At 44.7% G+C, this 72,089-nt stretch overlaps 2 long non-coding RNA genes across 2 annotated transcripts; both read right to left on the reverse strand.

Moving 5' to 3' along the window:
* Window positions 1-35,249: 35,249 nt before the first annotated feature.
* On the reverse strand, window positions 35,250-38,164 carry LOC136505861 (uncharacterized). The gene is made up of 7 exons (XR_010771338.1): window positions 37,973-38,164; window positions 37,745-37,894; window positions 37,609-37,639; window positions 37,430-37,502; window positions 36,871-36,912; window positions 35,728-35,898; window positions 35,250-35,502 (listed from the first exon to the last, which is right to left on the reverse strand). It is a non-coding gene; the product is annotated as an uncharacterized lncRNA (long non-coding RNA).
* Window positions 38,165-39,450: 1,286 nt separating this feature from the next.
* On the reverse strand, window positions 39,451-40,673 carry LOC136505346 (uncharacterized). Its single transcript, XR_010771178.1, has 4 exons — window positions 40,251-40,673; window positions 39,961-40,143; window positions 39,792-39,867; window positions 39,451-39,699 (listed from the first exon to the last, which is right to left on the reverse strand). It is a non-coding gene; the product is annotated as an uncharacterized lncRNA (long non-coding RNA).
* Window positions 40,674-72,089: the final 31,416 nt, after the last annotated feature.

Consider the following 72,089-nt stretch of genomic DNA (forward strand, 5'->3'; position numbering starts at 1 on the left):
ATTTGTCGAATACGCTTACCATGTGTGCACTAGTAACCATTAGCTGTCAAGCTACCTAGGAGATAAAGCAGAAGAACCATGCTAGCTAGCTCTTGCAATCTCCATATGTTGAAATTGTTAAAACTAGACACACACATACAAGCAACATCACTTCAGCAAACAGTGATGTTGTACTATTAACTTGAGCATATTTCCATGCCAATGATTGCCATTCTTTTAATGATCTCGCTATACACTTACTGACCCGATGCATTTGGCTCTCTATTATCTTCAACTTGTAGGTTTTTGCCGCCGCTCCCTGCCCCGCCCTGCCGCCTAGTTCCGCCTTGCCCTCCCGCCGCCCCACAACTTGTCATCGTTTTGCAAGGTATAATATGTGTATGGGGTTGTCGGCCATCGTGCCGTTTGTTGCCAAGTGTATGTGGTTGTCGGCCATCATGCCATTTTATTTGTTGCAGGTTTTGGAAACCTCCCCGTGCAGGGGAAGTGCTGCCGAAATTTAGATTTGACACTATTATGTTACTTTTAATGCAGGAGAGGCTATTGCAACATCCTCGACTCGTCACTTTGTAGGACAACAAGGTTAGGCATAAAAGACCCTTCTTTCCATATCATGTTCGTATATCACGTAACCTAGCTAGGCGTCTCCCATTCAAAAGAGATACGGTTGGAAATATGTAGATCTTTGCATATCTATAACCGTATCTGTTTCGAATTGTCCATGTTTTTTGGACAGCCCGAGGATGTGTAGATGCAGTTAGTTTCCATGCTCTACTCCGATCTGTGATAGAGTTTCGGCAGCATCTTCCTCTTGTTCTCCGGATACACAATCTCCCTTCCAGGACGTGTATTTGGAGAACAACGGGGAGGTGCTGCCGAAATTCTGTCTTGGATAGGAGTAGAGCATGGAAACTAACCCCATCTACACATCATCGGGTGTGATTAGGACCTATCTTCACCTATTAGACAATATAGGAACATGTAGATGCAACGTGAATTTTTATATTACTCGCTGATATGCTAGAGAATGGATGACTATGAGTGGATGTACATGGGCCGCTCTAGTTAGACTTTGTTGACCGATGAATGGATTGACAAGACTTATGCTTTCTTGGAACGGGCATTTGCAAGGGTTAAAGGAGCTAGTGTCACTTGGTGTCCCTGCAGGAAATGTGCAAACATGTGTTGGCAAACCAATGTGGTCATGGGTAAACATCTTTGCAAGAATAGATTTACGACAAACTATACCAGGTGGATCTACCATGGTGAAGCCGATCGTGGGAGAGATGAGGTCGTGAGACAACGCATCGAGGAATATGATGATGATGTTAGGGTAGGAGACATGTTAAATGACTATCATGAAGCACACTTCAATGAAGGATGTATGGAGGAGGAGCCAGAGGCTACCGTAAAGGCGTATTACGACATGTTGTCTGCGGCACAACAACCCCTTCATGGGCATTCCAAGGTTTCTCAACTAGATGCCATTGCACGCCTAATGGTCATGAAGTCCTAGTTTAGCTTGAGTCAAGACGCCTTCGATGTTATGCTGACAGTTGTTGGCAGCCTGCTCTCGGAAGGTCACATCTTGCCAAAGAGCATATATGAGACACAGAAACCCCTTCGTGCACTTAAGATGCCATACGAGCAGATACATGCTTGTCCGAAGGGATGCATCTTATTTAGGAAAGAGTATGCGGAAGAAAAGTACTGTGTGAAGTGCAAATCGTCTAGGTTCCTGGAGGTAGACTCTGGTGATGGCCAGAAGAGGTAGCTTGCAATCCCCATGAAGATCCTATGATACCTTCCTTTCATATCAAGGATCCAACGGCTTTACATGACTGAGGAATCCACGAAACAGATGACATGGCATAAAAACGGACGTCGATACAATCCTGAGAAGCTGGTACACCCATCCGATGGTGAAGCCTGGACAAGGTTTGATGTGATTCATCATGAGAAAGCTCTAGAGGCTCATAATGTACGTGTTGCGCTGGCAACATATGGGTTCAATCCTTATGGAATGGCGGCTGCCCCATACACTTGTTGGCCCATATTCATTATCCCCTTCAATCTCCCCCTTGGCGTGCTCTTTTAACGATAGAACATATTCTTGTCGTTGATAATTCCAGAACACCCGAGGAATAATATGAGTGTGTACATAGAGCCTTTGATTGATGATTTGGTCCGTGCCTGGGAGGAAGGGGTATGGACATACAACCGAGCTACAAAGACAAACTTCAAAATGCATGTTTGGTACCAATACTCCCTGCATGACTTGCCGGCATATAGGATTTTCTATTGCTGGTGTGTTCACAGGAGGTTCCCATGCCCAGTATGCAAGGCTTCTCTAAAGTTCATTTGGTTGATGAAGGGTGGCAAGTATTCTTTGTTCGACAAACATCGACAATTCCTCCCTCCTGACCATCCATTCAGACTAGACATCAAGAACTTTACGAAAGATGTCGTAGTTAAAGACCCTACACCATAGATGATGATAGGAGCCACGGTTCGTGCTCAGTTAGACGCTCTCGAGGTCAATAAACAAGAAGGTGGTTTTGTGGGATATGGCAAGCAACATGCCTGGGCTCAGAAGTCGTGCTTGTAGAACCTCCCCTATTTTGATGATCTTCTTCTTCCACATAACATTGATGTAATGCACACAGAAAAGAATATCGCCGAGGCAATTTTTGGTACAATCATGGACATTCCTGATAAGACAAAGGATAACGTTAAGGCTAGAGTGGATGAAGCGAGGTTATGCGACAGACCAAAGCTGGACATGGCGCCTCCCAGAGCCGGCAAGTCATGGAGAAAGCCTATGGCCAATTTTGTCCTAACGAGGACCCAAAGGAGGGAGGTACTAGAATGGTTTCAAACGTTAATGTTCCCTGATGGGTATGTAGTGAATCTAAAGAGGAGAGTGAACTTAGCTACTATGCGAATCAACGGTGTCAAGAGTCATGATTACCACATATGGCTTGAGCGCCTACTTCTGGTGATGGTTCGAGGCTATGTCCCTGAGCATGTCTGGCAGGTGCTAGCGGAGTTGAGCAATTTCTTCCACCAGCTTTATGCCAAGGAGTTATCTCGTATCGTGCTTGCAGAAATGGAAAGAATGGCGCCTGTGTTGCTCTATAAGTTGGAGAAGATTTTTCCACCTGGCTTCTTCAATCCGATGCAGCATATGATTCTGCACCTCCCGTATGAAGCACGAATGGGGGGGGCCTGTGTAGGGCCGTTGGCACTATTCAATTGAGAGATGTCAAAAGGTTTTTTGAACTAAATATAAAAATAAATGCAAATTTGAAGCATCCATTATAGAGGCATACATTCTGGAGGAGGTGTCAAACTTCACAACAAAATACTATGCTGACAACCTTCCTAGCGTGCATAATCCAAACCCACGTTACAATGCCGGCGAAGATGGTACAGCGTACATTCTTTTCCAGTAATTTGAGGGAAGTTGGTACAAGCTAAAAAAAGTGAAGTTGGTACAGCGTACATGTTTCCAGTAATTTGAGGAAAGGAAAAAAAGAAAATCAAGAAAAAAATAAATAGAATAATAAATAAGTGCTTCAAATGATGCAACACAGGAAACTAATAATTGCGGAGATTTAACTTTCCATTTTCTTGAGTATATTGTCCTAAAACGAAAAAACGAGTAAACCGACACTTCCGCTTACCATGTGTGCACCAGTTGCAATCTAAATTAATTTCTAAAGACGACAAATTTGTAATTTGTCGAATACGCTTACCATGTGTGCACTAGTAACCATTAGCTGTCAAGCTACCTAGGAGATAAAGCAGAAGAACCATGCTAGCTAGCTCTTGCAATCTCCATATGTTGAAATTGTTAAAACTAGACACACACATACAAGCAACATCACTTCAGCAAACAGTGATGTTGTACTATTAACTTGAGCATATTTCCATGCCAATGATTGCCATTCTTTTAATGATCTCGCTATACACTTACTGACCCGATGCATTTGGCTCTCTATTATCTTCAACTTGTAGGTTTTTGCCGCCGCTCCCTGCCCCGCCCTGCCGCCTAGTTCCGCCTTGCCCTCCCGCCGCCCCACAACTTGTCATCGTTTTGCAAGGTATAATATGTGTATGGGGTTGTCGGCCATCGTGCCGTTTGTTGCCAAGTGTATGTGGTTGTCGGCCATCATGCCATTTTATTTGTTGCAGGTTTTGGAAACCTCCCCGTGCAGGGGAAGTGCTGCCGAAATTTAGATTTGACACTATTATGTTACTTTTAATGCAGGAGAGGCTATTGCAACATCCTCGACTCGTCACTTTGTAGGACAACAAGGTTAGGCATAAAAGACCCTTCTTTCCATATCATGTTCGTATATCACGTAACCTAGCTAGGCGTCTCCCATTCAAAAGAGATACGGTTGGAAATATGTAGATCTTTGCATATCTATAACCGTATCTGTTTCGAATTGTCCATGTTTTTTGGACAGCCCGAGGATGTGTAGATGCAGTTAGTTTCCATGCTCTACTCCGATCTGTGATAGAGTTTCGGCAGCATCTTCCTCTTGTTCTCCGGATACACAATCTCCCTTCCAGGACGTGTATTTGGAGAACAACGGGGAGGTGCTGCCGAAATTCTGTCTCGGATAGGAGTAGAGCATGGAAACTAACCCCATCTACACATCATCGGGTGTGATTAGGACCTATCTTCACCTATTAGACAATATAGGAACATGTAGATGCAACGTGAATTTTTATATTACTCGCTGATATGCTAGAGAATGGATGACTATGAGTGGATGTACACGGGCCGCTCTAGTTAGACTTTGTTGACCGATGAATGGATTGACAAGACTTATGCTTTCTTGGAACGGGCATTTGCAAGGGTTAAAGGAGCTAGTGTCACTTGGTGTCCCTGCAGGAAATGTGCAAACATGTGTTGGCAAACCAATGTGGTCATGGGTAAACATCTTTGCAAGAATAGATTTACGACAAACTATACCAGGTGGATCTACCATGGTGAAGCCGATCGTGGGAGAGATGAGGTCGTGAGACAACGCATCGAGGAATATGATGATGATGTCAGGGTAGGAGACATGTTAAATGACTATCATGAAGCACACTTCAATGAAGGATGTATGGAGGAGGAGCCAGAGGCTACCGTAAAGGCGTATTACGACATGTTGTCTGCGGCACAACAACCCCTTCATGGGCATTCCAAGGTTTCTCAACTAGATGCCATTGCACGCCTAATGGTCATGAAGTCCCAGTTTAGCTTGAGTCAAGACGCCTTCGATGTTATGCTGACAGTTGTTGGCAGCCTGCTCTCGGAAGGTCACATCTTGCCAAAGAGCATATATGAGACACAGAAACCCCTTCGTGCACTTAAGATGCCATACGAGCAGATACATGCTTGTCCGAAGGGATGCATCTTATTTAGGAAAGAGTATGCGGAAGAAAAGTACTGTGTGAAGTGCAAATCGTCTAGGTTCCTGGAGGTAGACTCTGGTGATGGCCAGAAGAGGTAGCTTGCAATCCCCATGAAGATCCTATGATACCTTCCTTTCATATCAAGGATCCAACGGCTTTACATGACTGAGGAATCCACGAAACAGATGACATGGCATAAAAACGGACGTCGATACAATCCTGAGAAGCTGGTACACCCATCCGATGGTGAAGCCTGGACAAGGTTTGATGTGATTCATCATGAGAAAGCTCTAGAGGCTCATAATGTACGTGTTGCGCTGGCAACATATGGGTTCAATCCTTATGGAATGGCGGCTGCCCCATACACTTGTTGGCCCATATTCATTATCCCCTTCAATCTAACCCTTGGCGTGCTCTTTCAACGATAGAACATATTCTTGTCGTTGATAATTCCAGAACACCCGAGGAATAATATGAGTGTGTACATAGAGCCTTTGATTGATGATTTGGTCCGTGCCTGGGAGGAAGGGGTATGGACATACGACCGAGCTACAAAGACAAACTTCAAAATGCATGTTTGGTACCAATACTCCCTGCATGACTTGCCGGCATATAGGATTTTCTATTGCTGGTGTGTTCACAGGAGATTCCCATGCCCAGTATGCAAGGCTTCTCTAAAGTTCATTTGGTTGATGAAGGGTGGCAAGTATTCTTTGTTCGACAAACATCGACAATTCCTCCCTCCTAACCATCCATTCAGACTAGACATCAAGAACTTTATGAAAGATGTCGTAGTTAAAGACCCTACACCATAGATGATGATAGGAGCCACGGTTCGTGCTCAGTTAGACGCTCTCGAGGTCAATAAACAAGAAGGTGGTTTTGTGGGATATGGCAAGAAACATGCCTGGGCTCAGAAGTCGTGCTTGTAGAACCTCCCCTATTTTGATGATCTTCTTCTTCCACATAACATTGATGTAATGCACACAGAAAAGAATATCGCCGAGGCAATTTTTAGTACAATCATGGACATTCCTGATAAGACAAAGGATATCGTTAAGGCTAGAGTGGATGAAGCGAGGTTATGCGACAGACCAAAGCTGGACATGGCGCCTCCCAGAGCCGGCAAGTCATGGAGAAAGCCTATGGCCAATTTTGTCCTAACGAGGACCCAAAGGAGGGAGGTACTAGAATGGTTTCAAACGTTAATGTTCCCTGATGGGTATGTAGTGAATCTAAAGAGGAGAGTGAACTTAGCTACTATGCGAATCAACGGTGTCAAGAGTCATGATTACCACATATGGCTTGAGCGCCTACTTCTGGTGATGGTTCGAGGCTATGTCCCTGAGCATGTCTGGCAGGTGCTAGCGGAGTTGAGCAATTTCTTCCACCAGCTTTATGCCAAGGAGTTATCTCGTATCGTGCTTGCAGAAATGGAAAGAATGGCGCCTGTGTTGCTCTATAAGTTGGAGAAGATTTTTCCACCTGGCTTCTTCAATCCGATGCAGCATATGATTCTGCACCTCCCGTATGAAGCACGAATGGGGGGGGGCCTGTGCAGGGCCGTTGGCACTATTCAATTGAGAGATGTCAAAAGGTTTTTTGAACTAAATATAAAAATAAATGCAAATTTGAAGCATCCATTATAGAGGCATACATTCTGGAGGAGGTGTCAAACTTCACAACAAAATACTATGCTGACAACCTTCCTAGCGTGCATAATCCAAACCCTCGTTACAATGCCGGCGAAGATGAATCGAGCCTTAGCATTTTCCGAGGGCAACTCGGAAGTGCAAGTGGTGCGACCCACAAGACCTTGAAACATGAAGAGTGGCGCACTATCATGTTGTATGTGTTGACCAACCTATCCGAAGTGGAGCCGTACATGCTGTAAGTTCTCAATAAACTTGTTCTCAAGTAGTCACTATTCTATGTTCAACTCCCATGTTTCTCATTGGTACAGGGAATTTCATCGTCATTTCTGGCGTGAATCAAGGGAACCTACCCCGTAGGAAGCTGAGACCCTTCTCAGAGAGGGTGCAGGAAATGGAATGCCCGATTTCATTTCTTGGTTCAAACAGAAGGTATAGTCCAATTTAGCTCGTACTTAGTTTGACATTACAAGTTGCTCATACATGTGAATAATATAACGAACCACCCTGCTTGAAAATTACAATGGAAATTAATAATTTATCTTAATCACTTGGGCAGGGGTTGGATTAAGGTCAGTGGGGGTGATCACAACCACAAGGTCAACGGCATCCTTGGCCTTTTGTGCAGGCTACACTTCCCTAGCTTAGTGCAATTCGCGCGAAGAGCAGCAGCCGGCCTACACATGGGACCACTATGTCGCCGCCCGCGACGCCGCTGATCGTGATGGCAGGGTATTCCCCAACAAGGCGGAGCAGGTGAAGGGCGAGCTGTGGGTAAGTATTCCTCGCACTACATTGCTCAATACATCACATTCACTGGACATTCTAGAAGTAATGACTGTATACATCGTGACTATATGTAGGACTTCTACAGATGCTAGGAGGGGGTGGAGCCCGGGTGGGTGGAGTCGCACAACGCTTGCCGGGACTGGCGCTTTCTGATGCCACGTGCATCACACCATCAAGGCAACCTGAGCCTCGACGAATACAGGGAAAAATGGGTACGTGAATTCATTTCTTTATTCTAATGCTCAATTCTGCATAATTTCTAATCATTTTGCATTTTTGCCGTAGTCGTCGTCACATGATGGCTAGCCTTGCTTCCAGTTCAAGGCATGGGTTCTGTCCAAAAAGGGCAAGGCAATGGCAAACATCGACTTCCACCCAGAGGACCCGCCCGAGGCGTACAACGATCCCAGCATCCATAGCCACATCACTGAGTACACAGCGATGGCAAGGGTGGTTCATGGGTCAGAGTTCGATCCAAACACCTAGGATCTTGGTGGAGAAATTGTGATGAGGGTGGGAGGAGGCAAGAAGCATGGCCGGTACTAGATTGGCGATAGTACAATCGACACGGCCTGTACTCCCACTCTCTCCTAGATCCGAGCAAGGAGCACGAGCTCGAGCCCGGCGATACACTCACGGCCAACCACTACATAGTTCTAGATGGAGGCTCTTCAGGTTATTTCTATTTTATTCATCGTTCATTGATTGTTACGTACTTTAGCTTTGCATTGTAACATTGGGATGGAATATTATAGGCCCGGGTGGAAGAAGAAATGAAGCAATGGGAGGAGATGGAGACGAGGATGGAGGAGATGATTCAGCAGAGGGTGGCGGCCGAGCAGTAGAACATGGAGGAAGAACAACAGCTGACGATGGAGCATATGATTCAATAGAGGATAGAGGCCGAGCGGTAGAGGATAGTGGAAGAAAATCGGTAGAGGATGGACCAAATGTTCCAATACATGCAGAATTTTGCATCGAGTATGGGTCAAGCTTTGCCACTGCCACCGATGCTATTCCCTCCACCTCAACCACCCACAACTACTCATGTGAGTCACTTGACACCTTATACTGTAGATTGAATACTTTGACTTAGAGAACTTTAGATGTTAGCTCAAAATGACTTAGAGAACTTTAGATGTTAGCAGAAAATGACTTAGAGAACTTTAGATTGAATACTTTGCATGTTTTTGTGACTAGGTAGAGATATAGAGTCACCTTATACTACATCTTGAAACAACTGACCGAGTGCTCCCCTGGTTTATCTATTACTGCTACTTCAATAATCATATTTGATAACAAACTGATAGGACATGCAGCTAGCTAGCATTCAATATTCAGCATTTCAATAATCAGCATCAATAATCAGCTCTATGTTCAATAAATAGCTACTTCAATAATCAGCTAGCTTAGCTAGCATTTCAATAAATCTACTTCAATAATCAGCTAGCCAGCTAGCTAGTATCGAAAATCTACTTTAGCCAGCTAGCATTTCAAACATGTTCAGACTAAGGTTCCTGCCGAGTAGCAGAGAAGTCACTGGATTCAATCTTAACATAGTGTTCCCCTGGTTTATCTGTTACTGCTACTCTATAGTCAGATTGAGTGAGTTTTTTATATCTGCAGCTTACACATGCAATCTCTTCTCTTTTGTGCAGAATCAATTGGCGGCATCAAATAATCAGCCTCAAGACCCGAATTTGTCGCAGTGGTTCCAAGGGCCTCCGCAGTGATTGCATTTGCATTTGTGGCTTATTGTGACTTAGTTGTGACTTGTGATGATGGTTTATTGTGAATTATGATGATGGTTTATTGTGAATTGTGATGATGGTTTATTATGCATGTGACATATAATTATGCCTGTGATGATGGTTTATTGTGAATTGTGATGGTTTATTGTGAATTGAGAGGGGTCCGTTATCCATGACAGATTAGTAAAGGGGGGGGGGATTGGTCGCTTTGTCGAGTGTAACACTCAGCAAAGAGAGACGTTGCCAAGTGTCAAGACAAAACACTCGGCGAAGAGGCCAATTTCTGTTATTCTGGGAACCTTCTTTCCCGAGTGTTTTGGCTTTGCCGAGTGTATTCTAATGGACACTCGGCAAAGTGACCATAAAATCTAGCCGTTGTGCGCTTGTTTGCCGAGTGTATTGGGCATGACACTCGGCAAAGTGTCTAAACTTTGCCGAGTGTTTTGGGCTTGACACTCGGCAAAGTTTAGAAATGTTGCCGAGTGTTTTGGCGTTGGCACTAGGCAAAGTTTAGAAACTTTGACGAGTGTTTTGGGCTTACACTCGGTAAAGTTTAGAAACTTTGTCGAGTGTGTTTCCATCGTGCACTCGGCAAAAGCGACATCACCGTGCCATCCCGTTAACCTTTTTTTGCCGAGAGTTTATTTTAGCCGAGTGTTTGACACTCGGCAAAAGTCTTTGCCGAGTGCCCGATGATTGACACTCGACAAAGAGCTCTTTGCCGTAAAAATGTACGTCGTGTGTTACACTCGGCAAAGCCTTTGCCGAGTGTTTTTGGGGCTTTGCCGAGTGCCCGTGGCACTCGATAAATCTACTATATCCCGTAGTGCAAGGAGACAATGATGACACAAGGATTTTTTTCTCTGAGGTTCACTTGCTTGCCGACAAACTAGTCCCCGTTATGGCGATTCACCCACTTGGAGGTTCACGCTCTAATAGGCATCACACGCCTAATCCGCAATCGGGTGCCGCACAACCAACACAAGATGGGGATCCACAAGCCATGCACAATCCACTAGAGTTGCCTTTTGTGATCTCCCACGGGGAAGGCAAAGAACCCCTTATAATCACTACGATCGGAGCCGGCAACAATCACCGATAGCCTCTCAACAATCCTCTAATCACTGGGCCGTCGAGGTGTCGGCAAACACCAAGAGTAACAAGATCTCCACCAGCCTAAATTGCTGCAATGAGTGGATGAAGCGATTTGACTGGTGTGGCCCCAGTCCCCCGGTTGGGCAAGAGGTCATGAGCCGGTGTCACGACGCGGAGCTCTCCGCCTGTTGAACGGCGGCGGTCTCCACCAGTGCCCGGAAGTTCCGGTGGATTGCCTGTTCCTGGGGGTCGGCTGGCTCGGGGAGGCCACGCAGAAGCATCGCCGCAACAACGATATTCTGGCTAGCCCAAGCAAACTGAGGGGGGTCGTCCCCTCCTTCCAGTATGTTATGCTGGACCTGAAGGGCTCGACCCCAAGCGCCACTTGCCGGGTTATGCGCATATGGCGCAGCATGATGCGCCGGGCGCTCCGGCACAGGCGGTGGCTGGCTCTGCCACCTTTGCCGTAACTCCTTGCTGTTCTGCTGCGCACGCGCCAGGGCCTGTGCATGGGGTCCAGAGGGGTGTGAGTCTTCAGAGACTCCACTACCTCCGGTGGCTATCCCAGGGTGTCCGCCATAGCGCACTCCTAGGACAGAGGATGGCCAGTTGCCATGACGTCGCCGATGCTGGAGCCATCGCTTTCGACCTCCTCATCGACGAGGTCGTGGAAGGAGGCGGGAGCATAGCCCGCCATCCCCACGAACTTAGACGTGAGAGGGGGTGGCGTCGAGGACGTGGCGAGCACGCTCATCTTGACGTCCGTGGACACCTTGATGTCGCCGAACCCAGCCGCGGAGAGTGCGCCGGCGAGGCTCTGCATGTCTGGGAGGATCTTCTGCATGTCGCTGCCCTCGACCTCATTGCCTACCACGATGTAGCGGAAGTTGACGTCGTCCTTGTAGGGTTGGATGTTGGCCTGGACCCAGGCAGCGGCATTCGAGATGAACGCGTCGAGGTTGGTCTCATCGACGATGACGTCGATGCCGGAGCCGCGCAGGGCCTGCAGGATGGTGGCGTCCGGGGAGTAGATGCGCATGGCGCCGATTCGCTTGGACTGGTACAGCTGCACCACGTCTGCTGCCGACGGTAGGCCGTCACCCTGGGTGCCGTAGCACACGCCAATGGAATCCACCGCTGTTGCATTGATCAACCCATCCGCCGTGCATCAATCGTACAGCCATGCTTCTAACCACTGTTACTCGAAGCATGGAACCCCTTCTAACCTGCTTCTACAAATTGATATCCATAGAAGCTTGAAACAAGAGCTACCGATATAGAACAATAATGGTAGAAACTCCATTTTACTTATTCTTCTAGATCCACCACTGTTACGAACTAACTATGCATGGTTTAGTACACATTGACGTATATGCATGAATGTTAAAGTGGTTACCTGTTGGTATGGACGCCAAGGCTCCAATGAGCAATGCTGCGGCGGCAATCATGGTGGCGAGGCCATGCTGCCCTGCCATACTCTCGATCTTGCGTAGCACCGTACGAACGTTTTATGCACAAAAATGTCTTGAGTGAGCTACCCTATTTATATACGCAGAAATAAAATCAAACAAGCTTACCAAGACTGCTGGGTCTCTGCCAAGTTGCAGTCTTGCGGATAGTCCATTTCAGCTTTCCAAATTACCCACCACGTATGTCCACTACGTAAAAAACGATTTTTAGCAACGGTTCGATTTTTTTTGTAGGGGCGGCTGGTGATGGAGCCGCCCCTACAGTGGCATGCTCAGGTGCCCAGACACCAGCCGCCCCTGCAAATGGAACAGCAGGAGCGGCTGGTGATACGAGCCGCCTCTACAAATGGGGTCTGATTTGTAGGGGCGGCTCAATCACCAGCCGTCCCTAGAAATGGTATTTGTAGAGGCGGCTGGTGATTGAGCCGCCCCTACAAATGGCCCTGTATTTATAGCTCCGATTTGTAGGGCCGGCTCAATCACCAGCCTCCCCTACAAATGCCCCCCATATAAAACACATGCAGCACCTTCTTCCTCCTCGGGTCACTGCAACCCATGAAAGAAAGGTGGGGAGACCTTGGGCACCTCCCAAAAATTGCTCTACTAAGGGGGGAATGTTTTGTTCTCAAATCTTTTGGTGGAGAGGTTGTAGAAGGTAAGAAAATGCTATTCCACACTTTTTTTTGAAGTTTTAATGGTTGGTTAGTGAGTAATTAGAGTTTTATTTTTCTCTCTCTTCTATGGTGCTTGAGCTACTTATGAAGCAAATTAGACCCAAGTTTTAAATGTACTAGGGTAAATTAAGGAGGGGAACAAGATCATACCCTTATTTGGTCCATGTTTCTTGATTTTAGTGAACAATTAGTTAGTTTTATGGATGTTTCATGTGCATGATGATCTAGATCTAAGGTTTAGTTTTTTTATTAATTTCGTTTTTGTAAATTTATGTTTGATGAAATTGGACTAGGGTTTGTATGAAAGATATTGGGTAAAGTATAATTATTGCTAATTGTTGTCTTTGAAATTGTTTATTGTAATCAATAAATATGTATTTTAATTATTTATGGATAAATGGGCCATTAATTAATTTTCCTCTACCATGGTGTGTTTGTATGCTTCATGTAATTATATTAGATTTATATTCATATATATTTGAAGTATATACAATTATTCTCAAATAATTATTACTTTGGTTCATTTTTATATATATCTAAATAAGTAGTCCTTTAATGTTTGTTTTGTTGTTGTTGTAAAAGATGGAGTACAGGAACTCTTGGATGTATGGTTCATTAAGGTTCAAGGCAGGTTTCCGTGAAGAGGTGGATAAATTTATTGAAGCCGCAATGAAGCATGCAACGACATTGAAAGAGAATAAGGATACAATTATTTGCCCCTGTAAAGATTGCAAGAATCGTATGGCATGGACAGATGTGACTATCATCAGATCACATTTGATTATGCGAGGATTTGTTGAGGACTACACAGTGTGGATTCATCATGGTGAAACGGTTATTGTTAATGACGAGGATGAGGAGGAATACGACGAAGAAACCACAGAATCCCTGTCCCAATATTTAACAGAGCTTGATGCACGAATGGATTTCGAGTTTGGTAATGAACAAGGTGGTGATGCTGGTGGTTGGGATGGTAACGATGAAGGTGGTGCCAATAATGATGGTGGAGTACGTGTCGGGGATGAAGATGATTTAGAGGACATGATTCGAACCCTTGGACCAGAGATTTTACTAAATAGCCCGAAAGGTCTAGAAAATTTGGAAAGAGTGACAAAAGCATCGAATGAGACAGTGTATGGTGTTGAAAAGGGTTGTCCGACACATTGGACATTGCTACGTTTCATGCTTGAGCTGCTCATCCTGAAGGCTAAGTACGGCTGGTCAGACTGTAGTTTCAATGATCTATTGCATCTCCTGTCATGGGTGCTGCCACAACCAAACTTAGTTCCCGCCAACACATACCAAGCGAAGAAAGTCATAAGTCCATTGACAATGGGGGTTGAAAAAATACATGCATGCCCCAACCACTGTATACTTTTTCGTGGCGAAACGTTCAAGTCACTGGATAAATGTCCCCGGTGTGGGGCCAGCCGGTACAAGAATAATGACCTTTACGGTGGGGACGAACCCTCCAAGGAGAAAAATAGGAATAAGAAGGGTACAAAAAAGGTGGTAAAATGAATCTCAGCCCCCAGAGGACACTCCATTAGGCAACGATGCAAAGCAGAGAAGAATTCCTACCCTGTTAATGTGGTACCTGCTAGTGACCAACCGCTTGAGACGTATCTTCCTAAACCCTAAAGAAGCCACACTCATGACATGGTGGGATGATGAGCGCAAGGTGGATGATGATAAGATTGCACACCTGGCTGATTGTAGTCAGTGGCAAAGGTTTGATGAGAAGCACAAAGAATTCAGCGATGACCCAAGGAATGTATGGTTTGGCTTGAGCACCGATGGAATGAATCCCTTCAATGAGAGGATGAGCAACCACAGCACATGGCCAGTGATCTTGACCATGTACAACATCCCAACATGGTTGTGTCAGAAGAGAAAGTACCTTCTCCTCACTATTCATATTTCTGGCCCTAAACAACCAGGCATTGATATAGACGTGTTCCTCGAGCCCTTGATGCAAGAAATGGAGAGGCTATGGAGGCATGGGGAGCAGATGTACGATGCGTTCCGAAAGGAGGACTTCATATGTAGAGCAATAATATATGTTACTACCAATAATTACCCCACGTTGTTTGCTTTGTCTGGATAGATCAAAGGGAAGACGGGATGCTTGGTTTGCTTGGATGGTACTACATGGGTGTACCTGGATGCATCCAAGAAGATAGTTTACCTAAGGAACTGACGCTTCTTAAAGACAAGTCACAAGTACCACAACAAATTGTTCTTTAGATTTTATGACAACGCCCCGGAGATTGAACCCCCTTCGGAGAGACGTCATAACGGAGAACATGTGTACAGAATGGTGAAAAACATACGTGTCGTCTATGGAATGAAGAATCCGGATGGGACGAACAGAGATAGAAGCACACCTCCTGTCGAAGGCGTACCTTTCAAGAAACAATCGATCTTCTTTTAGTATCTGCCTTATTGGCCAGACTTGGAGGTCCCCCATGCCACTGATGCTATGCACGTGCAGAAGAATGTCTTTGAGAGTCTCATTGCTACCTTGATGGACACAGGCAAGTCAAAGGATGGTCTGAAAGCACGGAAAGACATGGTGCAGCTAAACGTGATGCCACAGCTTCACCCGGTACTTGAGGCTAATGGAAAATACACTCTGCCCGCGGTGTGCTTCAACCTAACACCAGACAAGAAGAGAGCTATATGCACTTTCCTGAGGGGGATCAAAGTCCCGACTGGGTTTTCAGCAAATGTGAAGAAGCTAGTGTCGATGAAGGACTTGTCAATAACACACTGCAAGGCTCACGATTGCCATGTGATGCTGATAGTGTTTCTACCTATTGCAATAAGGGCTATAAAGCCAGAGTTCTTGAAAATGGACATCACCCGCATGTGCTACTTCTTTTCGAAGATCTCACAGAAGATGATTGGCAAGGAAGAGCTGAGTGACCTACATGAATTTGTGGTGGAGACACAAAACCAACTGGAGATGTGTTTACCTCCTGCTTTTTTTGATATAATGCCACATCTCATGATTCACATGGTTCATCAGATACATGCGCTTGGCCCTTGCTACTTGCATGAAATGTGGTCCTATGAGCGGTTCATGTCAGTTTTAAGTCGATATGTGCATAATCGAGCATACCTAGAGGGCTCCATGATAGAGGGTTATAGTACTGAAGAAGTTGTCGAGTGCTGTCAAGAGTACCTAAAAGTATAGAAAGGGATTGGTAAACCCGATTCTCATCACAAGGGTAGGCTAGCTGGGAAGGGCACCAGTGGTAGAAAAGTGTTCATCGACCATGATTACAAAGAGGTGAGTCAGGTGCATTATAGTGTCTTGCAGAGTACACAACTGATGCAACCGTATATTGATGAACACTTGGCTATCATTATGGCAGAGAGAAATGGCCGTTCGGATGATTGGGTCATGAAACAACACAAACAACGACTAACTACATGGTTGAAGGACCAAAACATACCGCCTGGAGAAACCATAGACTCTATTACCATCAGTAGGTTGGCGGAGGGGCCATCGAGACAATTGACATCTTGGAATGCTTATGACATCAATGGGTATACGTACTATACCCACACAAAGGATAGTAAATATATGAACCAAAACAGCGGCGTTCGAATAGAGGCTCTCGATGGATTAGGGCGAAAGATCCAATACTTTGGCATCATTAAAGAGATATGGGAACTTGACTATGGAAGGGATATAACGGTGGCCCTATTTCGATGCCGCTGGATCAAACAACACCAACTGAACGAGATCGGATTGAGAGTCCTGGACCTCGAGAATATAGGCTACCAAGATGACCCTTGGGTGCTCGCTTCACGTGTCGCACAAGTTTTCTATATGTCTGACCCACAAAGTAACCTCCCCCCGAAGAAGAAGACAAAGCACGTGGTTGCCTCCAGGAAACAACCCATTATTGGAGTTGATGGCGTGGACGATGTTGAAGCTTGCAATAAATACGATGAGATCCGCTATTCACAGACTTTCCTAAGAAGATCAGTGTTGTTGAAAAGAACCTCCCCAAAGACATAATGCCATTGGAACGAAAAGGTGTCAAGGGGAAAGTCGTTACAGCAGGCTAGCTAGTTGTTGAGCGTGGAGTGTTTATGTAAGTGTGTGTTTGTAAGACTTCATTTATGCATGCGTGCGAGACTATATATTTATGTACGTGTGTAAGACTACATATTTTTGTATTTGTGTGAGACTATATTTTATGCATGTGTGTGAGACTACCCTTTGCAACATCCAGATGACTCTATTTCAACATCCACTCTATTTTCATTTATTACAACATTTTTATTTTATTTCATTTAATGTCATAAAATTGTAGTCGAAGTTTTAAAATTCAAAATTTTAATTTTTGTTTTCTATATTATTTTGATTACAATTGTTTATATATATATTTATTCATATATAGAATAATACAAAATATTATATTTGTGCATATACACAATTTTTTATATTACTTTGTGTTTTTATGATATAAAAAATATAGAATTTATAATTTAAAAAATAGAAACTATTTGTAGGGGAGGTTGGATCAGGAACCGCCCCTACAAATGTATTTGTAGGGGTGGCTGGATCAGTAACTGCCCCTAGAAATAGGAGGGAGTATTAATAGGACGGCGCATGGGAGTGATGTCGTCTGGGCGCTGTCTTCTTCCACCAATGACGCGCGCCTAGGGTTTCCGTCGTCTCCCCCGCCGCCGGTCCCGTGCCCGTGCCCGCCCACACCCGGCCCCCGGCGTCCCACACCCGGCCCCCGACGCCTGCCCCTGCGCACCTAGGGTTTCCGTCACCGGCCACGCCGCCGGTCCCGCGCCCGCACCCGGCCTCAGGCGCTTGGCCGCCGGCGTCCCGCACCCAGCCCTCAGCGTCCCGCACCCGCCCCCCGGCGCCTGCCCCTATGCGCCTAGGGTTTCCGTCGCCGGCCACGACGCCGGTCCCGTGCCCACACCCGGCCCTAGGCGCCCGGCCCCCGGCGTCCCGCCCCCGCAGGCCAACGACGCACGCTCCCGACGCCCCACGCCCGCCCCCCTGCCCCCGCGCATCGACGACACATGTATCTTCCTCCTCTCCCTTTCTCTGCTATCCATCCCCATCTTGAACAGAGGCTGAAGAATCCTATGCTAGGATTCCCATCCCCTGATCCCAGCTTGTCCCCCTTGTCTGTGTTTTGAACATAGTAAGGCTTCGATTTTGGCGATCAAGGTGAAGTGGGGCGGATGGTTAGTAGTTTTGCGGGCAATTTAGTTCACTGTATGCAATTTGAGCTGTCACTGTTTTTGTGTGGTTTTTTAGTGCGAAGTTGTATTTGAGAACACTTTCAGAGCGTAGAATTTGCTCAACTACTGAGATTTGTAGACGTCCTAGCCGTTGGATAAAATATGACAATGGTTTTATGATTGATAGAAGTTTTCTGTTTTAGAGTTATAATGAGCCTCAATGTTGAGCATATAAGTCCAAAACTGATTTTATTTGCTCTTCTTAATTATACTGCTTATGCAATTCTATGTCTTCGCCTTCAGACTTGTCGTAAGATTGAGTAGCAAACCACATGGTGCTGGTGATGAACATGAAATTTCTAGTAGCAAGTACACATGTTATTTCTTTAATGATCTGTTCTGACTTCCTGGATTATATACTATAGTAAAACTTAATTATTTGTTTTTTATCAGCAAGTACACATGTTATTTCTTATTTGCAGTATGACATGATATGATTTGTGGTAGGTTCTTGCATTTGAACTATGGTTGGATTGATACATGACGTTGCAGAGAAGAATTTAGTTTTCATTGTTGAGTTATCAGTTTGACTTTAGTGTATTGAGATGTGCTAGATTGCTTGTCAAAATATTATTGCATTGTTCTAGCATGCTGGCTTGACTGTATTTTTTTTATGAAAACTTGTGCTACTTGCTGGACTATGATAGTAAAGTTGTATTACTTGCTGGACTATGATACTTGCTTGACTACATTAGTTGACAGTTTCGATTTAGGTGATTGTCGTCCACACCTAGCATGTCAAAATCAAGAACTGGAAGCACAAGCAAAAGCCAACTCCTAATATAAATAATACAAAATGCTATTCACCTTATAATTTGAGACTTGGAGGATATACTGTCGTTCCTTGGAGTCCATCATAACAAGCTTTGTTTGCCAATCCATCATTTGCTCCACTTGTTGCTTCTCCACATCATTTTTAAATTTTTTCAGCATCCTAGAAACAACACAGGTACTTATCATGTTTGACATAGAAGATGGAGGATATTTTGTTCTATGTTTTGTGTTTGGTTTTGATTGGGCTCCATGGCACTTACATTGCATACTTTCAACTATCTTGATGCTTACTACTTTTAGCACATGCCACTCTGTAACTGTCTTGATGCTTACTACTTTTAGCACATGCCAGTGGTTTGTCACTGTCTTGATGCTTACTAGCAGTGGTTGTCACTGTCTTGATGCTTACTAGCAGTGGTCGTCAATATCAAATCCTTAGTACTACTGCTACTAATACTTAACTACTACTTAAGTTGTCCTTCCTACTAGTCTGTACTCTTACTCTTACTCTTACTACTACTTCACTACTCTTACTCGTACTACTCTCTATACTACTACTACTGCTCTACTCCTACTCCTATACTACTACTACTCTACTCCTACTCCTACTCCTATACTACTACTACTCCACTACTACTACTACTGCTCTACTCTACTACTTTTACTACTACTCCTCTACTCTACTCTACTATCTCTACTACTCTCTACTTTTCTATACTATTACTACTACATAACTACTGCCACTGCTCTATACTACTACTACTCTATACTACTTAACTGCTGCTGCTACTCCATACTACTACTTAACTAATACTTAAGTTGTCCTTGCTACTACTTTATACTCTTACTCTTACTACTACTTCACTACTCTTACGCTACTACTCTTACTACTACTCCACTACTCTTACTACTCCTACTACTACTCCTACTACCTGTCTTACTACTTGCTACTCCTAAGTGGCTGCTGTTCCTTTTTTTGCCAAATCTCCCAGGACTCACCCAGGACTTGTTGTCCTGTCTTTTGCCATCAGCTGCTGCACTATGTTTGCTAAGCAGCTGTTGGTTTTTTTTTTGCCAAATCTCCCCTCTCCTCTCCTCTCCTCTTCTTTGTTTTGCCGATGATGAAATTGTCCAAGTCCATACATTATATGGAATATGAGCTGATGATCAAGAACTTGTGAGGAACTTGGCATCATTAGCAGCCGCCCCTACATTACCTTCTCCTCTCTTCTCTGTTATGATGCTTTGATGCTCCAAGTTCAAGATCAGATGATGATTGACATGTTTCTGAGGCCTCTACTACTGCTACTACTAGTTTTTTTGATATATTGTTGTTTTATAGGACTACTTTGGTTTATAGCCCTTTTTATTTCTTATACCTTCTCGCGTACCTAAAGCACACTTTCTTGCATCTTTTAGAACAAAGCGCAAATAATGTCGCAGACAACAGACAGTGCAGCTCGATGCCCCGAGCATGATGAGCAGCCAACCCTTAAGGAGCAAGCACTAGAGGACCAGCTTACTCAGGAATAGTTCGATAACGAGGTAGAAAAGGATCTAGAAGTGATGCTTACTCAGGAGGAGTGTGACGAGGAGGAAGGCCCCGAAGGAGAGGCTGCTGAAGGCAAAGAAGAAGAGGATGATGATGATGATGACTCAGAAGATGGATATGAAAGTTCTGAGGATCCTTTCCCACCTGAAGCAAGAAGGAGGCTAACGGAGGAAGATTGGACAAGGATTTTGACCTGAACGAGGAGGTAGGGAAGAAGCCTTAGCTTGTAAATTTTGCTAAAGCTTTGGCTGTGTTACCTCTGCTAACACTTTGACCTATCCTATATATAGGTCCCTCCTGAAACTCAGAAAAGACGATGTCGACGTCCGCGACATCTCGCTGGACAAGACGGAGTAGAGGAAAGGAGAGCAGAGGCAACAACCACAGAGATGGATCATGATGCCTCTGCTCCACAAACTCAAGACACAACCATGACTACCAAGCCTAAGAGGAAACGAGGGGATAGAAAAGGAAATCTATATCCAGATAAGGCTTGCTATGTGATAATGGAGGTCGGGCCAGCAGGGGAGATCCTTGAGCCGAAGGAATTAAGAGGACGATTCCATAATGCGATCGGGGCCCTAGTAAGAGATAAATTGAACCCAGCAATCCCTAACTGGAAAGAGGTACCAGAGAACATAAAGAATGCACTATGGGATAGGCAGCTGAAGGTCAATTTTAGATTTCTGGAGGGTAAGCACGAATTGGTAAAAAAAATGCTATCAGGATGATGGGAGAGTCATTCCGACATTGGAGGTCGGAGCTCAACACGAAGTATATCCAAAAGGGGTTAACTCCCTTCAACGAGTTTGGCAAAATAACTTCTAGTCAATGGGAGGAGCTCGTGGCTCAGAAGACTTCACCGGAGGCATTAGAGCTCAGTGCCCGTAACACCTGAGCTGGCGAAGAGGAACAAACACCACCATCATCTAGGACCCCGGTGGCTACTATGCCAAGGAAGAGCAGTTTAGGAAGATGGATGAAGAGGCCGCAGCTGCTGGGAATATCGATGTGACGAACTTGAAGGTACGCTCAAGGAACTAGATATATGCGAGGAGTACAGAATCATCCGACAGTAATCTTAAGTTTGATAAGCCGGAGACCCAAGAGGCGGTATCAAGGATACTGAAATATGCTGAAGACAAAGAGAAGGGCTCATTCAATCCTTCTAGAGAGAGGGACGAGCTTAGCCTTGGCTTGAGGAAACAAGGAGCACACAGGCCACACCAGGGGGCTAGGGAAAAGGATGACCTAGAAGCAAGGATTCGAAGAGGATAGACACATGTACAAGAAACATGGCCGAGACCGAGAGACTAGTCTTGAGCTCCAAGTGAAGGCTCTAGTTGCGAAGGCGCTGGAGGAGCAAGGACTGTCTACGGAGCCCAGATATTAGTGACGCCACCGGGAGAACTGGCATTAGTTGGCAGCCCTCCAAAAGTTTCTAGTAGCCAAGGTTCCACTACAGCCACAACCCTAGTCGATCGCATACGGGAACCAACTAGTTGCACCTTGGTGTTTCTCAACAGCCGACAGAACACTGTGATGGAGGTGGCAATGGGTGTGGCACATCCTCCTGGTGGCTTACACCACAATAATAAGATACCGCCGGACTACACTAGGGTCAAGGTGCATACAGTGAAGCCCAAGTTCATGCAGTGGAGGATAGACTATGCAACTCCTAAGGGGCTGGTGTTACTCAGAGACGTTATGGGGCAGTTCATCCTCTAGCACAAACGGGACATTATATTGACTGCTTCTTCGCTGTCGCCCCCTCTCCCAACTTTGGAGCGAGTTGTTGAGGTCGGGGAGATATTTTCACCATCTCATGACCCCCACATTCCTGAGATGCCACATTCTTCCCCGCCTCCTATCCAGCATGTGCCTAATGAGATGCCACAACCTTCTCCAGCTCGTACCGAGCAAGTGCATCATGAGATGCCACAGTCTTCTCAACAAGCACAATCGATATATGAACAACGAGTGCCTGCTGAAGAAGGTGATGCATAAGAAGATGAGGACGTGCCTGAATGGGAACTTCGAAAGAAGATTCCAATCAACATAAGGCCAGTTTATGTTCCGATCAAAGATGTCTCGTCGGTGTCCAAGTGGTATTCCCATGACCAGTTCAAGCCTGAGAACCAAGTTAAAAAAGTCTCATCACGGGGTTCTAAGGAGGCCGTCACTAGCAAACTCCACCAAATTGCAAAGCAGTATCCAAATGTTGATGCCATCAAATGGTCAAAGGATTGCCTGAAAACATATAAAGAGGCAAGCCCTTCCTACCAAACCAGTACATCCAGCGCCTACCACTTGGAATGAGAAGGTTCCATGATTGGTACTTGCGTGTTCTCCCAATGAGCATAGATATCATACAAGCATGCTTTCCCACCGGCACATTTGGAAGCCCAGCCAGGAAAATTGTCTTTGACTTCAATGACATGCACACATGCTTTCACCTGGGAGAAATGGAGATGAATCTAATTCGCACGTGGTGCCTATAAGTCCTTGTCCTCCCGATATGATATGAATGTAATCTTTGAATTTTGTTGTAACTAACACACGCTGTGATTTGTAGAATGCAAGTGTACATTGTCAAACAAATGCCAAGTGTGAAAGCCGGGTATGTAGACCCTCAAGCTATAGCCCAAACAAATTTTAATTACCCTAAACGGTGGACACTGGATGCCAAAGAGCTAGCAGCTGCAAAGACTCTTCAGTAGAAAGAGCGCATCCATAGTGCGAAGCTAAGGGAAGAGTCCCTTAAGGTTGCGGCATACATTGCCTTGGCTTTAAAAAATCTCCAACACCACTCTACTATATGGCTACCATACAACTTCGAGTAAGCTCAACTCTATACTTAAAGCTTTGTTCAATATATTTTATTCAATGCAAAAGGGCTTATCTAGTTCTATGATTAAATCCATGCAGCAACCACTGGATTTGTATAGCCGTCGATGTCGGGAGGAGCATGGCATGGGTCTTTGATTCATTAGATAAGGACACGGTGACATACAAAGACTTCATATCGATTCTCAAGACGTATACATATCGACAATCCTCATTAGCTTATATGTTTGTATACATACTTGTAACGTTCACTTTTGGATACTAACAAGTTGTATTCGCTAAAATAATTTGAACAGGACATTTAGGTTCTATGTCACTAATCATCATGGAAGGCATGATCCAGCAAGGAAGGAAAAGCTGGCTATAAAAACACTACGTGCAGTAAGTGTAACTTTCTTCTTTAGTACTCCGTTACATGGCTGTCAAAAGCATTACTTAACATTTTCATATGCAAAACAAACAGTGCCCCAAGCAGAAGCCTGGGAGTGTACATTGTGGATACTATATATGTTCTATAATGGGTAACACCGGTGCCTACAGGAGACACCCCTTAAGGGTAAGTTTAAACGTCTAAACCCGTAGTATAAAAACTTCGTAAATGGTATGAAATACTAAACCGAAACTTGTTTTCTTGTAGTGGAGAGATGAGAAAGGAATGAAAAGAGACCCATACAAGGATGACCAACTCTTAGAGCTCATCGGTGACCTTTGCAACTTCATATTGGACCAGATTGTACACGTCAGAGGCGCCTACCATGACCAAAAGTCTGAGTTAGGTACAAATCCTCAGTACCAACACCTTCGTGAGACTGAAAGGCTAGCTCTAGGACGTTGATAACAATGTGTATGGAATTTGTATATTTAATGATGGATTGTATATATTCCTGTGAATTGGACTTGTAATTGTAGTTTATAGAATACTCTTATGCTTGTAGTCGCGGTCGCGGGGTGTTCGGCAACGCGAACGCTGGTCGCGGGGCGTTCGGCAACGCGAACGCGGTTCGGAACGTTGGTCGCGGGGCGTTGGGCAACGTGGACGTGGTTCGGAACGTTGGTCGTGGGGCGTTCGGCAACGCGAACGCGATTCGGAACATTGGTCGTGGGACGTTCGGCAACGCGATTTTGAATTGTAAATTTGAATTTTTTTGGCGGGAAAACGTACTGTAGGGGCGGTTCTAGATTGAACCGCCCTACAAATACCTATTTGTAGGGGCGGCAGGTACTACAGCCGCCCCTACAAATCGATTTGTAGGGGCGGCTGGTAATACGAGCCACCCCTACAAATAGATTTGTAGGGGCGGCTGGAAACACCAGCCGCCCCTTCAAATTGATTTGTAGGGGCGGCCTGGGAACCGCCCCTACAAATGCATGATTTGTACAGACCCTTGCGTAGGGGCGGCTAGGCAAACCGCCCCTACAAAGGGGTTATCAGCTGCCCCTAGAAATGCTTTTTGTAGTAGTGGTCGTCGGTTGCAGTCTCAGTCTCATATAGTGCTATGCAAGCTAAGAAATAATGGCTTGACCAAACAGAAGACACTGTTGTTAGGCCTAAACCGTGTGATGAGGGCACATATATATCACCCATCAATAATTTAGGCAGGACAGGACGTATCGGATGACTATGTCACACCCAATTTTAAGGATAAAATTGAATGCACAAAACTCGTGTGTGCCTAGGAATCAATCACACACACAAGCTGACAAATTACATAAAGTATCATCACGGTGTCTCATACATCAGAGTTATAATAAAACTTAGTCTTATACATCACAGCGGAATAATAAAAAGATAATAAAACTCTCGTGGCCGTCATCACAGGGAAGGTCAACTGGTTGACCACAAGCCTAATAATCCTTCGGGAAATCCTCATACCCGTTGTCATCTGTTACCCATCCGAGATTTTTATCCAAGTAAAGAAAATAAACAAGTGTAAGTACATTCCGTACTTAGCAAGCTAACATGGGGTTATGAAGCTCAAAAAGGATAGACTTTGGTTTACTGCAGTTAGCATTTTTAATAGGTCAAGCTTTTATTCTCAAGTATTATCAAGTTTTGCTTAAGCTCCCATTTAATTCCCATAAGAACAAATATCGGGGTCAGGTGTACCATATATCATCATTGAACAACTTTAAATGATCATCAGCAATTAACCAGTTATTCTGTGAGTTTTCCGGGCCGCTCGTAACCGTGAGCACGGTTGTTATAACAGTTTGTTACCCTCTGCAGAGGTGGTGCACATTCACCGCGAGTCATGATCCCTATATGCCCGGGTTAATTACTCCCATGTCACTACCAAGGTGAGCGGGCAGGGTACACTATGAAGCCATTTCATAGGTTTCCCTAACAAGTTAGGGCCGCTAGGTTTCCTTGGCAGGCAGATGTAGGGACCCCCCCTTTCCTATGGCACAAATCCACCGTGGCTATACTCATAGGAACAGAGGCAGCCCTATACCCAAAGTGGCAAGCCCCATTTGCGCCAAAAAGGTAACCTCTAACCAGCTAGGAAAGGTCCTATTACTGAGCTAAAGTCAGAGCCATATGACTCTCCCGGTTGCACTGTCAGTCCCAGCTTTTGCCGACAGATAAGTCCTTATGGAGGGCCGGGAGCAACATGAACAAAGGTCATTTGCACTTTCGCCCTATGGAACAGTTGTTATAAATCATGTTAACTCACTTTGTTCCATAGTACCATTCATCAACATGTATGTCAAGTTCAGTTAGAGCACTAGCAATCTACCCATATGCATTTAACCCATAGGAGACAAGGAACAGGATAAACAATCACTAGGATGTCCTTACGGGTATCAAAATTAGACACATGCAAATGAGTAATTGATTAAAGTGAAATAGGACATCAAGGAAGGCCCATGTTATACTTGCCTTGGTTCACAAACTCGTGCTGGTCCTGCTGGTCGTCGAAGAGTTCTCGGTCTCCAACGTTTTCCTCACCGTCTGAACGCGACCAACACGGCAACATACAACATTCCAAAAGCATTCATGTAAAGCAAACATTCCTATCATTAGAACAGTACACCAACAATATTGAAATCAAGATAAAATGTTTGTAAAACTAATCTACGTTTCGCTACGATCACGTCAACACGAAGTTCACGAAAAACGGAGCTAAAATGCGAAAGTTATGATTTAAACGGGTTTTCCTATAGCCATATATTTAATTAAATCTAATCATGAAATTAAAAGTTCTAAACTTGACTAACAGTAGCTCCAACATGTAGCTTATGAAATTACGAAGCTAACGCGATTTGAATGGATCAATTCGGAGCTAAAACGACAATTTTATAAGCGAAACAGTTCAAATGGCATTTCTGTAAATACTGAAAACGTATTTTTGACTTAAGCCGTGGAGTTTACGCTTTCCAAACGGGATTGCGCATTCGGGAAATACGCTTTGGGCCGCGGGTTAGGACTTAGAAAAGTCCAAGGACTCTTTTGCAAAATCACCCGCGAAGGGGTATCTTCTAATCCTGGCCGTTGATCTCGCGATGGGCGGCTAGGATCGGCCTAGGGGGGGACGGCTGGCCGGAACAGGGTCACCGGTGGCCAGGCGCCATGGCCGGCGGCAGTGGACTCGCCGGAGCGCGCGGTTAGGGGCCTACGGCTCACCAAATGGACAACCGAGTGAACCGGGAGACGCGGGGGAGGAAGGGGGTCGCGGCCATGCCGTTTTGGCGGCCGGGAACGGCGGCAAGCGCGGTGCCCACCATGGCCGGCGACCATGGCCCATGGAGCTTGCGGCCAAGGCTCAAGAAGCCAACAAAACGAGAAATAAACTACTCGGGGAGATAGAGGGGAGGACGGCGAAGCTCACCAAGGGGGAAATGGAGACGGAGGCGGCTCGGAGGAGGCTGTCCGCGCGGAGGGGCGGTCGACGGAGCTCGGAGACCTCGGGGCGACGGTTGCGGCCTTCCTCGGTGCTCGGCAAGCGCAAAAATGAGAGCGGGGGAGGCAGCCGGGTGCGCACGGGGTCGGGCTGCTATTTGAAGCGGCCGAGGCACCAGGGGGGGCGCTCCCACGACGCCATTCGTGGGCGACGGTTGTGGCCTCGCGACTGAACCGGCGCGGGGTGAGCGGGAGGTTGGGGGCGGCGCCGACAGGTGGGGCCAGGCGTCAGCGGCAGGGCACGGGGGGCGGTTGCCTGGCGCGGCTGCTGGGCCGAGCGGTTGCTGGGCTGGTGACGCCGAGGCGCGCGGCTGGGCTGCGGTGCTAGGCTGGGCATGGCTGCTGGGCCGAGCGCGGAAAGGGGAGGGGGAAGGGCGAACGGGCCGCGGTTGCCAGGGAAATGGCCTGCGGGCCGAAAACAAGGAAGGGGAAGATGATCATTTTCACTTTTTATTTTCCAAACAAATTTTCCCAAAAGCATTTTCAAATAATTTTTTGATTTCATTTGAACTCTAATTCAAGAACAATCATCACATGAATAAATAGTGCAGCAGCATGTATGCATCAAAAGTTTCAAAACTTATAATTGATTTTTAATTCCCCAAAAATTATTAATTTCCTATAATTGAATGCACACTTAATAACATAATTAAATAAAATTTACTTATTTTAAAGAATGAAAAATTTTGGGTGTTACAGACTAGTTGTGTTTTATATATATGAAAATTGACCTCTGGTTGTGTCTAGCACGCATGTCTTTGTCTTGTTCGTGGACACGTACGTATGGGCCGGGAGGCTACATATAGTCAATTAGTCGTTGAATAACACGTACGTGGTTTGCATACCAGATCAGGCCACGGCGGCGTACCGTAGAGGTCACGCTACACACGCGGTTTCGCCTGACCCAGGTCCGTACGTGGATGGAAACAATATTTGACTATTCAGGAAACGGAGAACCAGGCAGCATGGATCACTTCAGAGTTCATCAGACTATTATTTTGATCTATACAAACTGAGAAATAAATTAACATAAAATCGATACTTCATATAGTCAGTTATTTGTTCATGACCAAGAAACAATCTGAAAGCAATGGTGTTGCCAGCTTGGAGAATTATACATGAGATCGAGAAACTGGCTCTCCTAGGGAGATAGGGAAAGTGCACAACGTACGGCTTGTTTAGGAGGGTCGTTTTGCCCTCATCCAGCTTTCTGCTGTATGAAACGTCCTTATTACTTGATGCTTTTACCTTAAAACCTAAGGAACATTTGTTTCTTTTGTGGTATATATACTAAAACTGCCAAGGGAACTATATATTCTTTGATGCTTCAGTTTGGCCTTAAAGAAAATTGTGTCCCCCCAAAAATTCCGTTTTCTGAAAGTGGACGAGGAGCCACAATGGGGAAGAAAAAATTAGCTTCACCAGTTCCAGATCTGTTCAGCCCAACTTGGCATGCCTTCTTGTGGCTCTATGACTACATATATAAATGGTTTACCCCCAATTCTATTTTTGCCGCCAGTTCGTATTTGAACCAGTGGTGAAAACCTGGATGATTTTCACCATTGCTTCTTTCGAATATATGGACCAAGATACCTCATCGCCTTTATATCGGCCCAAGCCTACTAATTGGGCTGAAGACGACGAGGAATGAGGCCCATGTTTACCACAAGTTATCAAGCGTAGATAGCTGGCATTCCAATATCCACAGGATATGATTGAATGATCTGTTGTACTTTCCATATACAGAACTAGAAAACACATCTATTAGCTGATTTGATCTCCTGTAACCCTACCCCCAGACTACATATAAGGAGGGGTAGGGGCCCCCCTAATTGACATCCTATTCTTACTCTAGTCTAGCGCATATATTCTAATCTCCTGGAGTTTGTCGTCTCATGACTTACTCCTTTCTCAACTTCCTCTACTCCCCTCCTCTTGCCCTCTGTGCTCCTGTTCATAACCAACGGCCACCCTTCTCCATGCAACAAAGCCATTAGCGGCAAACACATCGTCATACCCATTTGCAATAAAATCTACAATATGCTTAGCTTGTGTGGTCTTTACATTTCTTTTACTGGCATAGACTAGTATGTAGGATTGGATCGATGATGCGAAACACTTTGTGGGTATACATCATTGTTGGGCGGTAGTTTGAGCCTTAAAGTTGTGGAGCCGGCCGTGGGTGAGTGAGGATATTCTTGCCGGGGTGCCCAACGATGCAACAAGGTTTAAATTCCCCGGCCAGGAGCAAATTAAAGAACCCATTATTGTTCGATAAGAAAAGGAAAATGATCTAGCGACTGGCAGCAGGCCTTTTCAACTGCTGGGAATCTACCGAGGAGAAGAATGAGCGAGGTAGTACTGTGCAATCAGCAGCTTCCAATTGATGCATGCATGCAGCTTGCTTTATGGTACTGTAGGAGAGAATGAGCTGCTAGTGTCTTAGTGTATTGTCATGTCTTACTATATTCGGCCGTAAATATTGTTGTTAATTTGATAAAACTTGGATTAAGTTGGTGCATGATTAATAAGTCACAATTTATGTGATTCGTGAGGGGGGGAGGGAGTAGTTATTGGCGGACGATCGTCAAAGACACAGCACGCACAGGACGACCTTGCACGAGTGTCCATACACATACAGTGAACATCTTAGTTTGCCCTTGGTTTTATGGAAACCAGCAATTAATCGAACAGAATCTTCAATCAAATCAAATAGTGCAACAATGCAATACTACTATAAGACCAGGATGTTGTTTCTTGCACTCCTGACGCTGATGTCCATGCATCCATGGCTCCTCATCTCTAAAGGCCGAAGAAGACGGTGATAGTTACTGGCGTGTCTTGATAGGCTTGAGTGAATCCGCCACCACAAAGGGACCACAATCAGGTAGCAAAATTTTCATCGACTTAATGAACAATCAGTGGGAATGAATGGATCGCTGCATAGCTACTGGCGTAAATGTCGCACAAAATTTGAAAGAAGGCAAAGGAAATGGATAGATGGAATTATGATCTACTTCCGGTGGAATGTTTGGAAGGAACGGAATAGAAGAACATTCCAACAAAAATCTTTACAACCAAGACAAGTCACCCTCTTCTGCAAAGATGATATTCAACAGTTCGAATCGGCAACAAGACCCATCATTAGCGGGGAGTAGATTTTCTTCAGGGTTGTTTTCATTTACTTAGGGAGTTGGCGCTCTCTTTTGTTCTCTTGCTTAAGTTGTTCTGGGTACGTCTGCCGGCCTGTGGGCCATAGTAGCTTGCTGTTCTTCTCTAGTTTTGATAGTTGGGAGTTTCCTTTTTCCACGTAGAACTCTATAATTAACGCGTTTTTTCGTTTTATCTATCTAATAAAAAATCGGCAAAGCTTTTACCGCCTTTCTAAAAAAAAGTAATACAGGTGTTCCTGATGCCTCCTACTCCTACGCACAATTTCAGTACGCACAATTTCAGTAGCAAAATCACTTGGGCGGCCAGAAACACTAGCTTTCTGCTCCATTCCTTGTGTTTTATATGCAGGTTAGACTAGAGAGACCAAAACAACTCATTGAAATATAGTCAGGCACTTACCAGTCATATGAATGTCTCACCAACTAACAATCCATTGAAATATAGTCAGGCAGTAAATGTTAAATCAATTCCAGTACAAGTAGACACCTCTAGAGGTCCTACAAGCACAACTGGTGCCTTGTTAGGTCAGGTTCATTGCGCTATTTTCTCTAACCAATATGTAAATTCAGTTCTGGCTAATTGAAGGTGATCTGGAAACTGTTTGCAAGCATGTACTATTTAATGATTGGTTCAACACAGTTATTCAGCATAATCAGTCCAGTTAGATTGTGCTCATATTAACTACACTCCATGGAGTGTAGCATCCACTCAAATTCAGATAAAGAAGTGCATGTGAGTAAATTTTCAATCACTTTGTTTGGTTCGGTTTCAAGTTAATACAGGATGCTAGAAGAGCTGAGTGTCCATAAAATTCATGGAATGACAAAAGAAATATATGAAGTAAAGATATATACAATTATATATACGCATATATATTGTCATAAAATTATTCAGCTGAAGATAAAAAAAGCGCTAATGCTGGGTATAGGGCGTCCGTCCACCCGGACGGTGCTGATGGTGGGCTGCAACGCAGCCCAATGACAGCTCATCCACTCGCCCTCGCCCCCAACCGTTCTAAAAAAAGGAAAAAAAAACTTCTTATCCCTTCCGCTCCCTCCTCTCCACCACATCGCCTTGCGGATGCCGCTCCGTCCGTCCCGTCCCGAATGCGGATGCCACTCTGCCTCGCTGCTGCCGCGCGCCCCATCCGGTGTCGCTCGCTCGCCCCATTGCGAGCACGCCTTTCTAAAAAAAAGTAATACAGGTGTTCCTGATGCCTCCTACTCCTACGCACAATTTCAGTACGCACAATTTCAGTAGCAAAATCACTTGGGCGGCCAGAAACACTAGCTTTCTGCTCCATTCCTTGTGTTTTATAGGCAGGTTAGACTAGAGAGACCAAAACAACTCATTGAAATGTAGTCAGACACTTACCAGTCATATGAATGTCTCACCAACTAACAATCCATGTTAAATCAATTCCAGTACAAGTAGACACCTCTAGAGGTCCTACAAGCACAACTGGTGCCTTGTTAGGTCAGGTTTGTTGCGCTATTTTTTCAAACCAATATGTAAATTCAGTTCTGGCTAATTGAAGGTGATCTGGAAACTGTTTGCAAGCATGTACTATTTAATGATTGGTTCAACACAGTTATTCAGCATAATCAGTCCAGTTAGATTGTGCTCATATTAACTACACTCCATGGAGTGTAGCATCCACTCAAATTCAGATAAAGAAGTGCATGTGAGTAAATTTTCAATCACTTTGTTTGGTTCGGTTTTAAGTTAATACAGGATGCTAGAAGAGCTGAGTGTCCATAAAATTCATGGAATGACAAAAGAAATATATGAAGTAAAGATATATACAATTATATATACGCATATATATTGTCATAAAATTATTCAGCTGAAGATAAAAAAAGCGGTAATGCTGGGTATAGGGCATCGTCCGTCCACTCGGATGGTGCTGATGGTGGGCCACAACGCAGCCCAATGACAGCTCATTCACTCGCCCTCGCCCCCAACCGTACTAAAAAAAGGAAAAAAACTTCTTATCCCTTCCGCTCCCTCCTCTCTCCACCACACCGCCTTGCGGCTGCCACTCCGTCCGTCCCGTCCCTAATGCGGATGCCACTCTGCCTCGCTGCTGCCGCGCGCCCCATCTGGTGCCGCTCGCTCGCCCCATCGCGAGCACGCCTTTCTATAAAAAAGTAATACAGGTGTTCCTGATGCCTCCTACTCCTACGCACAATTTCAGTACACACAATTTCAGTAGCAAAATCACTTGGGCGGCCAGAAACACTAGCTTTCTGCTCCATTCCTTGTGTTTTATACGCAGGTTAGACTAGAGAGACCAAAACAACTCATTGAAATATAGTCAGGCACTTACCAGTCATATGAATATCTCACCAACTAACAATCCATTGAAATATAGTCAGGCAGTAAATGTTAAATCAATTCCAGTACAAGTAGACACCTCTAGAGGTCCTACAAGCACAACTGGTGCCTTGTTAGGTAAGGTTCGTTGCGCTATTTTTTTTCTAACCAATATGTAAATTCAGTTCTGGCTAATTGATGGTGATCTGGAAACTGTTTGCAAGCATGTACTATTTAATGATTGGTTCAACACAGTTATTCAGCATAATCAGTCCAGTTAGATTGTGCTCATATTAACTACACTCCATGGAGTGTAGCATCCACTCAAATTCAGATAAAGAAGTGCATGTGAGTAAATTTTCAATCACTTTGTTTGGTTCGGTTTCAAGTTAATACAGGATGCTAGAAGAGCTGAGTGTCCATAAAATTCATGGAATGACAAAAGAAATATATGAAGTAAAGATATATACAATTATATATACACATATATATTGTCATAAAATTATTCAGCTGAAGATAAAAAAGCGGTAATGCTGGGTATCGGGCGTCCGTCCACCCGGACGGTACTGATGGTGGGCCGCAACGCAGCCCAATGACAGCTCATCCACTCGCCCTCGCCCCCAACCGTTCTAAAAAAAGAAAAAAAAACTTCTTATCCCTTCCGCTCCCTCCTCTCCACCACACCGCCTTGCGGCTGCCACTCCGTCCGTCCCGTCCCGAATGCGGATGCCACTCTGCCTCGCTGCTGCCGCGCGCCCCATCCGGTGCCGCTCGCTCGCCCCATCGCGAGCACTTCTCGCCCCCTCCCGTCGCTAGTGATTCTCACCTCCCTCCTGTCATGCGTGCCAATCCCCCTCCCCGTTCGAGCCAAGACCGGTGCTAGTGGTGGTGGTGCGCGCGCGCCGCTGGTGCTAGTGCCCCCGCTCGGCCGAGCCAAGCCCGCTGCTGGTGGCGGTGGTGCCTGCCCGCCGCCGCTCGTTGCCGGCTCCGACCCGACGGCTACAATCGACCGGCCCCGGCCTTCTCCTCCCCTATGTTGCATATGTATGTTTGAATTGTTTCAGAAGTTTCAGATGTATATTGCAATTGTTCCATTTTGACGTTGAAAAAGTAGATCAGGGGATGTTGCATATGTTGCAAGTGTTTCAGATGCATGTTGTAATCTTTTGTTCAAAATGTTTATCTGTTTTGAGACGTATGTTGCAATCGTTTTTGATCTGGATGTTGCATATGTTTCACACATATGTTCTAAAATGTTTCAGTTGTTTTAGTCTTACATTGCAGCAAGTGGTTTCATGTTGTAAGTTGCAAGTGTTATTTTTTGAATGTTTCATGTGTTGCACACACATATTGCAAGTGTATGTTCCAAGTGTTTAATCTATTTTCAGACGTATCTTGCATTCAATTTCTTTTTCATGTTGCAAGTGGTTTAAGTTGTTTGGCCGGGGGCAGGAGGACGGTGCGCGCGGCATGGGGGGGGCTGCACACGGGGGCATTGGGGGTAGGCCGACGGGTGCTCCGGTCGGGGGCACGCCGGATCTTGGCTCTCGAGTGCCGCCCACGCGGAGAGAGAGGAGCGGGTCTTGGGAATGACCGGCGGGCGCACATACAAGGGCAGAGTGCGCGCGTGGGGTGGGGCGAACCGAACGAGTGTGGGGCGATGGCGGACTGGGGCGGGCTACGCGCGCGTCCATCTAGATGTTCGGGCGCTATCCACGCCGTAAAAAAATTAATCAATTCAAGATAAAATGAGATTATTCATAGAATAGGCAAATAACATCACAATTATTTAATTTAGTCACTTAGCGACCTTTGGTTTCACTACTGGAGGCCGCGGCTTTGCCGAGTGTTTTTACACTCGGCAAAGAGCCCTTTGCACTCGGCAAAGGCTTTGCCGAGTGTAGCATTCGGCAAAGTCCGCTCGGCAAAATTTTTCTTGGCAAAGGGTCTTTGCCGAGTGCTTTTTATACGGGCACTCGGCAAAATAAAAACATTTTTGCCGAGTGATTGGGGCGGCACTCGGCAAAATATTTTCGGCCCTTACGACGCCGGCCGTTAACGGTTATTTTGCCGAGTGCCCGACCCAGCACTCGACAAATTTTTTTTTATTTTTTTTTTAAATTACTTTGCCGAGTGCCCCAGCCTAGGCACTCGGCAAAGTTTTTTTTATTTTTTTTAAAAAAGTACTTTGCCGAGTGCCCCTGCCCAGGCACTCGGCAAAGTTTTTTTTTAAAAAAAATTACTTTGCCGAGTGCCCCTTCCCAGGCACTCGGCAAAGTTTTTTTTTATTTTTTTAAATAATTTCTTTGCCGAGTGCACCTATTTAGGCACTTGACAAAGAATTTCTGATTTTTTTTAAAAAAATACTTTGCCGAGTGCCGCGGCAAGGCACTCGGCAAAGAAATTTTATTTTTTTTTTGAAAAATCTTTGCCGAGTGCCTTGCCCATGGCACTCGGCAAAGACCCCGAGAATTGCAATTTTTTTTTACATTCCATTGTAACAGACATATATATATATATATATATATATCAATCATCACATCTATATCACCAACATGCATTATATATCACAAGCACACGCATATTTAATAAATCCATCGAAAATCTATCACAAATGCACCAAAGTTCAACATCACAAGTTTATTATTACAAGTTCAACATCACAAAGTCCAACATCCCTACTGCGGCGACGGAGACTGCAGGTGTGTCCCCCCGGACTACGGTGAAGGACCGAACTGCGGCGAAGGGTTGACGCGATCAGCCGCCGGTGACACGGTAGCGGGATTGTTTGAACCCGCCGACGGAGGCTACACAAAAGAGAAGAGATTGCATGTGTTAGACTCAAAATTGAAAATTTCGATAGCACCTCCCCTGCACGGGGAGGTTTCCAACCTGCAAGAAACAACGGCACGAAGGCCGATAATCCCAACGGCACGAAGGCCGACAATCCCAACGGCACGAAGCCCAAAAATCACAACGGCACGAAGGCCGACAATCCCAACAGCACAAACACATTAAACTTTCATACTCACAGTTGTGAAGTGTCGAACCAGAGCTGGAGCTGGCAACTGCACTTGGACACCCGATGCTTGCCCGATGGTTTGCATGATCTGATACATGTCCGCCATCTGCTTCTTCGTGGCCTCCAGCTCTGCGGTCAGGTGCGCTTGCGTCTCCCTTGTCTCTGCCAGCTCGGCCTCGGCCTGCAGCGTTTCAATCACATGTTTCAGTATTGCAAATCTGATCGATGTGTGTAACGTTCAATGTACGACGAGTGAAACCGGAATTGCAAATCAAGCAACTTTCACTGTTGATCACAAGCGTTTTGTTCACACAGATTAGACAGAAGCAAGAAAGAAACGTGCAGCAAAAACCACTAAACAACAGGAGCTAGAGACCTAGAGTTCTGGCTCAGAACTCTTTCTAGCGAACCATCATGAAGCAACCATCCTAGACTGTTCCTACCAAGACAGTTCCAACCACATCACCTGATTCTATTGAGATATTACAAAACATAATGTAAACGAAGCACTAGCATAACTAACTGCCCACTTAACCACCCAGAACTTCTTTGCTTCACTTCTTCAGGCAGACTTGTCTTCGTATTCCTGCTGCTCCACTACAACATTGCTCTTTGTACAAGTCATTTAGAAATGCCTTTAAAAGTGGTCAAAACGCCCTCAAAGACCTTTCAAGGCATTTTTTAAAACGCCGACTATAACATGGAAGTAAAAGATCTTTTGAGGCACTTTTGTAGAATGCCTTTTAATATCAACATATAAAGGCATTTTTCTGGCTGCCTAGAATACTTCTAGAGGCAGGCAATCTGTATTAGGCCTTTAAACACTGATGGAGGCTTTATTAGAAAATGCCTCCAAAACCAAGGCACATTAACAATGAGAGCACACATTAACATTTGCTACATCCAAACTTTAAAATCTTTCGCACAGACATAATTTTCATCTCCAAATATCCATAAGATAGAAAAGTAAAGATGATCCACAGTACAGTTGTTTAGGTTCTCATTCCTAAGTGACGATCCTCAGTACTATTGTTTAGGTTCTCATTCCTAAATGACACAGGTTTTCTACTCCCTTTAAGAGATAAAAGCACGACATGCTTTACATCAAAACAATATACAAATTCAAGTATAAATCTAACTGAATAGATATCACCTCATTGCTAGCCTTCCTACTATCTTCACTTAGCGACTGCTCCTGTTTGCAACCAAATAAACATGTCCCAATAAGTATCAGTGCTTAGTACAGGAGAGCTAAGACTTCATGTAATAGTTGCATGCATTATGTAATAAGAATAACCCTTATCTGTTAAAAATCTCTGGGAACACTACTAGTTGAATATCAAATAAGTAGTCAGCGAATGCAGCACAGGAAAACTGAAAATTGGCTTAGAAGTTACAACAATATTAGTGACTATCGGAAGTACATAATGATGTGTGCATCTTCTCAGTCATTCTGATAGATCAGTTATTATTTACATAATATGGAAGAATGGTTTCCAGCTCAAATTTGAGCATCACAGAGCATCAAAAGAAACATTATTTACACTATAAACAGCCACCGAGAAGATTCACTGTGTAACATATATAAGTGACTTTATATCTGCTAACTGGATATAGAATCAGATTCACTGTAATGAGTTATGGCACTTCCATCAGAGTACTTAATATTTTAAATCTTTTGTGGTAGATAAACTTAGAAAATGAATGCATACCACTTCATCCAAAAGATACAGCTGCCTTTTTTATTGCGTGCTTCAGCAGCAGGTTCTGTTAGGGGCATATCAGCTGCATAAAAAGGCAATATGTAAAAACGCAATGGCCAACAGCAGCTAACATCATAGGGGAACAAAAGGATTAGTTAATTAACTAGTGCCATTAGCAGTAAGCGTACCCTAGGCGCACAGAATCCCAAAAGCACCATCCTGAGAAGTGGTAAGAAGAGGAAGAAGGAAGAAGCAGAAGAGACAGATGAGCACACATCCAGGTCAAGCAAAGCATGAGCGAAGACGAAATCGACCATTGCATACCCATCGGCATTTCTTCGAACACCTAGTGGGCGTCGCGGACTCACGACATTGCAGAAGGTGGTGACCTGCAGCTGCTGCTTGGCAGTGTCTTGATGGTGGGCCTAGGCAGAGCACGGAGGAAGCAATGCGCCTGGGGGATTGGCCTCGATGCTGCGGGCGAGGAACAGGAGGTGAGGGCTACCTGAGGACGCAGAGACGAAGGTCCGAGCAAGGGAGAGACGCCGGTACCTTGCTGTTGGCGGAGGCGTCGCGCGCACCAGCAGCACGGCTGCGCCTCTAGGGTTTGGCCACGGCAGAGTTCCTATGCTGGCTCGACACCGAATCCGAGGCGGCGAGGGCGGAGCGGCGGCCCGGTGTCGCCGGCGGCGTCGCGACCTCAGGGGGAGGCGGATGAGGGGCGGACGGGGTTGGGCCGGTGGGCTTTTAGGGCAATTTTTTTTTTTTTTGAAAATCAACTTTGCCGAGTGGCCCCTGGGCCGACACTCGGCAATTTTTTTTTTAATTTTTTAAAACTTATTTTACCGAGTGCCAGCACTCGGCAATTTTTTTTATTTTTGAAAATAAACTTTGCCGAGTGCTCCCCATGGCACTCGGCAAAATATTTTTTTTTATTTTGGGCTCAAATTTTTTTCTGGGCCCTGTGACAGTATTTCAAACTCTATTTTAAAATTTGGGGCAATTTTGACTTTTTTGATATATTTCATTAGTTTATTTCGTTTCGTCGAATTTTTCGGGATATTTCAAATTTGAACTGCAGGTACATGGAATAATGGACTTTGGTCATCCAAAAATTGATACTCATGATATTTAGGGTATGTTTAGGCCGTATCCAGGAACTCACATGAAATCTCGAGCATCTCGTTGACGTAATATGTCAAGGTACTTGCCGGAAATGTGATTTTAAATTATATAAAATGCAAACGAAGTCCAAAAATCACGAAACTTGTCGAGGCATCGTGTTATCGCATGTGAAGGCTGTGGTAAAAAATTGAGAAGGTTTCGAGCAAGTTGTGACGTCGGATGTCAAAAACCCAGACATTTTTGGCATCCGACGTCACAACTTGCTTGAAACCTTCTCAATTTTTAACCACAGCCTCCACATGCGATAACACGACGCCTCGACAAGTTTCGTGATTTTTGGACTTCGTTTGTATTTTATATAATTTAACACTACAAGAAATCTTAGGATCTATGACGACCAATTGTCATCATGAATTCTAATATATTTGTCATAGTAGTTGTATTTGTGACGACTGCATGACGAAAAACCAATCGTCAAAGATCATGCATAGTAAATCTTGTTTAATGACGATTGCATATTTTTTCATCATAATTTTTAATGACGACCAGATTAGAGAGTCGTCACTAAATATCTTAAGGCCTGGCTAAGCCCATATACTAAGCAGACTTTTAAGCGGCCCATTTAGGTTTCTAATATTTTTTCAGCCCATTTTGTTTTATTATAATTAGCCCACACAATTTTTTGTTTGGGCCCATTTAGCTTACAGTCCAGCAGCATAACAGAACATATTTTTTAGTCCGATTTTTATTTTCACATTCAGCCTGTTTTTTTATTTTCGCATTCCTGTTTGCATTTTCAGAGGCCCATTTTATAGCCAATATTTTTAGGTCCAGCCCATGCCACATTTTTTTAGGACGGCCCATGATAAAAAAATCTGAACCAGACAAAACACAAATAGTCCAAATTATTAAAATCACAGCTCAAACACATTCCATTCATAAACAAATCAATAGGTTAAATGGTCATACATCTACTGGGGAGAATTTTGAATTTGGAAAGAACCCAATCTGGACTCGTACATGAATGTCCATGGATTTTTGTAAGGAACAAATGGAAGGAGCTGATGCCGCAGATGAAATTGACTTCCTGCGAATATGCAAGTTTGCGTAAGGTAGAAGTGGAAGGAGCTGATGCAGCCGATGACGTCGACTTCCTGGGAATAAGCCATCAAGTAATAATCAGCCAACCAATCCAGAGTAATACAGTGCATGATTCAATTACTGGACAAAACAATCAGAGTCATACCATTCACCTTATTTCCATAATAACGGAAATCTAACCATCTCTAGAGTCCAGAGTTAGCAGGCAAGCAGGGAGATTACTACATTCGCAACACAATCAGAGTAGCATGTTGGCAGCCTGACAACCAGAGACCACGAGCAACGAAGGAGAATGGAAAAAATGGAGGCGGTACCGTGCACGACGGGGTCAGCGTTGAGGCGATGAACCTCGGCGACGAGCGCGGGCTTGGAGATGTCCTCAGGGAGGTCGCCGTCGATGAGCAGATGCCGACCTCGGCAGATGCCTTGCGCTTCGTGTTCACGGACGTCTGCGAGTCTTTCCGGCTCCCCACGATGGCCACGGCCAGCCTCGGAACCTACGAGCGAGCGAGCGAGAGAGCACAGCGTCAGCACACAATCCGAGGCCTACGCGCCTCGATCCAAGAACTCACAGGTAGCGGATAGAGGGAAGCGGAGTGCTTACGAGTCTGGGACGAGGAGAGCGCGGCCACATCGGCGGCGACATCGCGGCGGACGCCGGCATCGATGGCCTTGCCGTCGATGATCTGCGTCATCGCAGGGTGGCTGTGGTTCTTCGCGAGCGAGTGGGGGCGACGACTCCGGATGAGACCTGGGAATCTTGAGCTCCTCCGTGCACGCTGCCTAGATCCGTTGCCTCCTCCTCGGTTCTTCCTCGTCGATGACTCCATTAAAATCTGCGGCCGCCAGGACCTGATCCTCTGCTGCTAGCGTTGGATCCATTGCCTCCGGCGCCTTGGATTGGATATGGAGGGGTGGCGTCGCGGTCGGCATCTAGAGGGAGGGGAGTGGTAGCAGCAGGTGGCGGGCAGTGGTGTGGAGGCGCACGGGAGGGGAGGAAGTGGAGAGGGTGTGGATCCAGGAGCTGTCTAGGGTTTTGGATGTGCTTTTATGTGAGGTTTGCTGCATCTTGGTCGTTCATTTTGATCTAATGGCCTGAATGAGGCGTGGCTTGCGGGCTGAGATGGGCCAGATCCACGAGATGGGCTTTATTTCTGCGAGCCTCTGTTTAATTTTTTTTCCTTTTATTTATTTGCAACGAATTTTATGTTACTAGATTGCAAATCATAAGAACTATTGTCTACTGAATTTATATACCCCAACATAATTTTACATGAACTAGACCACCTCTGAAAAATCTAAAACTTAGCGTTTCCTTAACTTGTGGAACACACAGCTTGAGAAAAAGTTTGAGGTGCATATGACGTCGAAATATACGAGACCCTTGAAAACCTAGGAGTTGTAGTTAGGGCTCCATGAAATGGCGCATCCACTTGGTGAAGCATGCATATTACGCCTCATGTCACACTTCACATATAAAGAGAATACTAAAATCCTTGATAAACTTTTTTATATCTAGATTGTCTCTGTGGTTGCTACTTCTCTGCTAATCTCAGAGCACCTCTAACATATTACTTATCCTCTCTCTCCCCTAAAAGCATATATGAAAGATCTCCTATTATTAGTTTTCTATCTAGGTTTCCCCCTCTCCTCCAACATATTATTAGTTGAACTACGTCTGATGTCAAACAAAGTCAACAGATGATACAAAAATATATATAAGAATAAATGTTACAGTTGAGCTCACTTCCTGAAAATCAAGGAAAAATGAAGTGATTTCGTAGGTACTAATCGAACTTGTATTTTAGTGGCTCTATAAAAAAAACAACAATTAGTTTGTAATGTCGGTTTTTAAAGAAATTAATTACTCGTACAGAATCACTTTACTATATAACAACGTCAATCATATACTATTTTTTCATCATAACAAGAAATTAGTAATTACTACTGTGATTTCGCAAAGCTACTAATCTATCTACACCTAAAAAATGTTCTGGATGTCCACGAGTACGTGCTTGTCGGACCCGCCTGGCAGCGGCCCAAAAAAAGAGAGAGATAGAGAGAGAGCGCCGCGGCTTTCTAGATTTGCGGACGCGGGAGCGTGTGTGTTCGAGCGGGAAGCGGGATCAGACACCGGGTGAGTGCGCGTGACGTGGTTTGGCCAATAGGCTTGCACCACGCGGCACCGCGGGGCCCTGTCGTCGTTGGGTGAGAGAGAGTAGAGAAGAGAGAGGCCGGCTGGAGCTTTGGAAAAGACGCGGGCGGTAACCTCCGCGAAACTCCATGGAACGGGACGGTGGCTGCAAAGGAGGAGAAAGAGGCGACGGAACGGAGCAGTAGGTTTTTTTAAGTGAGCGCTGCGTTCCTCGTGCTGGGCCACGTCCTAGGCTTTGGGCTGGTCCGCTGGTGTGCTGGCGCATGTGGGGAAAAGAAGTCCAGGCAGGTTTCCGGTTTCCCCATGGGCCATGGGGTCCTTGCGTGCGCAAGCAGGTGCAAAACACGTGATTTAGAGGCCAAGGAGATTCAATTAGCATGCACGGGGTGGAGATCTATAAAAAAGCAAGCACAGGACGGATATTGAAAATATAAACATACTATACATGTGGTGTACGCAGGCCTGCTAGGCTACCCCCGCGTGGAGCGCACGGCGCAAGCCTGATGGGCTGTATATATAATAATTTGATAAATTATCAATTACATGCTGATATATACAAATGACTGTGGGACTAGCTATCTAGTTTCTTTTAAAATTTAACTAAAAGTCATGACAAACTAATATTGCCAATAATTTATGACAACTGCAAGGTAGCATGTTATGACGGAACATAGATCATCATAGACAAACTACTTCTCTAGGTTATGACGATTTTTATTGCGTCTTAATGACGAACACATAATTTTCGTCAGAAAGTCATTCTCCACCCAAAAGTCGTCATAAAACAGAATGACTTATTGACGAATTGACTCATCGTCACAAAAAAATTGTCATAGATCTTCATATTTCTTGTAGTGTAAAATCACATTTCCGGCAAGTATCTCGACATGTTACGTCAACGAGATGCTCGGGATTTCATGTGAGTTCCTGGATACGGCCTAAACGTACCCTAAATATCATGAGTATCAATTTTTGGATGACCAAAATCCATTATTCCATGTACTTGCAGTTCAAATTTGAAATATCCCGAAAAATTCGACGAAACGAAATAAACTAATGAAATATATAAAAAAAAGTCAAAATTGTCCCAAATTTTAAAATAGAGTTTGAAATACTGTCACAAGGCCCCAGAAAAAAATTTTGGCCCAAAATAAAAAAAATTTTTGCCGAGTGCCATGGGGGGCACTCGGCAAAGTGGGCTTTGCCGAGTGCCGGCCCAGGGGGCACTCGGCAAAGTTGATTTTCAAAAATAAAAAAAAAATTGTCGAGTGCCTGGCGCTAGCACTCGGCAAAATAAGTTTTAAAAAATTAAAAAAAAAAATTTGCCGAGTGCCCAAGGCTTACACTCGGCAAAATATGTTTTGAAAAAAAATATTTGCCGAGTGCCTGGGGCTGGCACTCGGCAAAATAAGTTTTAAAAAAAAAATTTGCCGAGTGCCAGCCGTTAGGCACTCGGCAAAATCTGACGGCAGGTGGCCGCCGTCACGGGCCGGCCACCTTTTGCCGAGTGGGATCTTTGCCGAGTGCAGTTTTGCTGAGAGCCAGGCTTTACCGAGTGTTTGGCACTCGGCAAAGCCACCTTTGCCGAGTGCTTTATTTTGCCGAGTGCGGCACTCGGCAAAATATTGCTTTGCCGAGTGCCCCGATAAAAAGCACTCGGCAAAGTCTCAGGCACTCGGCAAAGTCCAGTTTTCTAGTGGTGTTTTAAGAGATGATTCACTGGATTGTGAATGGACACTAACAGACTATTGTACCAGCGCGACGAGTACGTGCTGCATATTTCCTTGTGAGCTTGCTGCTGTAGGCCTGTAGGACCGCTTCTATATTCCTGTTCGGATGTTTCTGCTCGCTAAGCTGCTCTGCTACAGCCCTGCTCTGGTCTAGCGCTGTCATGTGCTGCCGTGGAAGTCTCCGACGGGCGAACAGCTGCAGCGCCTAGGACGGATGACGGAGTCTCATCAGCAGTCCGAGGCCGAGCGCAGCTACTCAGAGAAGAGACGGAGACATGGAGAGCCAGAGACACGGAGGAGGCGAGTAGCGTCGATTCACATCCACCGATCTCTTGTCTATCTCTGCACCTAAAAAATAACTATTGTTATCTTATCGTCGTGTGCCTCTAATCGCCTCGCTCCGCTGCCTAATCGCCCGCATCTGCAGAGTCCGCCCCCCCACTGAGTGCGACTTGGACACCGTGTCGGTCCATCACCCGGCTCGCTGCGCGCCTGCGCCTCATCTGCGATCCATAAACGTGGGCCCTGGCCCGCGCCATTGCTCTCTCCCGCCACGCTTTAGAGTCCGCATCCGCATAGAGTTCGTCTGGTCCGTGCTGTCGCCCCGCTCCCGCCCTGCTGAGGAGTTCGCGTAGAGTCCGTCTCCACCGTAGAAAACAAGAAGAATCTGTGGAAGCAGTGAAGGAGACAAATTTTCGGCTCGCTGGATAACGGATGATGGCCGGTTGGCTTTCCTCACCTTGGCAGAGAAGCCGGGACCTGCGCGCGACGGAGGCGGCGCGGAAGATGGCGTGGGAGCAGCTCCACTCGCCCCCTGGAGAAGGGGCGCGGCGGTGACCCCTCCCCCGCGTCGCACGAGCTGGACTGCTCTCCCTGTGCGGCCATGGTTGTGCGTCTATCTGTTACTCCCTCAGTTCCAATTTCTATGACGTTTTGGTTTTTTCTATATTTATAACTTTTGCTATGTATTTATATATATTATGTCTAGACATATAATAAAAATTATAAATTTAGAAATACCAAAACGTCTTATAATTTGGGACAGGGATAATTTGGGACTATCTGACATTCTGACGGAGGTACACAACGACGGTTGAAAAGGACCTGGTGAAGGCGAAGCGTTTTCTGGCTTGGGTTGCGTCTAGGCCTTGCAGCGAGCCCGCTCAGTAGAGAAGCCCAAGTTCAGGTGGAAGGTGAGTAGGCTTTTTGGCCTTTTAGCATGTCTCTTCCGCCCTCCGCGATTGATATATTCAACGATTGAAATATTCTTTGATTGATAGTTGTGGGTCGTTTGAAGAGATACTTTAGCACGGTTTTAGTCAAGCATAGTAGGTACAGTTGTTGTTACCATTGCACAAATTTGTACAATTATAGTTTATCGATTCCCTTTCATATTTTTAGGTGTAGAGATAAAACCAAAAACAATTTTGTTAGGTTTCTATAGACTAGATTTATATTTTCGAGATAATTATATTTTTAGTTGATTAAGATTATGAAATTAGATTTCAAAATTTCTTAATTTATTCGTCTAACCACAAGCCACGTGTGTCACTATAGGCGTGGGAAAAAATTCGTGACCCCATGCGATGCACCGACATATATCTAGTGACCGATGAAATACAAAGGTCGCAGGCAAAGACGGACGTTTGGTTTCCTTATGCCGTTAACTGGGCTTTAGCAATGATATGCATAGCTAATTATCAGCTATTATTATAAGGGTCCATCTATTGAAGTCCATGGAACATTGGAGGGGGTCCCCTGCCCACCCCCCTTCTCTCTGCCCCCTGTTGGAGCATTCTCATCCGCACTGGCTCCATGCCTCACTATCCTCTGTAACAAGAGCAATCCTCGTGCCTCCTAAGCCTACTACAGAAAAAAGAGTGGAGGAGCCTCTAAGAAAATATTCAATTAAACATTCATCTATCTTGAACCAAAAGAAGGAAGTTGAAGCAAGAGCTCATGCTCAGGATGCCTGGTTTGGGTCGACCCTAAATAAATCGACCAAACTTTCAACCTAGCTGACAATCCAGAAACTATGCAAGCATGTACTATTTAATTTGATTGGTTCAACACAATTATTCAGCGTGATCAGTCCAGCTAGATTATGCGCATACAACTACATTACATGGAGTGTACCATGCACTCAAATTCAGACAAAGAAGTGCATGTGAGTAAATTTTCAATCACTTTGCTCAGTTCAGTTTCAGGTTAAGACAGGATGCAAGTTGGTCATTCTACCAAATTGGATCTAGCAACAGACACGCATGGCAGGTGCACGTACAAGTTATGCATAAACTCTGCCTCTGACTTCAGTTTTGAGATGACGCCATGTGGTTTTCTGTTGCGACATTAGTTTTCTCTGTTGGAGCATCCTCCTCCCCACACGCTCCATGCCTAACCATCCTCTATAACAAGAGCACTTCTGGTGCCTCCCGAGCTTACTACAGAAAAAGAGTGGAGAAGCGCCTCTAGGAAAATATTGAATTAAACATTCATCTATCTTGAACCAAAAGAACGAAGCTGAAGCAAGAGCTCATGCTCAGAATGCCTGGTATGGTGTTTATTTCTTCTCCCTCATTGCTCTTTTATGGACCCCCTGTCTGCCCAAGAAAAGACAGCACAATAATATCACATTGATGTAAATTTTTTGTTCCTTTACTATGTAGTACTTGAACTCAGTTAACACCTTTAGTTGGGCTACCGATGAGGACGCCCACCTGGCCCTGAATCCATTGCCAAAACATGCATGTTTTTATCATTTTTCTCGCAGCCCAGCCCAGTTAGAAGTTGAGGTGACTATGAAGATGGCCATGTTTCCATTTCTTCTCTTTTTCAAAATTAATACCCAACCAGAACCGATTAAGTTGGTGGCAATGAAAAACTATTACGGCCTCACTCTTGTTATTAGAATGCGTGCTGCAAAATATAAGTGCGTTTTAGGAACCATAGCTGATTATCAGCTTATGGAATGTGCGACATGTGAAGTAAACTGTGAAAATTCAGAAATACATGTGGACAAAGAGATTATGTCAGTGCAGTTTACTTTGATGATCTTAATATAAGTCACATATGGGCTTGCATTGGTGGATGAAGAGCTCGCTGCACAGAACACCATCTCTCCCTTTTGCTCCTCGTAGGGCCTGCAGATGCACGCCTGCACCTCAATCCAAATCACAGCGCAAGACAAGCACCAGCCTAACCACTGCCTCAGATTTCACTGCTCCTCTCTTCTTCACCTCGAGTGTATCATTCAAGACACAGAGGTGTACAATTACATGCCCAGTACAGTATAGAACTATACGTAAGAATAACAGTTTGTTTGTTCTTCTGTTTACTGGGACAAAATAGAGCCTACAGACGTGCAATTTGGGAGTCGAGTTGCTCTCAACCCTTTTGGGCTTATTTGGAAGACCAGGATGTTGTTTCTTGAACTCCTGATCCTGATGTCCATGCCTCCATGGCTCCTCATCTCTAAAGGCCCAAGAAGACGGTGATGGTCATTGGTGTGTCTTGATAGCCTTGAGTGAATCATCGCCACCACAAAGGAACCACAGTCAGGTAGCAAAATTGTCATCGGCCTTATGTACAATCATATCGCTACGAACTAGGGTGCTAGACTGCTAGAATGAATTCGTGGCGGTGGGAGACCGTACTGTTCCAGTTATACTTTCAGCTTCCTCTGAAGCTTGCCATCTTGGAACCTCCAACGAGTGGCGAGGGGCTGTCACACCGGATTTTAAAGATAAAATATGATGCAAAATCTTAAGTGTGTCCAAAGATCAGTAACACACATAAGCCGACAAATTATAAATAGTATCATCACAAGTATTTATTACATCACGAATAATAGAACATAGTCTTCACATATATGTAGCGGAAATATAAAGAAAAGATCTCTCGCGGAAGCTCTATAGCACAGGGACGTCAACTGGTTGACCACAAGTCTATTAATCCTCAGGAAAATCGTCATTACCATAACCATCTGTTACCCATCCAGGATTTTTATCTAAATAATGAAAATAAACAAGCGTAAGTACATGTCGTACTCAACAAGTGTAACACGGGGTTCATGAGGCTTAAAAGGCTTGACACAGGTTTCATAACATTCAGCTTTTAGTTGTCAAAATTTTAGCATAAGAGTAGCAACAAAATATTTTAATTCCCAAAGCAAAACACATGATCAATGTAAACATGAATAATGAATAGCATAAACAGATAATTCTTAGTGTTCAACTATTCCGTAAATGTTCCAAGGCCACTCATGACCGTGAGCATGGCTGATATACCAGTTTTACACTCTGTAGAGGTCGTACACTTTCAATATGAGTCGTGATACCCATATGCCTGGGTTAATTACTCCCAAAACACTTCTAAGGTGAGCAGGCATGGTTCACTATGAAGCCTTTCAAAGGTTCGTCTAACAAGTTATGGCCATTAGATTCACTCGGCGAATAGATATAGGAACCCCCGTCGAATGGCACAATTCCATCGTGGCTATACACATAAGAGTAGAGGTTGTCCTATACCCGATTCGGTAAGCCATTCTTATGCCAATAAAGGTAACCACTAACAAGCTAGAAAAGGTCCTCATACTGAGCTAAAGCCAGAGCCATATAGCCCTCATAGTTGTACTGTAAGTTCCGGATGATTACTTACAGATAAGTCCTTAGGGAGAGGAATCTGAAGCATTTAGAAAGTAGCTAACACTCCAACCCCCTGTTTCCAAGTTGCTAAAAAGTCATATTTTAATGTTTATTGCATATATCATTAGTCAAGTTACAAGATCATTGTTTAGTTGAGCACTAGCAAAGCTACCCAATGCATATCCCATATGTGACAAGGTAAAAGTTTAATTCTAGGGAATCCTTATCAAAGTGACACATGTAATATGAATTAAATGTATTAAAGTTGATAGGACACAAGGATGATCCCATGCTATACTTGCCTTGAAAAAAGTACTCCTGCTGATCCGGCGCGTCAAAGTAATACTATTGGTCCCCCACGAATTGCTCACCATCTATACTCGATAATCACAGCAACATACAAGCATCTAGAAGCAATCATGTATAGCAAACAAATGCTATAGATTAGAAAAGTACACCAATCGGCATAAAATCAAGATGAAAAGTTTGTAAAATGAATCTATGCCTCACTACAAACACACAGACACGAAGATCACAAAAATCGGAGCTAAAACGATGAAATTATGAATTAAACAAGATTTCCTTTAGTAAGATAATAGATCAAATCTAACCTCTAATTTTAAAAGTTGAAAACCTACTTAACAGTAGTATGAACATGTAGATTATGGAATTATGAACCTAACCCAAGTTGAACGGATCAAATCAGAGTTAAAACGGAGATTTTATGGCCTATAGAAGGTAGTGGCAAATTTGTTAATAAGTGGAACTTGATTTTTGAATTAAAATAAATCAAATTCTAATTTTAAACTGATCTAGGGACTGCGGGCATGATTTAAAGAAAAGTCAGGGGCTCTTTATAATGAAAACAGGGACCACGGGTTGAGATCTGAATAGTTATAAGGGTTCTTTTACAAAATAGACCGGCGAAGGGGTATCATTGCATCTGGACCATTGGATTAGATTTGGGCGGCCGAGATTGAATCAGGCGGGTAAGAGATAGAACTCGCCGGCCGAAGCAGTACCGACACGGCGACGCCATTGTCGGAGTGGGCAGCCCTCTCGGTTTAAAGCCTATGGACCACCGTTTGACGAACCGAAGACACGGGGAGAAAGAGGGGGCGACGGCGGACTCATCGAAACCGAAATCTCGAGCTGGGAACCAACGACGGCGCGCGGCAGCAGCTTGAACCCGACGACGGTGGCGGTGCTAGGGCTACGACGGCTGTGAGCTCTAGGCGAGGTGAAAAACATGCTGTAAGGCAGGATAGGGAGGCGGCGTAGGCGCGGTCTCGGCTTTTATGAGGCGGGGCGACGTGGGGAGCACGCCACCGCGAGGATGTAGTAGAGGCGGACACGGCGGCACGGCGGAGTCTATCCCTGTCATGCGCGAGAGGAGGAAGAAGACGGGCTGCTGACAGGTGGACCCGGCACGTCAGCAAGAAGAGAGAGGGGAAAACGCAACACAGGCGCGACGCGGAACTGGGCCAAGCTGATTGGGCCGCGGGGAAGGGAAGAGTAGAACTGGCCCGCACTTGCGAAAGAGAGCGGGGCGCGGAAGGGAGGCCGAGCTGGGCCAGCGTGGAGAAACGGAATGGGCCACAGGCACGAAGGAGCAGGCCAACAGGCCGAAAGCATAGGAGGGAGAAGAAAATTCCTTTTCCATTTTCTAAACCAATTTCTAAACCAATTCTTGAATGCAAATTCAATTCAATTTGGAATCTAATTTCAAACCACACAATACAAAAATGATATGCAGTAGCATGAATGCATAAATATGCATGTAGACCTATATTTGATTTTTAACTTTAACAAAATTATTATTTTCCTATATTTAAATGCACACATAAATACATAATCAATTTATTTTCCCTTATTTTAAAATCATGCAAATTTTAGGGTGTTACAATTCTACCCCCCTTAAAATGAATCTCGTCCTCGAGATTTGGACAATGCTTACTTAAAAAGCTATGGGTATGTTTTCCTTAGATCCTCTTCTCTTTCCCAAGTAGCCTCATCTTTTGTATACCGATTCCACTGAACCTTACACATCTTAATAACTTAGCTCCTTGTAACTCTTTCTGCCATCTCCAAAATCCTTTCCGGAAACTCCTCATAAGTGAGATCTTACTTAATTGTAAGTTCCTCTAATGGTATCTGTTCCTTAGGTACACACAAACACTTCTTCAATTGAGACACATGGAACACATCATGTACACCTGATAAACACCCAGGCAATTCCAACTGATAAGCCACTTCACCACTGTAACAACCCAGGTTTTTGGAGAAGCCAAAAATATGAACTTTTTAAAAATTTTCCTACAATATGTGAAGCATGTAGATGCTAGGACAAACAAAGAACAATTTATAAATAAATTGTTGCATACATATAGTGATGTTGTAGGAGCTTGCCAGAGTTCCTTATTTGGTTTAGGGTTTTGTGTTGGAGAGCACAAGTCCGTAGCGAATCCTTTTGACTCCTTCTAGAATCTCTCATGAACCCCTTGACCTAAATTCTATAATCAACCAACTATCCTTAACAACTCAATGCCCGTGAATTGCCAACCCTTGACTGGTCCCCACATAGAAGCCCTTGGTTTATTTAGAAGGTAGAAAATAGGAATAGAAAGGGATAGAACAAGGGGGAGAAAAAGGAAATGGCCAAACCAGCCCAAGCAATAGAATCGGCCCAGCTCGCCTGCTCAGCCCGTGACCACCACAGCCGGCCTCTTCCACTTGCGCTGGAGGCCCAACCCGCTCACCCCTTCTCTTGGCCCAACCGGCGCTAGCAGGCCCAGCCAGCCTCTCCCACTCGAAGCCGTGGCCTGCTTGGCCCAACCGGCACAGTAGCCCGGCCTGCCCCTCTCTCCTCCCTTCGGCCCGCCCCGCCAGCGCCTTGGCCCAACCAGGCCGCTACCACTGCACGGCCCGGCCTGGCCAGCAGCCGAAGCCCCAGCCTCCTTAACCCTAGGCAGCGCCCTAGCCTCCAGATGCCACCGCCGCTCGCACGCCAGCGCCCCTGCACCCGCATCCCAACCGCGCCCTTGGCTCAGGTGCCCGTGATTCGTGTTGCGTGTACCTCTCCCTAGCACGGACGTCGAGGATGGACGGCACCTCCTAGAAGCCCTAGCTGGTGCGCTATAAAGACCCCCGACGCCGCCTCGCTCTGGAGCTCCTTCTAGCCACCGCCGCTCCATCCCTCTCCCTCCTTGCTCCGCCCTGCCCTGCTGCATAGCCACGCCGGTCAGCCATCGCTGGCCGTGGCCCTCCACTACCTCGCCGCGTGGCCGCTCCCAGCCGAGCGCCTTGGCCACTCGAACGCCGACCTCGACGCCGTCCGCGACATCGCCCGAGCCTGAGTACACGGCAACGCCACTAGCACGCCTCGCCGAGCCACTCCACTCTGACGTCAAGCGCGTCCACCACAATGGACCCAGCCTCTACCACGGCGTCATGCGCGTCGCGTGCCACTGCTTCCCCACCATGGTCGCGCAGTCGCCGCGGCCACGACACGAAGCCGTCTTGGAGCCCCTCGTCACCGGCCGGAGCCCTGCGCTGAACTGTGAGCACGCGCGTACGGCATCGACGTGACCTCAGCGCTGCCTGCACCGGGCCCGACCTGCACCACGCGACCTTCCGCCGACAAGCCCTCGGTGAGCATCTCCTGTTTCACCACCTGCCTACCTGTCCTTTGTGCCGTTCTCCTTTGTCCAACCATCGCGCTGCTCTGGCCGTATCGCAACAGCCGGTCACCACGTATCCGCGACGCCCCTGCACTCCGCGTGCCGATCGAGCCACGACATGAGGGCGAGATCGCCCTGGCTGTGGACTGTCGCACCTGCACAGGCACAGCCACACACCATCGGGGCCATACACGCACAGCGCATCCACGCCGGTAGCCACCCACGGCCACCGCACGACCTCAGTGCCGCCACACCGTGCTTGCCTCGCCGCCCTCGTGGCCAAGGCTTAGTCTTGCACGCGCCTGGACCTCGCAGCGCCTCACATCGCGACGAGCACCAAGCTGCACTGCTCGACCACGCGGACGGTGAATGCCGGCGCACCCCGCTGCGTCACCAAGCCTTCGCCGTCTAGGGGCCCTTCCTCGTCGCGCATCCCGCGATCGTCGTGCTGGAGCGCCACCCACGACGAGCCGAGCACCGAAAGCGCTGTAGCACCGCCGCGCGACACCGGCCTGCTGCCCCGTGTCGCAGCGACCGTAAGCGCACATCGACGCCCCTACCGAACCGCCCGACCACCGGCACGAGCACGTTGCCCTATTGCCGCGTACCTCCGCCTAGCCACGGACGCGCGCGTCACGAGTAGCCCTAGCCCCAGACCCTGCCTTGCTGAGTTGCCGCACCGTCGAAGCCTAGAAGCCGAAGTCGCTCGCCCGTGAGATGCATGCCGCGGTCGAGGCAACTGTTTAGCCCCCATTCATCTCTCACCGCCGTGCGCCTCATGCTGGCCAACATGCACGTCGCGCCGGCATGCCCTAGACACACCCACGCGCACAGCATACCCGTGCCTACGCAGCGCGCCGGCGCTGCCCCAAGCCGCCGAGCACCGGTACACTAAAGCCGACGGCCTCCTCTTCTTCAAGTCTTGGGCCTCCTCTCTTCTTGGGCCGTCAGCAGCATCAGGAGCCCAAGTGCTAGCCCCTCTACTCCTTTTCCCCCCGTGGGTGGCCTGGCCAGCAAGCCAACCCAGCCCACTCCGGCTTGTGGCCCGCGCGCGAGCCCCTGCCGTGGGCCACCAGTAGGGAGAAGCAGCCCAACTGAAGCCTGCCCCTTTCTATCATTTTTCTGATTTTCAGAAATTCTTGGCCACATGTGGAAATTCGCCAAAAATTCATCTTAGCTCCTAAAATTATGAAACCAGTTCCATGATTTTTCTAAAATCAAGCCCTACATCATGGGCCCATCCTTGAGTATTTCTAACCCCTCCAAATGGTAAGCCATCACAATGCTTGCGCTCACTCACGTTCGCGCAGCTCACAGACTAACTTTGGATTGCCACCGTGGGACCCTAGCACCTGACGGCCGTGACATATGCCTAAGCCAAAGACTCGACGCTCGTAGCCAACCCTTGGCCACCTGTAGCCATGACCGGCCAACCACGGCCCACCGTAGCCCCACGAGACTGGCTAACTAAAGCCATATCGAGCCATAGCGGGCCATTGTTGGCCAGATGCAAGCTGTGACTCCATCTACTGCAAGCCGTTACCTCTGGATCTTTGAGTTATCGAACCTTAGTCGATGCCTTACCATGACGATGGAAAGCCTCGTCTATTATCTTCCCGTATATGCACATCTACCTTGTCGGACCCCAATCTCATGGCCAAACTGTTTATGCCTGTCTTACAGGACTCTTCATCTCCTAGCTATGGAATGTGCTACTCCGCAGTCGTGTCAAGTCGTGTTGCCTTTTTGGTCGTGTTTGGATCTTATCGTGGTTGTTTGAGTTGTTGCCTGTGTGCCGTGCTTCAAGCTGGCTGAGGGATCGTACCTCATTCGGACGTTACGATCGCGGGATTCGTCTCGCCATGGCCGTGACGCCGAGTGTAACTCGACCCCTCACTTTTTAGTTGACTTCATTGCACTATGAGTGTTAACTCCTACCTTCGGCCCTAGGACGTGGTCGTGATGGATTCAATATCGATGGCGATATCGATGCGGATATTACCCACACATTTTGAGCCCTTCGTGACCAAGTTCTGTGGGAGATAACCTGGGAATAAACAATCGTGGAACGATGGATGCCAACTCGTAGGCATAGCTTGTGGCCGCGAGTTCACCTCGCCATAACCATGGAGCTACGCCTCTCTTTTGCTTTTTTGTTGCTTCTTCGTGCTCAAGCCCTTGTATGCTTGTACCCCGTTTGACCATCACGTTTCTCTGATTCTCGTGGTGACAACCGCATCGCTTCGAATCCGAGAGGTATCTCAGTGCTAATACACCCAGGTCGGGTACCCTACGAGTGGCTTACGCACTTGGTTGTTCTTGCTCTTATTGCCCCGATAGCCCGCTCTGTTCGATTCCATCTTGCCCATGACGATTGGATCAAAGACCGGACTATTCCCTTTGGGTTAGCGAAGCTATGGTCTATGACGTACCTCAGACCCGTGCGTGTCGACCTGATCGACCGTCTAAAACCATCTTTCCCAAAGATGTGTCTGAGAACATGACATGGAAGTGCCTAGCTAACCCCCGCATCTTTTGTCATGTTGAACAACTCTCTTCTCGGCTCCCGACGTTATTGTGTCGTGTGGATCGAGGGGAAATGTTGATGTCCAATCTCTTTGCACTACCGCTTTCTACCATAGCGGGCGAGCCAAAGTACGTTGGAGCCAAGTTACAATAGTGATAATCGTTCTTGTTTGCTACTCGTGTCCAGTTGTGACTTGCAGGATAAGGCTATAAGAGCCAAACCCCGTCGTTCTTCTTTCTTGGGGCCCGACTTCCAATCCCTGTCAATTCAATGATACTGGATCAAAGATCGTGAGCCATGGTGTTTGCTCTGGATAAGCTCTGGCTTAAACCATTTATCGTAAAGCCATACTGGCTTGGCCATGACTTAAGCTTGTGCTTAGCATACCACCACTCGTGTTTCTTTGGCCCATGGATCGGACATCAGCCGAGAGGGCCAAGTCAATTCCTCTTTGTGTTCCTTTTGGGTCTTGTTGCCTTTTTTGGAACATTGTTTGTTCTCTCGCCTTGAGTGTGTTTTGGAGGTAATTGCCACGAGGACAACGTTGGATCAGAACCCGATGGAGAAGGAGAGCGTGATCGACGACAGGACCCTGGGAAGAGGAGACCTTGCTGATCGACTATGTCAACTAACAAAGATTTGTACCACTACTACCTCGACGTCGCAGGTGTCATGGCAGCACCCTCTTTTAGAGAATCCTATTAGACATTGCATAATATCTAGAACTGCTAGCGCTTTATAATTATTCCTTTGCTAGTACTTTGATGCATGCTACTACCTGAGCCATTATTACCCTGATGCAACCCACTCTACCACGTCACCCTGCTTTGCGCATTCGCTCGCTTATGTATGCTTACTTGTCTGCTTGCTTGCATATTACACCACTATACTTATTATTAACTCCACTTCGCATTATATCGGGGATGTGATGCTGGTGGTGAACCCCCTGGGAAGGGTTTGGCTATGGGTGCCGGACTTGGTGGTGTGTGAGCGTGCTGCGTGTGTCTTGGGTGCGTGGAGAGTGAGGGTTGTGTCGACCGAGCTGGAATAACAACGAGCCTAGGGCAAGTCTTGCTATGTGGTGCTACCTGGGCACATGGATATGGAATACCTATGGCGTGTAAATGGCAATTGGAGGTGTCCTTGGGTGTGAACCTCGGAGAGGTGGAGCCCCTAGGTAGAGGTGCTGTGGTGGCACGTAAAATGGAAACCCTGATGAAGACATTCTGGCTTGGTCAATCCCTAAGGACTTACTAGTACTCAGACTCACCGGGAATCCTTTACATCCCACTCGCCCTATATGGTGCGGGATAGTCAGACTACTTGGTAGAACAATGCCACTACTGCTAGGTGAACGTGTGCAAGGAGGTACGGGGCGCGCGGTTTCCCCACACCCTTTCGAGACTTTAGGAGGCCTTGTGGACCTGGCTCTTGACATCTGGAGGGCCCCGGCTCTGTCTACGACTCACAGTATCAGCCATCCCAGACTAGACTTGGGATGTTCCAAGGCTAAGAGGTAGGGTGGCATCGTTCTAGGCTAGCAAGCGGCCGGAATATGCCTAGATGGGGCACCGTCGAGGATGGCTATCTTGTGGGTATGTGAAAACCTCTGCAGAGTGTTTGGTTGATCGATCGATACATATGCCGACTTGTCGGCTATGGACCTTTCCTGGGTTTCGCTTAAACTAGATAGGAGATGAGTCCTTCTTTCCTCCCTCTAGGTTTGGGGTATTTTCCGGCCGTGAGCCAGGGGCTGCGGGCCATTGAGGAAAGTGCCGAGAGGGAGTCGGCCGGTCGGCCTGAGTGTGTGAGATGAGATGTGGTGATGGTGGTGTGGTTATGGTTGGGATGGGTTGGGGGATGGATATGGATGGATGTGGATGTGTGGCTGGGAATGTGTTAAAAACTGGATATTATTATTACATTACTACTATTATTTACTTCTCATGCGCTAAGGATGCAAACCACAACCAAATGTTAGGATCGCCAGATCCTCCTGTTTTATCTTTTCCACTAAAGCTCATCGGTGCTGACCATGGCCTCCACACATCTGGTGGTGTGCAGATTTCCTATTTCTCAGAGATGCTGACCTTAGAAGGTCTCGTGCCTACGCTCAAGTTTGGTTCGGAGATGGAATCTACGCTGCACTACGCCAACTCTGATGATGACCCGTGAAGGAGGAGCCTTCACTCGATAGTCTTCCACTAGATTAACTCTGTAATAGGTGTGTTCCCTAGTGATGTAATATCTTGTATTCTTGTAATCTTACGATGTATGACTGTGACATCGACTGAAATATGATAATATGATGGAATCGGTTCTTGGTTTTATCATATTAAAATTCATTCTGTGGATTTTCCCTTCAAGGAAAATTGAGGATGTTTCAACCACGTCTCTCTAAAATCTTGAAAGGTCCAATATACCTTGGTGCTAACTTTCATTTCATGTTAAATCTTCTCACACTTCTCATAGGAGACACCTTTAGGTAAACATAGTCTCCGACTTCAAAAACCAATTCTCTTCTTCTAGTGTCAGCATAACTCTTCTATCAAGACTGGCCACTCTCAAGTTATCTCTAATCATCTTTACTTGCTCTTCTGCGTCTCTTAAAACATCTAGTCTGAACACTTGAGTTTCTCCTATTTGATTCTAAAACAACGGGGTTCTACACTTTCGTCCATACAAAGCTTCGAAAGGTGCCATATTGAGACTCTTCTGATAACTGTTGTTATACGAGAACTCCGCATAAGGCAAACTCTTGTCCCAATTTCTACCATACTGCAATGCACAAGCTCTCAACATGTCCTCTAATATCTGATTAATCCTCTCAGTTTGCCCATCTGTCTGAGGATGATATGATGTACTAAAATTCAACTTTATTCCTGACAAACTATGTACTTGCTACCAAAAATGAGATGTAAATTAAGTACCCCGATCAGACACAATTTTCTTGGGATCTCCATGTAGACACACTATCCTTTCCATATATAATGTAGCCAATTGGGGTCCAGTATAGGTAGTATTGACCGGTAAGAAGTGAGCAACTTTAGTTAACTGATCCACTATCACCCAAATTGAATCATAACCTCTCTGAGTGCGTGGTAACCTAACTATAAAATCCATACCAACTTCTTCCCACTTCCATTTAGGTATCTTCATTGGTTGTAATAATCCTGCAGGTCTTTGATGTTTAGCTTTGACTCTCTGACATGTTTCACATAAAGCAACATATTCAACAACATCTCTCTTCAGTCCATACCACCAATACTTCTCTTTCAAATCCAAATACATCTTAGTACTCCTAGGATGAATAGAGTAAGCAGACTCATGTGCCTCACGAAGGATTGCCTCTCGTATAGCCTTATTCTAAGGCACACATAGTCTTTTTCCAAACCAAAGAGTTCAATTATCATCCATAACGAAACCAGGTGCCTTACCAATCACTATGTTCTCCGCAATCCCTTTCAACTTCGCATCTTGTAACTAGCCCTTACATATTTCTTGCTCCAGTTTAGGCTCCAACACCAACTCCACTGCATTAGTGACAAAGCCCAAGTTCAGTCGCTCAAGTTCAGCACACAACTCACTTGATATAGGTGCCACTTGCACCTCATTGGAATAACTAGTCCTGCTAAGAGCATCGATAACAACATTCGCCTTTTCAGGATGATAGTGTACCTCCAGATCATAATCTTTAATCAACTCTAACCATCGATGATGTCTCATGTTTAGATCTATCTAAGTGAATATGTACTTCAAACTCTTGTGATCAGTATAGATATCACACTTATGTTCGATAAGATAGTGTCTCCATATTTTCAAAGCATGAACCACTACTGCTAACTCCAAATCATGGGTAGGATAGTTTAGCTCATGCTTTCTCAACTGTCAGGATGCATAAGCCACTACTCTGCCTTCTTGCATAAGAACACATCCGAGACCTTGACGAGATGCATCACATAGATGAAAGCTCTTGTTCAAATCTGGTAAAACCAGTACTGGGGCTGTAGTCAACCTCTTCTTCAATTCTTCAAAGTTACCCTGGCACTCCTCGGACCACACAAACTTAGCATTTTTCTCCAACAAAGTTGTCATAGGCTTGGCAAGTTTAGAGAAACCTTCTATGAACCTTCTATAGTATCCAGCCAATCCCAAGAAACTTTGAATCTCTCCCACATCGGTTGGTGGTTTTCAATTCAACACATCTCTCACCTTGCTTGGATCTACTGCTATTCCACCATTAAAGACAACATGGCCTAGGAAAGAAACTTCCTTCGACCAAAACTCACACTTGCTTCACTTAGCATACAACTTGTGTTCTCTGAGCTTTTGCAAGACCAACCTTAGATGTTCGGCATGCTCTTCTTCTATTTTGGAGAATACCAATATATCATCGATGAATACCACCACAAACTTATCCAAGAACTCCATGAACACCTTATTCATCAAGTACGTAAAGTATGCAGGTGCATTGGTTAAACCAAAGGACATAACGGTGTACTCATACAAACCATACCTTATAGTAAAAGTTGTCTTAGGTTTGTTAGTTGCATGAATCTTCAACTGATGATAACCAGAACGAAGATCAATCTTTGAGAAAACACAAGTACCTCTCAACTGATCAAACAAGTCATCAATTCTAGGTAGCGGGTACTTGTTCTTGATAGCAACCTCATTTAGGGACCAATAATCCACACACATTCTCTGGGTACCATCCTTCTTATCAACAAATATAACTGGTGCTCCCCAAGGTGATGAACTAGGATGAATGAAACCTTTCTCTTGTAACTCCTTTATTTGTTTCTTAAGTTCTTCTAGTTCGTTAACCCCCATTCTATATGGATGCTTAGTTACAGGTGCAGTTCTAGGTAATAATTCAATAATAAACTCAATGTCATGGTCAGGTGGCATACCTGGCAGGTCATTGGGGAACACATCTAGAAACTCATCCACCACTGGGTCCTCCTGGTTGACGCTATCATCAAGCTGGTTCACTATGGCTGTCAGCTGTGCTTGTACTACAACATCAACACTGATTCTATCCTCATTCGGTGCGGTCACAACAACTACCTTCTCTTGACACTGAATGACTGCCTAGTTTTGCTTCATCCAGTCCATACCCAGAATCACATCAATACCAGATGTTCTCAACACAATGGGGCTCACTTTGAACTCTATCCCCCTTAAGGATAGACTAGTCAGAAGACAATGGTATGAAGCTTGCATACTACCTCCTAGTGAGTTTACTAATATGGGATTTTGCATGTCACATAAGGGTATGCTATGGTTTCTAACAATTGCTTGTGATTTGAATGAATGCGAAGCTCTAGAATAAAAAAGAATAGTGGCAAGAGTGGAATTGACATTGAACGTACCGAGCATGACTTCTGGTTCCACAAGCGCCGTCTCGGTAGACACATGGTTCACCTTTCCTGTGTTGGGTGCTGGCTTCTGCAGCGTTCCCTTCTGATTACTATGCTGACCCTAGGGTGTTTGCTGATTTTGCTTCCCGGGGCAATGGTTAGCATAATGCCCAACTTCTCCACAACGATAGCATATGTTGGGGGTACTAGGTGCACTGGTCTTCATGGGAGTGCTGTTGGGTGTTCTATATCATGGTGTCTGCTGACCACTCTGCTGCTGGGGACATGGATTGCCATTCTACGGCTGGTTCGAGTTGCGCTAAGGTTACTGACCATGATTCTACTGATTAGGTGGACCCTAGAACCTCTGCTGGAAGCCTTGCTGAGGGTTGGTGCACGGATGAGTATTACTTCCTAAGGCCTGTCCCTAAAGCCTCCTTTTCTTGGCCTCCATCTCCTTGTGCTTATTGTCAATGACAATGGCGCGATTCCCCAGCGTCTAGAAATTGGGGTATGTATTGGACATGAGCTGGAGTTGTAGACCATCATACAGACTCTTGAGAAAGCGGCGTTGCTTATCAGCATCATCAGCCACCTCATTTGGAGCGTAACGCGTCAACTGAGCAAATTTGTTCACGATACTCAGCCACAGACATAAATCCCTGCTTCAGAGCTCTGAATTCCTCCTGCTTGAGGTCTATCAATCCCTCTGGTATGTCTCTCTGAATTCCTACTAGGTGACAGGAGGAGCATTGGCGAGATATCCATACTCAAATGCCTCCCACCAATCTTGAGCACCTCCCTGAAGTTGTCCTGATGTGTACAACACCTTCTGCTGGTCATCGCACTGCGCTATGTTAAGTTGCTTCTCCACTACACAAAGCCAATCATCTGCTTCCAATGGATCAGTGGCATGAGAGAACACTGGGGGACGGCCCTTGAAAAATTCACCACGTTTGTCACGCGGTGCTCCACCAATTGGATGGTTCTGCTGATTCTACACCAAGGCTTGCATAAGCAGTGTCTGCACTACTAGAAGTTGCTCAATTATGGGTGGCAGTGGGGGTGGTGGATGTGGGGAAACACCTCCACGACATCAGCCTCTTCCTTTCTAGACATCTGACATTCAACAGAAATATTCAAAATTTAGAGATTTCCATGTTAGAATACATTCTGAAAATTTTCTGGATGAGTCTCAACATCAGCAGCACGATAAAACAGTCATATATCGAGTTACAGAAATCCAAAAGAGGCGTACTTTATATGGTTGGAAAGTTTAAGAAATTATCTACAACTTTTATTCCAGAGCACATTCCCATCTTCTGTCGTTAGGTTACTCAAAAATAGGATACAATCGAAACTGTTCCAGATTCCAGACTTCGCAGAAACTTTAATTTGAAACAACAATATCTCACAGACCAGATCAGATATAGGGGTGATTTTAGAGGAATTGGAAAGATACTTAAGTCTAGGTATTCTCATAAAAAATTCATAATTTTTGGTCAAGTATATTTAGATTGGCATTAAGATAAGGGAAGACTACTCCGAAAAACAGATCCGAGAGAACATGATGTACCAAACTCAACTATTTATTTATTGACTCAAACTTTAATATTCTTAACTATGGAACTTGTGGACATACCCACAAAGTTTTAGCACTCATTAAAAAGATCCAACTCACATATAAACATAATAACAAATCAACTAGCCACACCAAAGTTCACACCGCACTAATAGACTCAACTTGACTCAACTTGACTCATTCTACTAACATCTTATTACATAAAAGGGACTCCAACACCTATGGGCAAAATTTATGGGGAAGCTCCTCGTACATCTTTGGTAGGTTGTGTCACACCCTTTGCTCATCTATCACCTATCGACATCTCTTAAGGGTTTCCTACTATGCATTCAGTTGATCTTCCAGTCACCAAATCTTTCGCTACTGACTCATAGGCATAGTTCACCATCACTTGAGTAGCGGGATCCGTGCCTTCAGGGTCCATTATTGCCCCACTCCAATTTAGGGTGTTGGCGAGGGAGGAATCGATATTGGTCATCCTTCATATCCTCAAATCGACGACCACGGAGACCCATGCAAGCGGCAGCAGCTACATCTTCTATGCTATCCTCCGTGGTGGCATAGTGAGCATAATGCGCATAGTTCGAGTCTAGCTGGTATGCGTCCTTCTGTTCATCCTTGATAGAGATGCACACCCTAGTCTTCCAATAGGTGTTCTCCAGAGGGTGCATATGCTCATTGCAGACATACTCCACAGCTGCATCCCAATCACCATAGTAGGTCTAAAGAATCCCCATAAGTCGGTGGTGCGAGACGGAGGTTTCACACCCCGGCTTGTACGAGACCTTCGTAGTCCATCCCAGGGGAGGGATCGACTCATCCTCTTCAATGGCGTCTTCCCCCTCATCGTCATCATCAGACAATAAGACGACCTCCACTTCTTCAAGTTCTTCTTCAGGCTCTTCTTGGAATGGCTCCGGCATAGGTGCAGGTGTTGGTGAATCAACTTCTTGTTCCTAGGGTTCCTCCTCCTCATGTGGCTCCATGGACATGCCACGAGGTGGGTAGTAGCCTCCGGTGCTAATATGAATGTTCTTATTGGCATGAGGCATCTACAGAATTAGATTTAGTCAGATTAGAAGCAATAATTTTCATAACAGAGTGAGACAAAAGAAGCATAAAACTTTGGCAAATAACAAGGGTGAGATGGAAGCATGAAATGAGTGAAGCAAAAGAAGCTAAAAACGACCATTGCTAACTAGGTTTGCGTCCTACAGTCAACACAAGCTCTGATACCAATCTATCACACCCGATTTTAAGGATAAAATAGGATGCAAAATCTTATGTGCGCCCATAGATTAGTCACACACATAAGTCGACAAATTATGAATAGTGCCATCACAAGTGTTTATTACATCACGAATAATAGAACATAATCTTCACATATATGTAGTAGAAGTATAAAGAAAAGATCTCTCGTGGAAGCTCCATAGCATAGGGACGTCAACTAGTTGACCACAAGTCTAGTAATCCTTAGGGAAATCGTCATTACCATAGCCATCTATTACCCATCTAGCATTTTTATCTAAATAATGAAAATAAACAAACATAAGTACATGTCATACTCAACAAGTGTAACATGGGGTTCATGAGGCTCAAAAGGCTTGTCACAGGTTTTACAGCATTCAACTTTTAGTTGTTAAAAATTTAGCAAAAGAGAAGCAATAAAATGTTTCAATTCCCAAAGCAAAACACATGATCAACGTAAACATGAATAATGAATAGCATAAATAGATAATTCTTAGTGTTCATCTATTACGTAAATGTTCCAAGGCCACTCATGACCATGAGCATGACTAATATACCAGTTTACACTCTGCAGAGGTCATACACTTCCACTATGAGTCGTGATATCCATATGCCTGGGTTAATTACTCCCAAAACACTTCTAAGGTGAGCAGGCAGGGTTCACTATGAAGCCTTTCAAAGGTTCGTCTAACAAGTTAGGGCCATTAGATTCACTCGGCAAACAAATATAGGAACCCCCTGTCGAATGGCACAATTCCATCGTGGCTATACACATAAGAGTAGAGGTTGTCCTATACCGGATTCGGCAAGCCATTCTTATGCCAATAAAGGTAACCACTAACAAGCTAGAAAAGGTCCTCATACTGAGCTAAAGCCAGAGCCATATAGCCCTCACAGTTGTATTGTAAGTCCCGGATGATAACTTACAAATGAGTCTTTAGGGAGAGGAATCTAAGCATTTAGAAAGTAGCTAAACACTCCAACCCCCTGTTTCCAAGTTGCTAAAAAGTCATATTTTAATGTTTATTGCATATACCATTAGTCAAGTTACAAGATCATGGTTTAGTTGAGCACTAGCAAAGCTACCTAATGCATATCCCATAGGTGACAATGGTATAAGTTCAATTCTAGGGAATCCTTATCAAGGTGACACATGCAACATGAATGAAATGTATTAACGGTGATAGGAAACAAGGATGATCCCATGCTATACTTGCCTTGAAAAAAGTACTCCTGCTGATTCCGGCGCGTTAAAGTAATACTCTTGGTCCCCCACGAATTGCTCACCGTCTATACTCGATAATCATATCAACATACAAGCATCCAGAAGTAATCATGCATAGCAAACAAAAGCTATAGATTAGAACAATATACCAATCAGCATAAAATCAAGATGAAAAGTTTATAAAAACGAATCTACGTCTCACTACGAACACACAGATGCGAAGATCACAAAAATCAAAGCTAAAACAAAGAAGTTATGAATTAAATAAGATTTCCTTTAGTAAGGATAATAGATCAAATCTAACCTTGAATTTTAAAAGTTGAAAACCTACTTAACAGTAGTATGAACATGTAGATTATGGAATTACGAACCTAGCGCAAGTTGAACAGATCAAATCGGAGTTAAAACAGAGATTTTATGACCTATAGAAGGTAGTGGCAATTCTGTAAATAAATGAAACTTGATTTTTGAATTAAAATAAATCAAATTCTGATTTTAAACCGATCCAGGGATTGCGGGCATGATTTAGAGAAAAGTCAGGGGCTCTTTAGAATAAAAACAGGGACTGCGGGTTGAGATCTGAAAGTTATAAGGGCTCTTTTGCAAAATAGACAGGCGAAGGGGTATCGTTGCATCTAGACTGTTGGATTAGATTCGGGCGGGCGAGATTGAATTGGGCGGGTAAGAGATAGAACTCACCGGCCGGAACAGTGCCGACACGGCGGCTCCATTGCCGGAGCGGGCGACGCTCTTGGTTTAAAGCCTATGGACCACCATTTGACGAACCAAATACACGGGGAGAAAGAGGGGGCAACGGCGGATTCACCGAAATTGAAATCTCGAGCGGGGAACCGACGATGGCGCGCGACAACAGCTTGAACTTGATGGCGGTGGCGGCACTAGGGCTATGGCGGCTACGAGCTGTAGGCATGGCGGAAAACGTGCTGTAAGGTAGGATAGGGAGGCGGCGCAGGCACGGGCTCGGCTTTTATGAGGCGGGGCGACGTGGGGAGCACGCCACCGCGAGGGCGTAGCGGAGGCGGACATGGCAGCGCGGTGGAGTCCGTCCTGGTCACGAGCGAGAGGAGGAAGACAGGCTGCTGACAGATGGGCCCGGCACGTTAGCGAGAAGAGAGAGGGGAAAACGCAACGCGGGCCGGCGCGGAACTGGGCCGAGCTGATTGGGCCGCGGGGAAGGGAAGTGTAGAACTGGGCCGTGCTTGTGAAGGAGAGCGGGGCGCGGAAGGGAGGCCGAGCTGGGCCAGCACGGAGAAACGGAACGGGCCACAGGCACGGAGGAGCAGGCCAACAGGCCGAAAGCATAGGAGGGAGAAGAAAATTCCTTTTCCATTTTCTAAACTAATTTCCAAACCAATTTTTGAATGCAAATTCAATTCAATTTGGAATCTAATTTCAAACCACACAATACAAAAATGATATGCAGCAGCATGAATGCATAAACATGTATGTAGACCTATATTTGATTTTTACCTTTAACTAAATTATTATTTTTCTAAATTTAAATGCTTACAGAAATCCTATAATTAATTTATTTTCTCCAATTTTAAAATCATGCAAATTTTAGGGTGTTACAGGGGCTGTCTGTGATTTAGCAGAGTAGTAATGCAGGTGGTCCTGATGCTTCATACTCCTATACTCAGTTTCCATAGACCATAGCAAGATCACCTCGGCAGCCAGAGAAACACTGACTTTCTGCTCCGTTCCCAGCTGCTTTATATACACTGGTTAGAGAGAAGAGATACAATTTGATTCAATGCACTTACTACTTATATGAATGAGTCACCAACAAACCATCCATTGAAATATAGTCAGGCAGTAAATAAATGTTAAATCAATTCTGGTCCATACATCTCCAGAGAGATAGTGCAAGCAGAATTGGTGCCTTATTATAGGTCAGGTTCGTTGAGCTATTTTTTTTTCTAACTAATATGTAAGTTAAGTTCCGGTTAACAGAAGCTGATCCCTGAATGTGCATGTTCACTAGAAGTCTAACGTTTTTATCTTTTTAATTAAACATTTTTTTCATGAAAAGAACTGTTGTCTGGTTTGGGACGAACCTATTCAATCCGCCAAACTTTCAATCTGCTAGCTGACAATCAGAAAACCGTGCAAGCATAAACTATTTAATTTGATTGGGGGAATACAAATATCTAAGCCTAATCAGTCCAGCTAGATTATGTGCATACAACTACACTGCATAGAGTGTACCATCCACTCAAATTCAGACAAAGAAGTGCATGTGAGTAAATTTACAATCACTATGTTCAGTTCGGTTTCATGTTAATACAGGATGCTAGATGATCATCTTACTTCTTACTGTTACTGATTAGAGGCCCCAACGGAGGCTCCACGTTAATTCTCACCAAAAGCGCCGAGAAAAAAGAAAAATCATAGAAATTCTCATAATAATCAGAAACATCTAACCTTCAATATGATAGACTCTAATCACCATCATAAATAATAACCATTGGATTGATTTTGATTTGTAAAAAATTACCTACTTCTGCCAATATAAAATATATAATAAAGTAACCCCTAATCTTGTATATAAATAACCCACCCTGCCATTACAAAACATAATTCAAAATAACCCCCTAAATTTGTATTTAAATTACCCACTTTTTTCATTATGAAAGAAAATTCAAAATAACCCCCTAAACTAGCATCTAAATTACTGCACCTATGTCATTAGGAAAGATACCTCCGAATAACTCCTAATTTTGCATCTAAATTACACAACCCTAACATTATTCAATATAATTAAAAGTAACAACATAATATTTTTTATAAATTACCTACCTTTGCTATTATGAAATATATTATGATGTAAAATAATCTAATTTTTAACTAAATTATCCATCTTAGGAGTTATATGAAGTAGAGAAAAAATATGTCTCAATTCTACATGTAAATGCATTAAACTATTACCAAAACTAATTTAGTATCTATAAAGTATGTTACATATATTTCTAAGTTACACACTCTACTACTGTTAAAAGTTAAAAGTAGACATAATGATATGTACCACCATGTAAACCAAGTAAACATGTATATATTAGGATACATATTTATTTTAATAGCTTATCAAGTGGAAAATATTCCTTAACAAACTATATAACAATGGCACCAACAATTTTACTTTAAGTTATATTAATACTCATTGATAATATATTTTTAAGTTGTTATATTAAATAACTTTATATTTGACAAATGTGTTTCATGCCAATATTAGACATTTAATTTTAAGCACTATATATTTTGTAAAACAATAGTACTACATATAAATATTTGATATAACAAAATAACATCTTGAGTGTTTTGGTGCAAGCTGAGATGACAACTCATGCACTATTGTAAGATACAATAAGCAATAGATTTGCAACTTAACATTGTGGACAAAAAATTATAACAAATAGATAAAAATGTGAAAGCTAAAATATAGACTCACGAAGTTAAAAAATGAATGCAACAAGATCTTATATAAGTATAAAACTTAAACTTAGGTTTCAACTAAAAATGTCACACTAAAAAAATAAATCTAAGAAATTCTAACTAGAGCTGCCTAATGGAGCCTTTAGGCTAATCTTAATGAGACCCGATAGGGAAAAATTATACATATTTCAAACTCTTACAAAAACAATAAGTTACGGCCATTAATTTGGTAGACTATAATAATAATAGTCATGGCTATCTATTCTATTTTCTAAATGGAGGTGGGACGAGGTTGAGGAATGGATGAGTAATTACAACTTCTGTCCTTTAAGATTTCTTTAGAGTAAACAGTCATTGTAAAGCCTAGAAATTAATATCTTCTTGATATTAGCTCCCCTACCCCATCCTATATCTCAACTAAAGCTCTAGCATTGATCTTATGCGATGTGATGCAAGTTATAAATGATTATTTATGCCATTATAGTACTTATGAGTGTAATCTATGACCTAAAATTTCTTATTTGTAGAAAGTAGAGAGGAGAGTTCATAATAGATATTATAAGCGCAAGAGTTTCAACTTTATTTGAGAATAAAAAATTTGTAGGAATTAATAAGGTTAAAATTTAAAAATAAAAAATTAGATTCATTATGTCATATAAGATATGGGCTGCAACAAGGGTCACTATAGTTTAAGCTAAGCTGCTACGATTTCAAATAAATGCATAAACAGAGGTGACATGAAAAGGGAAAAACTATGGATGTAGATAAAAAACATTTAGTTAAAGATAAGTTTGTCACAGTTGGATGGGTACTATAGTGTATATATAATATAGGAGAACAGTTAATAGATTCCCAAGTGTGGGATTCTAACCGTGAGGGAGCACGGGTTGATGGATTTGTTCTACAAAATTGGATCTAACAAAATAGACGCGCACGGCAGGTGTACGCACATATCATGCATATACTCTTCCCCTTACTATCCACTTTTAAATGAGGCCACGTGGTCGTCCTGCCACGACATTACTTTTACCTGTTGGAGCAACCTCATCCCCAAAGCTCCGTGTGCCTAACCATGCCCCACTGTAACGAGCAATCTTGGTGCCTCCCGAGCCTACTATAGAAAAAAGAGTGGAGGGGCATCTAGGAAAATATTGAAATATTCAGATGATCTTGGACCAAAAGAACGAAGCTGAAGGAAGAGCATCATAAATAGGCGTTAGGATGCTTCTATGGTGTTTCTTCTCCTCTCTTTTATGGACCCCCAAAGAATTGACAACACAATATCACATTGATGAAAATATTTGGCTCCATTACTATTTAGTACTTGGACTTAGTTAACACCTTTAGTTGGGCGGCGATGAGGTCAAACACCTGGCCCTGAATCACCCCCATTGCGAAAACATGCATGTTTTTAGAAAATTTCTTGGATCCCAGCCTAGTTAGAAGTTGAGGCAACTATGAAGATGGCCATGTCTCTAAGTCCTCTCTTTTCAAATTAACCAACTAATTAAGATAGCGACAATAAAGTGTGTTTTAGGAACCATAGTTGCTTATCAACTTGTGGAGTGTGTGTGACAAGTGAAGTACACTGTGGCTCCTCTCTCCCTTACTGAAACTCACAAGGACACCTCCTTTTAATGTTTTACATGACTTGAAGGTTGGAAGCTTCTTTTTCTCAAACATTCTTGCATTTCTTTCCTTCCTAACTTCTCAAGTTCTCAACACAAAAAAATTGTGAGGAGCACTTCTTGTCTCACAAGGGATATTTGCTATGTTAGACCATCACTGCAGGACATTGCTACTGTGTTGACAGGTGCTATATTTTTTAGGTAATGGAACAAAGTAAAAAAAAAGTAGTGGCATCAGCGTGGTGTTATGAGGTCGAAGTAGCGGTATCAGCGTTACACTTGGCAAACTTGTCACTTGTCTGAGATTGGTGAAGAAGAGATGCTAGCTGTTGGTGCTTCTTGCCTTGATTAATTGGGCCAACACTACATGGCCAAACAAAGTAATTAGACGCACAAGTCACACAATGGGTTGCCACCGCTTTCCTCCATAGTTGCGCTCTACGAATAATTGCTCCGGCACTACTCTTCCCCCTCTCTCTCACTGTGGTGGCGAACCCTACTCATGGTTATTATTTTGTCTTGGTCCATGAGTTTTATTTTTATGTATTTTGAATGGTTTGGTGCAAGAAGAATATTTGTTCCTCAAATTAAAGGAATCATCCTAAACCATTGACAGCTTGCAGTTTTTCTGTAGTCTATGTGAATGCAGTGTCTCTATGTTTTCAAATTTTCTTTTGTTTCTTTTCTTTTATAGTCTAGCTTGTCGCTCGAGTTGGCCCCTAAACTCTTTTTATCGGTCCACCACCGATGGTTGGTGCATATATAATTTATAGCTAGAGTGTGGAGGGTACAGTCAACTAATATATATACACATCCTCATACCCACTGTTGTGATGTTTTTAGTTTATTCCATAGAAGAGAATAAATGTAGCACCCGGTTTTAAGGACAAAACCAGATACACACCATATGTGTGCCCAGGAATTCAAACCACACATATAGTTACAAATGAAGGGCCTTCATTACATAGCGCATAAGTATTTATTACAAAAGACATAATCTTACTTCACAGTATAAACTATAACTCCATTCTTCTGGCGAAGCCTTCAACACCACAAGAATCGTCAACTGGTTGATCACAAGCTTGTCACCTCTTGGAAAACTCCACTGAAGAACCTCCATCTGGTACCCATCCGGGATTTTGCCAAAGTATTGAAATAAAACAAGCGTAAGCTACTACCGCTTAGCAAGCATAACATGAGGGGATGCAGGCTCAAAAGGCTTGACACGGCTAAACTGCGGTAAGCACTTTTAGCTGGTTATATTTTATTATTAATCATAAGTTGCTATGTTATGCTTAGGCTCCCGAGTATGAATATTTAGAGATATCAACAATCTTAATCATAACCCAAACCACCCGAGTAACTAACTATTCAGTAAGGATCCAGGCCACTCGTGACCGTGAGCACGGCTGATATACCAGTTTTACACTCTGCAAAGGTTGTACACTTTCACCATGAGTCGTGTTACCCATATGCCCGAGTTTATAACTCCCAAAACACTTCCAAGGTGAGCAGGCATGGTACACTATGAAGCTTTTCCCCAGTCATTCTAATAAGGAGCAGTCGCTAAGGATTCCATCTCCCAAGTGTTATGGAGTCATCTCCAAAAGTGGCACTAATACACGCAGCATAATACACACCCTGGGGATGAGGCCCATACCTAGTCTGGTATGACCCTCTTGCCCTTTTGGTAAACTGCTACAAACTAGAAAGACCAAGGTACTAAACTAAGACTAGAGCCATGTAGTCCTCATGGTTGTACTGTAAGTCCTGGGTTGTCACTTAAAGATGAGTCCTTATGGAGAGAAACTAGAGCACCATAAGAAAAGGCCCAATGCTCTAGCCCCCTTAGTTCCATGTTGCTAAAAACATCTTTTAATACCATGTTGCATATATCTTTAATTGTATTCTTTAATCATTATTAGTTGAAGCAAACTGAGCATACTACCCACATGCAAAACCCATAGGTAAATCAAGGATAGGATAGTCAATATCAAGGTAAATAGACTCCAAGCGGTTCATTAACACATGCATATGAATTGAGATTGCATTAAAGTGAATAGGTAACAAGGAGCCTCATATTAAACTTGCCTTAATTCAATGTATCACTGCTGGTCTTCATCTTCAAGAAATTGCTCTAGATCACCAACACAAAACTCACTGTCTACTCGAGATCAAACAGCACCACACAGGCATCCATACACACATGCATAGCAAACAAATATAAGCTAATTAGAACAATACACCAAACAGTAGAAATAGAAGTTAAAAAGGTTTTAAAACTATTCTACGCGATGCTACGAGCACACAGACGCGAAAATCACAAAAATCAGAGCTAAAACAAAGAAGTTATGAATTAAATAAGATCTCCTTAAGCAAAATAATAGATTAAATCTAACTCTGAATTTTAAAAGTTGAAAACATCCTTAACAGTAGTATGAACATGTAGATTACTCAACTACGAACCTAACGCATCTTGAACGGATCAAATCGGAGTTAAAACAGAGATTTTATGGCTAAGACAAGGTTAGTGACAAAACTGTAAATAGGTGAAAACATATTTTTGAAGTCGACCGAAGAAAATACGCTTTTAAAAGAAAAAGGCGTAATCTATGAAATACGCAATGGATCGCAGGTTCAATAATAGATAACGCAAGGCTCTTTAGCAGAAATTGTAGGGGCGGCGACACAAATACCCGAAAGCCGAGGGGCTCTTAAACAAGATGACCAAGAAAGGGTATGGCCCGATCTGGACCACAGATCACACGATGAATGGCTAAGAAGGATTGGGGCTTAATCCACCGGCCGGAATAGGACCAAGCCGGCGGTGCTCCATTGACGGCGGCGAGCACCTTGCCGGATCTTCACCAAAAGCGGGTTTCCGAGCTCCAAACTCGACGGAAAAAATACCAGGAGATAGAGCATGGTACGGCGAGCTCACCTAGGTGATTCTAGACGATGGGGAATGAACAGCGACGACGTACGGCTCGATGGGGCGGGGCGGCGGCTTCCTGTGAAGATCGGCGGCGGTGTGAGAAACATAGAGACCGGGAGAGAGAGAGAGAGGAGAAAAGGGAAACTATGACTTCATCACCTCAAGCCGAAGGGAAGCGGATGAATTTTGATGACGGCGAGGCAGCGACCAGCGTCAATGGCAGCGGCGGCTCTGGTTTCTCCCCAGCGTGATCCAATAGAGCAGCAACACGAAG

This window comes from Miscanthus floridulus, chromosome 14, assembly GCF_019320115.1.
Source record: "Miscanthus floridulus cultivar M001 chromosome 14, ASM1932011v1, whole genome shotgun sequence".
Taxonomy (NCBI): domain Eukaryota; kingdom Viridiplantae; phylum Streptophyta; class Magnoliopsida; order Poales; family Poaceae; genus Miscanthus; species Miscanthus floridulus.